The sequence below is a fragment of the Myotis yumanensis genome, unplaced genomic scaffold (assembly GCF_028538775.1).
Source record: "Myotis yumanensis isolate MYYU_CA2020_CCGP unplaced genomic scaffold, mMyoYum1.0.hap1 SCAF_9, whole genome shotgun sequence".
Taxonomy (NCBI): Eukaryota; Metazoa; Chordata; class Mammalia; order Chiroptera; family Vespertilionidae; genus Myotis; species Myotis yumanensis.
Window position 1 is genome coordinate 27,296,063 of NW_027223760.1, and position 72,089 is coordinate 27,368,151.

Here is a 72,089-nt window from a genome sequence, read left to right on the forward strand (position 1 = left end):
GCAGAAAAGGAAGCATTTTCCTAGAATTATGAGTTAGCAACCTTGCAAGGGTCCTTGTCCAAGTTCTGCCCCCAACCAGCTAAATAATTCTGAACAAATCTCTTAACCTTCAGAGTCCTCACCTGCACAACGAGATTCTAAAAGGCAGATGCGATGGCTGACATTGTTGATGTTCTAATAGAATCTAGGTGACAAGCTAGCATTCCATGGGTATCCACAGCAACAGTAAAACTAAATCCCACGAGCAGGTGCCCTGAAGTGCAGCGTTGCCTGTCCCCATGTGTCAAATGCTTACAGACACTGGCGAAGGGCCGTCTTTGTCCTCCAGAGTATGGATGGTGGGCATTCTGAGTTAGAGAGCTTTCTGGGAAAACTTCCCCTTCTCTTGGTCCCCCGTGCATCCTGGAGGAAAGGGAGAGCAAGTGGGGTAAGAATATACGATCTGGAAGTTGTATTCCTGGGAGTCAGGTCTGGAAGGTGCCTCCTCCACTTGCAAGCTGAACCCTGATCTCTGAGATCCGGGGCGGAAATGTTCTGTTCTAAACAAGGGCCCGTGAGACAGGGAACCAACTACAAACACTTAGGTCTCCATGAATCCAACACATAGCCTGTCGTGGCGTTCAACAACGTGGAAAGATTACTTTTTCGAGTTTTTGTTTAATTATTCTGAGGACCTGCTTGGCAGGCACCAAGCTACGGGGCTTGTGATTAGGATGAATCAGGAAATCCTCCAAAGAGGACGCTGACACCAGGCAGGCAGGGCAGCTTCTTACAAATGGGGAAGGGGGGGGTTCCCATGCGGCCAGGCACGCGCACTATTCCTTATCGTTCCCACCTACTCAAAAGGTATGTATGACTGTGCGCTTCAAAGCCTGGTGTGGTGGTTCTAGCGGCGCTTCGGGTATTTTTTTTTTTTTATGGGTTTCTCTTGTTCAGTAACTGTGGCCTCCAAATTTACAATTCTCCTCTTTCCACTCCATCCTCCCTTCATCTGTGGTAGAAGCTTTCCTGCCTTCTATTTATCACTGTTCTCTCCCAACCAAAACAGTGCCAGGGAACAGCCTACGCGGCATCCCTACGAAAGCACTAAGAGAAAGCGCGGCTCAGCTGCTGCCCAGACAGCCGGCACTTTAAAGGCTTTTAAGACTTAAAACCAACTAGGAAAGCGGGAGCTTTCCCCCGCAAGAACTGCCCACTTTCATCCCGGGTTGAAGTCTCCCACCTTAAAAAAGGCATCGCCCCATCGCCTCCAGGATCCCGCCGACACTTCCGTACATGGGCAGGTACTTGCTTTCTTTACGACGCGAAACTCTCTCTAGCACCTCAGCCCGTCAAGACCTCCCCAGGCCTTAGGCTTTTCTATCGCGGGTTCGGCTTCTTTATTTTTCCAAACCCAAGCCCGCCCACCGGCGTCGACGTCAGCTCTTCATTGGTCCGGACGTGTGCTCGTCTCCGCAGTAAGCCAATCAGAACCTCACTTTCTACCCCAGGGATTTGGGAACCGGAAAAGACCTCGACCTGTTCCTGGGGAGTAAGGCGGGGCCGTAAATGAGTGACATTTCAACCCCCCAATGAGCAGAGCGCTAGGACCTGCCCCTCTGGCGCCCGGGCTAGAAAAGAGCGTTGATGCCGGCCACAGGGATGAGTCCTAGGCGGCGCTGCCTGCCCGAAGGCTCTGAGGAGCGGGTGCTGCTGCTGGTGGCCTCTTTGCAGGTGAGTGGTTTTGTCTTAGCAGGTTGCTGTGGAGAGAGTTCCCGTTTTAAAATGAGGTGGCGTTTTACCTCGGAGTGCGGGAGGCCAGTTCCTTGACTCTCCCGGTTCTGCCTTTGAATCTGGCGCTCGCTCGTCTGCTCCTCAAGGGCCAACCCTCACGCGTGCCCCGGGTTCCTCTCTGCTGTCCCTTTCTCTGAATGAGCCTGTCTGGGAGGCACAGGTCCGTCAGCTGGAGGGAGGACTTGCCTTGGGAGTGGTGTCTCGACGGCAGGAATAGACAGGAATTGAAGGGAGGGAGGATCACCTCCCCTGGGCGCCTGGCAGAGCCCCTTCAATGGTGGGGCTGCAGGAAGGAGGCTCGGTGCCCTCGGGGCCATGCCACTCTATTCAGGGCGATGGCAGACCTGCCCCTGGAAGTCGAAGCAGACAGAAAAAAATCTGAATGCCGTGAAAGGAGGAGGAGGTGAATGTCTGGAATGGTTTTCATGGAGCGCTCAAATCTGGAGCCAAATCACAGGTTCTTAAAAAAAAAAAAAAAAAAAAGTTAAGTGTATTTCCTCTCCTTTCAAAGGTGTGGGGGGCTGCATTGCTAGAGAAGGGCAAGAGAAGTGCATAAGGGAAGTGAAGTGCACGGTTAAGTTTTGAAGGGTAATTGGTGGTCAGAGAACTTATTATAACTCCCGTTCGCCAACCGTCTCGCTCTCTTCCAAATTGTGGAGCATTGATAGCTCGTGAGTGGGACCAGAAAGTTAACTGACGGAATGCAGGATTCGGTGGTGGAGGGGTGGGAATCAAATAGCATCTTTCAGCAGAAGCTGCTAAGATTTTCCGTTTTGAAAGCAGAACACATGTTTCATTTTGCCTTTTATTTTAAAACGGACTCCCCTGAGTCCAGGGACCAGGTTTTATCCATCTGTGTCTTCTCGTAGCACCGTAGATGCTCTTCAGTTAGTGTGGACTTTCGAGAAGCATCATTCAAAACAAATGGTGTAGTGGAAGGAGCTCTGAGTTGCAAAGTCCAGACACCTGGGTTTTAGTCTTGAAGCTGTTGCTATTTGTGTGATCGTAAACAAATCGTTTCAACTCTCTGACTCTTCATTTTTTGCATCTTTCAAGAGCAGATGTTGCCTTGGATTATTTCTGAGGTCCATGCCTGTGTTAAAGGTCTGTTTTAAAGTGAAAATGATTAGACATTTTCCACCACAAGTATATAAACAAAATCTCATTGCAGTAAATTCCGTACCAATCTGTTAGCAAATAAAAGTTCCCAGCTGTGAGGGTAGTGTTTGTTCTTTTGTGTCTACATTTAAACCAAATGGATCCTAGGAGAAACTTTGGACATTTACAGACTGACCATTTTACAGAGGTATAACGTAGTAGAAAATGTCATTTTTTATTCCATCATCCAGCGGCAACTCACTGTTAATGTTTGGGTAGATCTTTTGGTGTCTCTTCCCCTTTTGCTTCCTTCAGTTGGTTGAAATTCAGTGGCACCTTTCGTTTTAAGTAATGACTGATACATCTAAATTCAGCCCTGCTTTCATCTTTGTGTGTCTGGTGCCCACACATGTTTGAATTGATAGGTCTCTTGAATATTCTTGAAATGAAATCTGGTGTGAGGGAATGTTTATATGGGGAAATAGGACTAAAAGAATTACTTAACAAAAAAATCTTTCACTGAAACTTGGCCACAAATATGGAAAAAACATCCTTTATAAAATGTAAATTAAATGTTAGCCACCTCATTAAAGCATTTGGACTGTAGTATTTGGTATACTTCTAGGACTGTATCTTACCATCAACTTTACCACCCCCTCCAACAAACACGCACACACACACACAATTTGATTTCATTCCTCCTTCCTCTACCTAATTTAACTTTCTTTACCCAGCCTCATTTTATTTCCAGCTTTTGCTTCTGCTCATGCTATCAGCAAGGTAGGATCATCTTCAAGGGCCTGAGGTCTGTGCCAGTCTTCATATGTTAGCTAAAGTTTGCTCCATTCAACCCAGAATACCTCTCACTTTTTGGTAGTGTGCTTCACCATCATCTAATTTAGTCTTCCTAATAGCCCCCTGAGAACAGTAATTTCTTTTATTTTTTTATTTTTAATCATGTAATTTTTATTAGTAACAGTAATTTCATTATCCTCTTTTTGGATAAAGAACCTGAACAGCCTGAAGTTCAGGAAATTTAAATAACTTGGTCAAGGTCACACTGTCAGTAAGTAGCAAAGCTGGGACTGATATCCAGGTTTCTTGACTTAAACTTTTGGGGTTTGATGGAGTAGTTTATGTTGACAATAGCTACTACTCTGGGGAAATAAGTAACCAGAGATAGGAAGGAGGTGTCATGAGTGAGTGCTGTGTATATTGGTGATGCCTTGCAGGCTGAAACTAGCAACATGAAAACCAACATGCATCTCATCACAAAAATATATCTCTTAGCTGTGAATAGGGGTTCACCTGCTATGGTTTGTTTCTCTTGTAACAAGTGATCAGTCACAGCTGTTTGTTAGCAGATGTAAAGTTGGAGAATGACAGGGTAATATTAGTGCCTAGAAAATACCTGTAAGTGATAGCATTTGCTCCTGGTAAAGAGGTGCTCTTCTAATGCAACTACAAATGGAAAAGTTACTATAAAGCTATAGGAAAAGTGATAGATGGTGGAACACTAGGTACTTTTAGGTACAGTCATGTTTGGACTTTTAATATTGAGCTTGATTTGGGGGAAGGCATATTATGTTAAGACTCCAAAGAACTGAGCTCCAGATTTCATTTCCCTTAAGAACTGTTCCTTTTTCCTTTATCAGGAACATGGTTAACCTCTCTTTTTTTCTATATCCTCAAATATATAGCCAGCCTATCTTCTGTAGAGTTAGGTTCCTGATGCAATGGAGGTTGAGTTTCACATTGAAGATTTGGACCAGGGAAAACATCTGAGTGGTCTGTGGTGGCATTTGAATAGTTAATATTTAAGGATAAGCTTTGGATCATAGCAACTCTGGCTCTGTATCCCTTATTTTCCATACTTCAATATTATATCATTGATCATATTTCTTACTCGGTTTTTGGAAACAAAAAAAAAACAGAAAGCAAACTAAGTTTTTAGGCTGGTCTTTATCTTGTAATTTTATCTACCTGTTTATGAATTGTCATACTGGGATTTTAGACATTATTACTTTTTGAATACCTGAGGAAGAGAAGAAGCAATGGCCTAGGAACATTACTTTGAAAGACAGGACAAGCCTCAGTTACGATGGAGATGGAGGAGGTATGTGAAATTACCTGGTTTAATTATCAGGAGTAGGAGGTAGCAGCAGGGTTTTTATGCTGCATTTGTTGAAACTACCTAGAGATTTTGGAGATAGTGTAGAAGTAACCTCAGTAAATGTAATGCCTTGTGTGTGCACCAGTCCTATATAAATATATTAGAGGCCCGGTGCACGATAATTCGTGCACTGCAGGGGGGTGTCCCTCAGCCTGGCCTGCCCCCTCTTACAGTCTGGGAGCCCTCAGGGGATATCCTACTGATGGCTTAGGTCCGCTCCTGGACCTAAGCCATCAGTCCTCTGGCCTCTGCGGGAGGCCACTGGGCTGATCAGGGGAAGGAGGCACCGCCCCTATCACCCCGCTGCTGCTGCCACTGCCGGCTGCGACGGCTGCCTGAGCCCCTGGCCTTGCAGCCGCTGGGTCTGCGTGAGCCCATGGCTGCCTGAGGCCGCAGCTGCAGTGAACCCACAGCTGCTGTGAGCCCCAGGCCTCACAGCTGCTGGGGCTCAAGGCTGCCTGAGCCCATGGCTGCCTGAGCCCCGGGCCTTGCAGCCGCTATGGCTTTGTCCGGATGGACATTCGGATGGATGTCCAGAAGATGTCTGCCTTAATTAGCATATTTCCCTTTTATTAGTATATCTATACTCTCTTCATCCTTGCCTTGTCAAAGATACTAATCTTGAAACGTAATTTAAAATTTATAGTGGCATTAATGGAAAGAATATTTTTTACTCTATAGCAAATAAATATATATATATGTATGTGTGTGTGTGTATGTGTGTGTGTATGTATGTATATATATATATATATATATATGGCGAAGGGTATTTGAAAATATAAGTCACTTGCAGAGTGTGTTTCCTTTGAATCACTTATTTGTTTCTTTATTGTCAAGGCAATTGCATAGCACCTATTCTTAAGCAAGTATACATTCATTTGAAGTTTGAGTCATTGTGGCAATTTATGAAGATGTCTAATAGAAGTAAAGTATGTCAAAATGACAGATTATTTTTTGAAGTCGGCTAACGAGGTGGATAATTTTTCCTTCTAGTGTTTTCTTTAACCCATTATTAAATAATTAAATTAAGGAAAAGCAAACTACTGAGACTGATTTAAATGTTCTCAGTATTGTATTCTGTGAAGAATAAATAGAATTATGAATGGGATTCCATTACTCAAGGTACTTGATGTTCTGGCCAAGAAGAAAGTCAGGTAATATAATAATGTTGGGATTATTCTGTGACCAGATGCTTAAAGTTTCATAACAGTGATGCAATTAGGAGATGAGAGAATGGTATCCTGCCAGGCCAGGTATTGGCAAATTAAGGCCTTCTGGCCCACTACCTGCTTTAGTACAGCCCACAAGCAATGAGTGGTTTTTACATTTTTTAACGGTAGAAATAAATCAAAGCATAACAATATTTCATGTTCATGAAAATTATATGAAATTCTAATTTCAGTGTTTATACATAAAGTTTTATTGGAACACAGCCTCATTTATTCATCTGTGTATTGTCTACGGCCGCTTTCAGCTACAATGGCAGATTGTAATACCATATAGCACAACAAACCTAAAAAAATTACTATTTGTCCTTTTACAGAAAGAGTTGCCAACACCTGAGCTAAGCTATAGTGTCTTTCACATTCCTCTTCTTCACATTTCAACAGCCATTTTATTGGTACAGGTCTTCATTGTATGTTACCAGAATTATTGCAAAATCCTCAAAAGTATTCATATCTTTGGTTTTTCTTATCTCAATTTGTAAATGCCGCCTGATTCTCCTAAAATACACATTATTAAACCTTTAATGATGTCCCAGTATTTATACAAGAACCTATATTCTTTGGCACAAGTACCTGCAGGTACTCTTCAGCCTTATCTTTCTAGGCTAGTCTCCTCCTACTTCCTCGTTGTACCCTATACTTAGGGTGATCATATAATTTTCCAAATGGGACATTCAAGTGTGAAAATGTTTCTATGATAATTATGTTGGGAAATAGGCCTAAAGCAAGATTGCTGTAGGTAAACCAGGACATATAGTCACCCTACCTATTTCCAGTAATTTTGAATGAGTCACTATTTTCCATATGTATTTGTTCCCTTGCCTCTACTAGTACTCACTATCCCCTTAGACTAGAATGCCTTTTCCTTTTTCTATAAATCTAAATCTTGAACATCATTCCCAAACCAGTTTAAAGAGTGCCATGTCCATGAAGCCTTGCTCAGAAATAATCTTTTTTCACCTCCCTTACTAATGGAGTGTTTCTCATGATGCAAATTACTTTCTGCTTTAGCAGTACGTACACACGCACACATGTCACCCTTCCCTAACCAGTTCCTTGAAGACATATCCTTGTTGGTTTCTATATTCCTCACAGGCTCAAATGGGATTTGCAACACATGTTTGAAAAATGAATTAATTAACCAGATTTGGGAGACTGAGTATTTGTGGCTGTCAATTTATAAATCACCCATTTTAATGGTATTAAGTAGTGAGGAAAGTTGGGTTTCCAAGGACTGAGGACAGAGTCTTGGGTGCCAGTGTGGCAGAGTGCTTCAAGGCATAAATGTAGGCTTGATCTGTGTCACCTTGGGCAAGTGAACCTCTCCTCAAAGTTTCTGCATCTGTAAAACGGGACTAATCACAGTACCTCTCCTTAGAACAGTGGTTGAAGATTCAAATAGTCCAAGCACATGGTGAGCACTCCTTGAATGTTAGCTGCTATGACATCATATGATATCTTCATCATCATAATACTATTCTAGTAGGTAGGAAAATACAGAGCCCTAAGACCAGGGCATAACAATAGAAGAGCCTGGGAAGTACAGCACTGAAATCCTAAAGAATTTTCCTTGGTGGAAGTAGTCAGCTGCAGAGTGTGAGTTCCAAGAGAAGATGGTCTCCACTTACTAAGAAATAGCTAATCTGCAGTTTTTCGAGAGACCATGTCAGTAGTGTGGACAAGGCACAAGTTAGGTGTCAAGGGACTAAAAAAATAATGGCTAAAAGGAAGGAAAAATAGCAAAGAAGAAGGGGCAGGAAGATGAGACACAGTCATATAAAAATACATTTTTTTGAGCCATACCATACTTTAAAAAGAAAGGAGGCCTGGGGTATGAATTCACTGACCTGTATGGTCCTTTTTTGGTATAAAGTAAATCATCAACTAAAATTAATGGTTAATTCAAGTGTCGAGGGATAAGTGAGGAACCCTAAAAACCAACTCCAAGGTGGTGAGCTTTACCAAAAATAAAACTTGATTTTGAAAAAGAAGTTTTTAAATTGAGGGTGGATAGTATATATTGAGGAGTATATATTCTTAGTATGATATCTATAAGTTGGGGTGACTATTGCCCAATTTGACTTTGTGCAATGAGTTTTTTCTCAAGAGCAGTCATAAGCTGAGCCCTCCTTTATTCCTTTCATAAAATGCTGCCTGGGCTTGGAAACACAAGTCGTGACTGGATATGTTCCTGGGAAATGAAGCCAAATGAGCCCAGATCCTCAAACCAAGACTCTAAAGTCTTCAGTGGTGAGATAGGGAAAGCTCAGGGATCAGGGGTAGAAGACCTAAAATTTGCCAGTTAGTACTGTATGTTTCTGAACAAGTTAATCGGAGTCTCTCTCTGTGTGGAGATTATGGCCATTCATGAACATACTAAATTGCAAAGGCTACAAAAATATAATGGATGGTTATTCTTGGCACTGGCTTTGCCACTAAATACACTGGGATTCTTGAGTTAAAGCTTTCTAACATCTCAGGCCTGCCAACTGACTGTTTTTACTATGGCAGTTACCACCAAAACTGTCAAGACTCAGCCTCATTAGCACAGCATAATCATTTTTGTCTAACTTTGAGTCATTTAACACACCTCAGGACATATACCTAGGTTGCAGGTTTGATTCCTGGTCAGGGCATATATGGGAGACAACTGATCAATGTTTTTCTCACATTGATGTTTCTCTCTCTCTCTCTCTCTCAAATCAATAAAAAACATATTCTCGGGTGAGGATTTAAAAAAGAATTTTATCAAGCTTATATGATGGAATGATAATATTTTGAACCTATAGGGTTAAATAAAATGTACTATTAAAATGAATTTTACCTATTTTTAACTTTTAATATGGTTTTAGAACATATATGGCTTGCACTATATTTTGACTGGACACAGCTGATCTAAAGGATGACTAGACGTTACTGAAAGCAGCGTGGGACTGAAGTGAACGTGGAGGGGAGACAGTGATGGGCTGGGAGAGGGTTCTGTGTAGTATGTGTAGAGGTCCTGAGGCAAGAAAGAACATGGCATGCTCAAGGAAATAAAAGAAAACCAAAGCCTTGCGGGTCACAGTAAGGACTTTGAACTTTATCCTCATATCAATAGGAAGTAATTGAGGGTTTTAAATGGGGGTACTTAGTTTTCAGGAAGTTTGCAGTTAATAAATGAGAGCAAAAGAGCTACAGCTGAATATAGCAAGATTCTCATCATCTGCGCCCCCCCCCCCCAAAAAAAAAGGAAGAAAAATGGGGTGGAGGTATTTGGTTGGGAAATACCATTGAGAGGGAGCAGGACCCTGCCCACATCACCTGCCCCTGTTTCTGCTCCAGGATATGAGGCACAAACACCCCCAACTAAAGAGAGAAGCAGACAACTGGGAGATAGTTTGCATTCAGTTCACTTTCAGCTTGGTTACAGCTCAGAGCCGGAGGAAGCATTCCAGGAAGAGTACAAAGTTGAGTGGGAGTTTGATTACAGAGTTGGGACTCTGCAGGCTGGTGGCAAAGGGTTTAGTGAAGGAAGGACAGGAACCAGGAAGACCAGTACATAGGGGATTCGAGGGTCTGTTCCTTGAAAGAGTGTGTGGGACAAGAACAGGGAAAAGCTTGGATTGGAGCCTGGAGGTTTGGGGTCTGACCATCTCCTGGGGTATGATGGCCTCCCCACTCATCTGTGCCAGGAGGACATTTCCCTTTAAGTCACAGGTCATACACTAGCAGACCCAATCTAGCATGCAGACATGTTTTGTTTAACTCACATTTAAAAACTGTATTCAAATGAGTCGCCAGTATTTGTATCAGGTATCACATGAAAATGCGCATTTCCAGGGTTTTTGACAATTGGAAGATCTAGGAACCCCAGTTCTTGAGTCTCACAGGGAAGTGGGCTGGAGCTAAGTAGTAGCTACTCCTTTTTTTTTTTTCCTATAATGTAAACGTTTAGGAACTGAAATGATTATTTTTCTTTTTTTTTTTTTTTTTTAAGACATTTATGCTAAAAATAAAATGGAATCCATAGGTTCTCTGTGGTCTGAGTCTAAGTCTTGCATTCTCTCCAGTCTTTGGTTTCAGCAGTCCCATCTTTCAGTTCTTCAGAAAAGTTCTAAGAATAGTACCCTTAGTTCAGTGAGACCAGGATATACGAAAGCTTCGTCCATTTACAGAGTGGCGTCCATCAGAGAAGCATGTGTCTTCCCTGCAGCTCACCACTATTGCCACCACCCCTGTAGCCCAGCATCACTGCTTTTTCACACATCTGTCTATCTGGCCACTGGGACATGTGAGTTTGCAGGCCATGCCTTAAACTTTAATCAAACTGACGAGTGTTGATGAACGCTTGGTATACCAGCTCCATGAAGATTAAAATCTTAAAGATTGCTAACTTTAAACCTCAACAGCACCTTTGTAAATATTTAGCAGTTAATTAAATGGGAAAAGTCGGTTGATAGCATCAAGGAGGAGAAAGGGAAGTGACTTTTAATTTACCTGAGATAGATGCACTAGCTTGGGACCTTACTCTGTATTCACTTTCTGTAGATGAGTGAGGGAAGGGTATGTATTTGTATAGTCTTTGTGGCTGTAGGACTGTTTCTCTGCTCCAGTGTATATATTTTAAGGGGGGGGGGGGGGGGGGGGCGGGGCAGAGAAAGTGGTTTATTCCTTAAACAAAGTAAGCAAATGCAGCAGATTAAAATACTGCAAAGCTTGGTGGTAGGTGCCTGAGTGTTCCTGCTATATATTTTTTTTATTCCTTTGGTAGAGTTCATAACCAAAAGATGAGGAAGTGCTTCTGCCTACAAAATTTGTCCATCGTATTCCTCTTCATTTGAAGGGAAAATAGCTCATTAGCGTAAGAAGGTTTTTCTTGCTTGACAAGACAAAGTAAGGGCTGAGGCAGAGGGACAGTTCATAGCTTCTTTTCTCCACACCGCCCCCCCCCCCCACCATAAAACAAGACAATATATGTTATGAGAGATGGATTCAGTTTCTGATGGGCCTAAAGCTTCTACTACTTGGTGGATTAGGGCTCTTTAAAAAAACAATGCAAAAATACCTTTCTTTTGTAAATTATATACACACCCATGTGAATTCATTATTTGGTCTCCCGGTGCCTTAGAAGGTGTTTGTTCCAGCTTGAACTTCATTAGCGTCATGATCATTCTGCTTCTGGACACCAGTAATCATCTAGCTAAATACTGCCCAGATGCCTTCATCCCATTCTCTGTTCTTCTGACACCCTGATGCCCCTCTGGGCTGAGGGTAGAGGCATCACTCTCCCTCTGGAAATTCTCAGTGAGGACCTTCAGCTGAGCTCGGAGCTCAGGATCTTCCAGTGACCTCATGCTTTTCTCCCTGCTCCACATGTGCTAAAGCTTCAAACCTGGTGCTTGACAAGAAAGGGAAATCATAAACCCAACTGCTGGAGCCTTTCAACTTGCAAATCACCTCATCCTGCTGCCTTCCTCAGGTCCTCCGTTTGCCTTCCACTGAAGCCTAATTTGAAAGCCTTTTCCCACCTTCAGAATCTTTAGGAATTAATAAAGAAAGGAAGAAACTAGCTCCCGATTCCAATTAACTTTGTCCCTGAGGGTTATAGAACTGTGGCTGAATCACAGTTTTCGTGGGACGGAAAATCTGCAGCTCATGGAATTTGCCAAGAGTGGCAGAAGACCAGGCCCCGGTGTTCATGTAATCTTTGCTCCCCAGTGTGGAAAATGCTGGGGTGGAGTTGGAGAGTGCTGGGCATGTAAACCAAACAGCATTTGTCAGTGAAGGTACGTCCACTGCAAGGTGAGTGAAGGCAGGCCGACGCAGCCAGGCAGCAGAGTCCTGGGAGACAGAGTGGCCCAGCAGATCTCTGGGGCAGCGGCTTAACTTAGCAAGTTCAGAACATTTTTTGGTTGCCTGCTCCACTTCACTAGATTCTTCTCTCGCTGAGATGTGGCTGGTGTGTGTAGGACAGTTGAACGATTGGGAGGAGGAGGAGGCAGGGCCTCCTTATCACTTAGCTGCTTCTCCTGCAGTCCTGCTCCTGTAATCTGTTTCTACACGCAGCAATTGCTCAGCTGTGTGCCTCTGATAACTTGTTTTGCATCCGGATTTATTCCTGCCAAAAGCACTATCTTGAGGCAGGTGAGAGATTATTTAGGTGAATAACATGTTTGGTGTTAACGTCACTTTAAATCACTTTTAATGTTGTTTGAATGTTGAAACTTAGATTTTCTTGTATGTGGTGTAGCCTGTGGCATTGAAGAAATAGTTGCCAACAATCATTGATTTAAATACCAGATAAATGTGGTGGTTTATTGAATTAACATGTTTAATGACATCTCCAGTGGGGTGAGGCTGGTAAATATTCTTTTTCCACCAGAGGAAAAACAATGAGAAGGATGCTATCAATCTTGAGTCTGTTACTAGTCATCTTTGTAGACATCTCCACCTCATTCTGGTAAAGCCTCTCTTCTGTAAATAAACTGCCTTTGATCTGGCGGAAATGCAGCATGCCATTAGAATGAAGTGTTCTCATTATTTTACATCATGCAATTAACATACTATCTAGCCATCAGAAAATTTAAGTCAACTAGGTTTCCTGTAATTAATTATCTGTAGAATATGCCTTTATGTGCCATAGTGAATGAGTTGCCGGATGTCTGATATCAAAACTGTTTAAAGGAATTGCCCTAGTTTATTTTAGAAGTTGGCTGTGCTAAGGTTGTGCTTCCTTTCCCAGGTAGTCAGCTGAATGAAGAATATGACTTATGCGTTTTGTTTCTTCTCTTTCCAGATGTATTTCTGTCATTGAACATTGGCCCATTTGAAGGCACGAGGGAAGCTCAGCCATCAGTATGTCCAAGTACAAACTGATCATGTTAAGACATGGAGAGGGGGCTTGGAACAAAGAGAATCGTTTTTGTAGCTGGGTGGATCAGAAACTTAACGACGAAGGCTTGGAGGAAGCTCGAAACTGTGGGAAGCAACTCAAAGCGCTAAACTTTGAGTTTGATCTAGTATTCACATCCGTTCTTAATCGGTCCATCCACACAGCCTGGCTGATCCTGGAAGAGCTAGGGCAGGAGTGGGTTCCTGTGGAAAGCTCCTGGCGTCTGAATGAGCGTCACTACGGAGCCTTGATCGGTCTCAATAGGGAGAAAATGGCTTTGAATCATGGCGAAGAGCAAGTGAGGATCTGGAGAAGAAGCTACAATGTGACCCCGCCACCCATTGAAGAGTCTCATCCTTACTACCAGGAAATCTACAGTGACCGGAGGTATAAAGTGTGCGATGTACCTGTGGATCAGCTGCCACGGTCTGAAAGTTTAAAGGATGTTCTGGAGAGACTCCTTCCCTTTTGGAATGAAAGGATTGCTCCTGAAGTGTTACGTGGCAAAACCATTCTGATATCTGCTCATGGAAATACCAGTAGGGCACTCCTGAAACATCTGGAAGGTACCATCTTTATGCTACTACTTATTAGAGGTTGCTAATGTTATTGTTACACCTTAATCTGGGAAGGACATGCTGTTTTAGTTAATAATGCACAGTTTACATAATAGACTTTCCTTCCCTATTCTCTTTGATCACTTTAGTTTTTTAAGAATCATTTTGGTCTAGAAGTAAAAAAAATTCTCTGCCTTTTCTATTCATATTATCTGGAGCAGTAGCTATCAAACTTGAGCAAGCATCAGAATCACCGGGAGAGAGAACTTGGTCTACCACAGGTTGCTGGCCTTGCCCTCGGCGTTTCTGAACCTGAAGGCCTGGTGTCCCAGCCTAAGAATTTGCATTTCTGGGAAATTTTCAGATGTTGATACTGCTGCTTGGGGTTCTCCATTTTGAGGATCCTGAACTAAAGCACTATGTAGCTTTGTTATAGAAAGATAAAAGGAGGCTAGGGAGGGAAGAGGTTTCTGTTGAAATGTTAAAGTAAACTTATCTGAGTCTTTCAAGATCAGTAAAATTATCTAGACTTCAGTTTTGCTCATGTTCTCCCAACTTAAAACAATTATTGCTGTGTTTTCAGACCTAGGTGTTTTGAACAATTCTTTTGTTCTAGTCCTCTCTTTCCAGAGCAGGCTTAGTCCTTGATCGGGAGAAAGTTGTGGGGGAGAGGAGGATAAAAAGATAGCTTATTGGAGATAATCAATAGCCTCAATAATGCTCAATGTTACATTCTAAATGTATTGTACAATGTACTGTATTGCTACCTGTCTCTTAAGTTAACATGAACTAAATTAACTCTTTTGAGGACTCAAGCTCACCAGTTTGGGGCATCAGTGATTGCACTGTGAAGTTTTCAGGGCATTTCTCACCCCCCTTTCTCCCTTCATTAAGTAACATTATCCGGTTGTGCTTTTTGAGTGATCTGCTTTGTGTGGTGTTTTCTTGTCTATCAGCATGTCAGCAGTTGACTTACTGATGTTTGAGTACATTTCTCTAATATCCCTTTTCCATTCTGCTTTACTTTTCTATATGGGGCTGTGAGAAATGAAAGGGTTAACCTCATATGTGAATTAAGTGAAAATAGGTTGTTGGTAACAGAATAAAGTGATCTTTATAAGATTTTACTGTAAACTTTTTAGCATGTGTTTTTTTAGCCCTAATTTTTATAACATGGCCAACAGCCAAATCATTACTCGTATACCTGCATCCATTAGTTGTGCAGAAATCTAAGATCTACAGACTTTATTGGCTGTTAAAAACTTTATTGTCTAGACATGGCGCTCGATCTGTTTGTATATGTGTGTACATATCTTATTTACTCAACTATTTATATAAAGGGTTCTATTCTTCCTTGTTCAGAACAGATGTTTGGTTAAGTGATATATAACTTCATCATTATTGGACTATAGTACTTTATTGTTTGAGGAAGAATTGAGGCTCCTTTTAGGATGACAACAACAGACTGAAATTCAGAATTTCAAAGTTTCTTCCAGAAGATGTACTCTTTTTCACATGCCGTGTTTCTTTTTTCAGAGATGAAACTTAGCTCTCTGTGTGGCCAGGCACCATTCCCTAAAGAAAATGTTATCATTTGGGTCCTCTTTGCTTCCTTGTCTTAGCTAGGAAATCCTCCCTTTAAAAACAAAACCCTGCCATTTAGTATCATCTACTCTCCTCTCTTCAGGTTTAGATGTCTTTAAGATTATTCTGTAGCCCAACCATAGCTCATTCTAGTGCTCCTCCTATTACTGCATTGATGATTTAACTATTTGTTACTGTTCTTTTTTGAAGGAAGTTGGATGGTTTAACAAATGGTGCCAAAGAAAACTGTCACCATGGTGGGGAATGAGGGAGAATTACCTGTGGAAGGCAAGCTTACACACAGAAAAGTTTACTTTATATATTTAAGAGAGGTTTTGAAACCATTAATAGTTTATTGAGAAACAATTAAATGGTATAGCTGTTTTGGAAAACAATCTGGCAGTTCTCTGACAGGTTAAATATAGAGTTACCATATGATCCAGCAATTCCACTCTTAGGTATATATCTGTTTTAGTTTCCTAGTGCTAATGTAACAAAATACCAAAAACTAGATTACTTAAAGCAACAGATAGTAATTTTCTCATAGCTTGAGGGACTAGAAGTCCTAAATAAAGATGTTGGCAGGGTCATGCTCTCTCCTAGTGGCTTTAGGAAAGAATCCTTTCATGCCTCTTGTACCTTCTGGTGATTGCTGGAAATCTACAAATCTGTTCCTTGGTTTGTAGATCTGTCACTGCAAACCCCTGTCTTCACTTGGCTTTCTCTCTGTATTGGAGGTTAGGACTTCAACATATCTCTTTTTTGAGGGGGTTGGGGTGGGGGTGGGGGATAGATACTAAGATAATTGAAAACATATATCCATACCAAAAAATTTAAACAAACCTTAATAGCAGTATTATTCATGGTAGTCAAAATGTGGATGCAACCCAAATGCCCATTAACTGGTGGTTGGATAAATTAAATGTGGTATGTCTGTACAATGGAATATTATCTACATATATAAAAGCCCAAGTGACTGTCCGACCAGTAGCTATGATGTGCAATGACCACCAGGGGGAAGACGCTCAACACAGGAGCTGCCAAGTGACAGCAACTTTGCAGAGTGCCCTCCTGCACTCCCGGACCCCTCAGGGGATATCGGACTGCCGGTTTTGGCCTAATCCCCATAGGCCAGGCTAAGGGACCCCACCTGCCAGAGGGACCCCGCTCACTCCACAGATGGCCTTTGAGTTCTGGCACCGCCCCAGGTGCGGCCGGCCAGGGAGGGACCATGGGAGGTTGGCTCCAGTGCATGTCTGGCCCATCTTGCCCAGTCCCACCCTGCCAGCCACCTTCTAATTAATTTCCTTTCAATGTGCACGAATCTGTGCACCGGGCCTCTAATTCAGCAATAAAAAAAGAATAAAATACTGATACATGCTGCAACATGGATGAACCTCAAAATTGCTACAATAGAAGAAACAAATCACAGAGGATCATCCTATATAATAAAAGGCTAATATGCAAATAGACTGAACGGCGAGACAACTGGACAATCGGTTGCTATGACATGAGCTGACCACCAGGGGGCATGTGCGGAACATGGCGGGCGTTGGCCACTGTGGGATGGTAGAGCAGGTGAGCGAGGGCACCAGACCAAGGCAGGGCACCAGTTGCTGTCATTGGGGTGAGCCTCTGTTGGTTACTGAAAATTCTTTGCTCCTGTGTGCCACGGTCCCACCCAGCGCTTGCACCCGCTGCTGGTACCGGAGCCACCACTCGCACCCACTGCCAGCGCCAGCCTTGCTCACACCCGTAGCTAGTGCTGGAGCAGCCACTCACACTCGCTGCCAGTGCTTGGCGCTGGTCCTGATCACTTGGCACCATCAGTGGGTGCAGGCAGCGGCTGCTGGCCCTGTTCACCCCTGAGGGCTTCTCCACCTCCCCCTGCTCCTGAGGGGTGATCGAGGCAGCAGCTGCCGCTCGCACCCACTGCTGGCACCAGCCCCAATCACTCTGTGCCATCAGTGGGTGCAAGCGGGGCCGGTGCTGTCAGTGTGTGGCGGTGGGAGCGTGGCTGTTGGCAGACGGGACCTGGGACCAAGGTGGGAGGGGCTGGGTGAGGGCGCAGAGGATGGGCTGATACCCGCCCCTGTGCCTGCTGCAGCCTCGTGGACCACAGTTCCTTTCAAGGTGCACAGATTCGTGCACTGCGCCCCTAGTATATTTTAGGATTCTATTTCTATGAAATGTCCAGAATAGGCCAATCTACGGAGACAAAAAGTAGATTGTATCTGGGACTGGGGTGGAGGTGAAGGAGGGCATGGAGTGAAGCGTGACTGCTAAATAGGTGCAGGGTTTCTGGTTGGGGTAGTGGAAATGTTCTGAAATGTATTATGGTGATGGTTACACAAGTCTGAATATATTAAAAGCCATTGAATTGTACACTTTAAATGGGTGAATTGAATGATATGTGAATTATCATTGAACCTGCAAAAATAACTACATCAATAGGACTGAAAGATGAAAGGATTTGACATTGGCCTAGAAAAAAATAGTTTAGGGCAGAGAAGCATTGAACAGACTGTCAAATTACAGTGGGAAGGCTGGGAAGTGTTGGAGGGGGAGGGGGTAAGAGATCAACCGAAGGACTTGTATGTATGCATATGTGCATAACCAATGGACACAAGACACTGGAGGGGGGGGGGGGGTGGTGAGGGCATGTGCCGGGGAGTAGGGGAGGCTGGGAGAAGGTCAATGGGGGGGAAAAAAAGGAGACATATGTACTACTGTCTGTAATACTTTAAACCAGCGGTTATCAACCTGTGGGTCGCGACCCCTTTGGCGGTCAAACGACCCTTTCACAGGGGTCGCCTAAGACCATCCTGCATATCAGATATTTACATTACGATTCATAACAGTAGCAACATTACAGTTATGAAGTAGCAACGAAAATAATTTTATGGTTGGGTCACAACATAAGGAACTGTATTTAAAGGGCCAGAAGGTTGAGAACCACTGCAAAATAAAATCTTAAAAAAAAAGTGATAGCAAAGTAGAAATGTGTGGATGTAAAGTATCCTATATAATAAGAGATGGATATGCTAATTCGCCTAGATATGCTAATTAGCCACGACCAGTATGCAAATTCACCATCACTCTAACACACAAGATGGCCAGCAGGGGAAGGCAGTTGTGGGCGATCAGGCCAGCAGGGGAGGACAGTTGGAGGCAACCAGGCCTGTAGGGGAGGGGAGTTGGGGGGGATCAGGCCTGAGGGGAGGGCAGTTGGGGGGATCAGGCCTGCAGGGAGGGCAGTTGGGGGGGACCAGGCCTGCAGGGAAGGGCAGTTGAGGGGGACCAGGCCCGCAGGGGAGGGCAGTTGGGGGCGATCAGGCCTGCAGGGAGGGCAGTTGGGGGGGACCAGGCCTGCAGGGGAGGGCAGTTGGGGGGGACCAGGCCTGCAGGGGAGGGCAGTTGGGGAGGACCAGGCCTGCAGGGGAGGGCAGTTGGGGGCGATCAGGCCTGCAGGGAGGGCAGTTGGGGGGGACCAGGGCTGCATGGGAGGGCAGTTGGAGGGGACCAGGCCTGCATGGGAGGGCAGTTGGGGGGGACCAGGCCTGCAGGAGAGGGCAATTGGGAGGGACCATGCCTGCATGGGAGGGCAGTTAGGGGCAAACGAACCGGCAGGAGAGGGCAGTTGGGGGGGACCAGGCCTGCAGGGGAGTGCAGTTAGGGGTGACCAGGCCAGCAGGGGAGGGCAGCTAGGGGCAATCGGGCTGGAAGGGGAGTGGTTAGGGGGTGACCAGGCTGGCAGGCAGAAGTGGTTAGGGGCAATCAGGCAGGCAGGCAGGCGAGTGTTTGGGAGCCAGCAGTCCAGAATTGAAAGGGTGCAGGCTTGGCTGAGGGACGCATGCACACACACACACACACACACACACACACACGTGCACGAATTTTGTGCACCGGGCTTCTAGTAGAATCAATAAAAGATTAGAACACAGCTTTGACCATTGGGACAGAAATGAATTTACAGGAATCCCTAAGAAATTAGCAGGCTTTAGTACTCAGGCTTCATTTAACCTTTCTTCTGAAGATCTTTTTTTTTTTTTTTTTTAGTTGGAGGTATGGAACTGTATCACATTTCAGAGATTGATTTATTTGAATCAATCTTAAATTATAATTCCTACCCCTATTACTATAAATAGACTTTATAGAAAATGTTTTATTTGGGAAATAATTGAGTTAAAACATTGGCATTCGTGCTGGAAGAGGTCAATTGTATGAAGAGACTTGAGTAGGAAGTATGTGAAAGTAGAAAAAGGTATAGGGCTGGCAGCTATCTGCAGGGAAGAAGGTGTATATGAGGGAGACAGGGAATGGAAATGGTAGGGTTGGTGCCCAGGGAGAATGGCAGACATTCAGGGAAAAAAAATTCTCAGAAAAGCCAGAATATGCTATTAGGCACAAGCCTGTGGCTCGGAAAACAAATGGAGACTATGTGAAGATTGAGATTTGTCCATTGGGAGACAGACATAAAGTGGTTTGTAATGTTGGCTCACCCATTCTGGGTATAACAACTTTGCTCCTTTTTGGCCTATAGTGCCCCCTGGTGGTACTGTTGGTAATATTCGTGGAGTTCTTTGATCTTGCTATGATTCCCTATATAGGTGATTTACTCCCATGCCAAACATGGAAGAAATTATTTCATGTGCATGAAAAAGACTGAAGTATATTTTTAGGATAACTTCATAAATTAATTCTCTTATTTTCTACATGCAATTTTCCACTAATAGAATTTCTCTTGTAGAGGATATTGAAGAATAAGATCCAAGCATTCTGCCCTGGCCAGATGGGTCAACTGGGGATATGATAGAACTATTTTGGACACCAAACTAAACTAGTCCCCCCCAACTGCCCTCCCTGCAGATGTACTGACAAACTAATCTAGTTTATTATTTTGTGAAACAAAAGACAAGGTCCCAATTAGAGTAATGGTCACTTCACTAGATAAAGGCGGATCTTATAAAATTGAGGTAAATGAAAGTTGCTATGTACATCTGCCTATCCCTTTGAAAACTAACCTGGAGAGCATCATTATGCTTTCTCAACAAACACTTCAGGAGCTCTTGGTGCAGACTTTATTTAGCATCTAGCATGGTCAGTATATAGAATTCCCTCTTAACGTCCTTCTTCCTTCTTCATAAGAAGTTTTGTATAAGCTCCTGGACCATGAATTTTTGTACTTGAGGTCTTGAGCTCCATTAGGAAAGGTTTTCCTGCCCCCAAACTATTTCTTCTCATTTGCCACCAAATTCTAAGTTCTATTCTTAATTGGGCCTTCCATCTATTTTTTTTTCCTTTTCACAACCAGCTAGTCTAGGAGTAGGTCACCAAGGACCTCCTGGAGTCAAAGCAGAAGAACAGCACAGTGGGAAGCGAGTGTTACTAATTCAGAGCTAGGTAACACTCCTGTACAGGAACTGCAAACACAGGAACCACATGCCAGTGCCTAGGCCTGAGCGGGATGGCCTCTACCCTGTGAAATTGCTTACTTATGTAATATCTCTGCTCTTAAATTATATGTAATTTTGGGATTTGCTTTACTTTTAACTTGAGAGTAGTTCTTAGTACTTAGAAGAAAGAAGAGTTAGAGCAGACATGAAATATTATATAGTAAGAAAATTCCTTCTTAAGGGACTGCTTTACTGATTTTTAGCAGCATAATTACCTATCCCGACAAGTTCAGATTGAAGCAGGACCCCCTTTCACTGGTTCAGACACTCTCCTCCCAAAGCACCACCCTGAAAACTCCTCTACCAGGCTTAGTATCTAAAAGCATGCTCTTCTGTAGCATTCCAGACAGGCGTGTGTTTCATTCTCTGTGGTTGGCATAGTCACTTCCTGTTTGTTTCCTGCTGGCCCACAGTGAAGGCAAGGCCAGGTCCTGAACTGAGGCAGTGGATGCAGTCTGCATCTTGCCAGCGGAAGTGGATTGTTTAGTCTGGGTTCAAGCACAGGGCTAGGCAGTCTCAAGTTTGGAATAAGAGTGGCATGCAAGAGCCTCATGAAAGACATACTTGATCCCTGAAGAATTGCATGCAGCTGTACACATAACAAGGCACAGAAGTGGTCAGATGAAATTAGAGAATCAGGGAGGAAAGGTCAGCTGGAACTCACTGTGGGACAGGGACAGGGGAGTAAGTCACCTTTGGCATTTTAGTGTGATATTTTCAGAAGCAGCAAATTCAGGCATCTCTTTTATGAAACAAATACTAGCTTCGTGGTATAGTTAAACTTTCTCTTATAAGTATAATTTATTTATCGAAATCTTAAAAGTTATAGGCTATTTAACTATAAAATTAAATGTAGAATGGATTCTTCTCTCTGCCTTATTCTAAATTAGAAGCTGTTATCCTATCATCATGTTACAATCTATACTAGTAATAATAAAAGCATAATATGCTAATTAGACTGGACATCCTTCCGACGAAGCTGGGGCTTCTAGGGAAGCCCAGGTCCTGGGTGCCTGCCAGTGGCCAGAGGGAAGAAAGCCTGGGTCCCGGGTGCCAGAGGGAAGCCGGTGCCAGCAGCCAGGGGAAGAAAGGCCTACTCTTGCACAAATTTCATGCATCGGGCCTCTAGTATTCAAATAACCCATTCCTAGTTGTTCCCCAGCCATTCTTAAGTTGTACATATATAGCATTTAAATCTTAAAGAATTTCATTAAACATAGATAGATCATCTATAAAATTCAGAATTTTTTCTTCTTTTTTTAGAATTTCTTATGTTAGCTCTTATTTTGGCAATAGAAGAATACAGAACACTTATCATGAATACCCCATAGTGGGGTTTGAATTATGACTTGCTTGATTGGGAAAGGGAAATGAGGCATGGGTGGGACCTCATACTTGAATGATTTGGCAAAACTGTTTTCCTCTTTTTCTAATCCCCCAAAATATGCATGTTAGAAGTAGGGTTTCCTCTTGTCCTATGAAAAATTTGAATCCCTCAACATCTTTTCTCCTATTTCCTGATACTCAAAGATTTTGAACAAATACTTTGGAGAAAACCAAAGAAAATACATAGAAGACAAATTTAATATGAATTGTTTACTTTATTAGCACTAAATGCAAGCAGTCTTTTGTTCAACTTTTTCAATTCTCTTTTTTTCCTGGTAAGGTAATGAAGAGAAGACAATCTCTAATCAAGGCTTCAACAATAAAAGAGTAGATTTAATTTGAAAGCCCAAGGAGTTCAGATTCATTCATTTCAACTATGTGCTGAGGGTCTGTTAAATCAAGTATTGTTCTTGGTGTAAGGGTACGGCACCTATAATTAGACACACAAAGTCCTTACTTTGAGGAACTATGTCTCCACTTGGATCTCTTTCTAAAACTTAGCCAATATTGTACTCCTGAAAGGCCTCAGAATGCTTTCATGTGTAGGCTTTATGTAATAGAGTTTTTAGTTAATGTTTTATTCCTTATAGCCTATATTTATATATTAAAGGCAGACATATAATACATACAGTTATATGTATAATTTCTGGATCCTAGCAGCCAACACATAATAGTGGTCCTTACTGTTGAACATTTGCTAAATTGTTTCAGTGGGTAAGTTACTATTCCAAGATCATGGGTGATATAGGGTTGGATAAAACATGATTCCTCTCTAAGGAGCTTATAATCCTGGTGGGAGAAGTGAGCATATGCACGGCCACTCCAACAAAGTGTGAGTGGTGTAGTATAGATACAGTGATCTTAACTGTCTGTGGTTCCTGTTTCTGCTGCGGTGATTTGGGGAGGTGGCTTATAGGTATAGACGTGACTTTCTGAAGTCAGTCCTATATGCAGAAAATGAAGTTTGACTTTATCCTCATATTGGTCTTGAGTTGTTCCCCCTTTGATTTACCTACCACCAGACTTTTATTCTTACTTGAAATATCCCAATCATTTAACTTGATTGCTGTTAACTCCTAAAAGCTCCTACATGAAGATTTGAGAATTAAAGGAAAGGAGACATATTGTAATACTCTTAACAATAAAGAATTTTTTTTTTAATTTCTTTATTGGTTAAGGTATTACAAATGGCTCAGTGAATAGAGCGTCGGCCTGTGGACTGAAGGGTCCCAGGTTCGATTCCGGTCAAGGGCATGTACCTTGGCTGTGGGCACATCCCCAGTGGGAGGGGGCGGTGCAGGAGGTGGCTGGTCGATGTTTCTCGCTCATTGATGTTTCTAACTCTCCCTTCCTCTCTGTAAAAAATCAATAAAATATATATTTTTTAAAAATGTCTCAATAAAGAATTTTTTAAAAAAAGAATAAAAGGCAGTTGCCCTGGCCTGTGTTGCTCAGTTGGTTGAACCATTGTCCCATATACCAGCAGGTGGCAAGTTTGATTTAAAATCAATTTAAAAAGAGTTAAAGACAATGTTTGGGGGTTTCGAAGGGGGTGGCTACAGAGGGGTGATAGAAAATCATTGATGCAGGATGAGAACTCTGATGTTTCCTTTCAGAACATGCTTGGATGCTGTATAAAAAAATCTATACCGGTTATCAGAAGATGTGATATGATGTTCCAGTTAATGAGTTTGTAGCACGATATTACATAATATAGTATTGATTCAGTTTGGTTTAATCCAGTGCAGATGCATTATTCTAGCCTTAGGAGTTCTGCTTGCTTAACTTCCTTAGGACAAAGAATGTGACTTATGCCAAAATTGAGCAATGAGTAATGGCTTCACTGTGGTTTTTCCTAATATGCTATTCAAAATTTGTCTCATTGACTGCTTATTAACTAGTCTAAGTATTTTAAGTATTTGCAAGTAATTAGTCTGCTGTGTGAATGGCTTGAGTAGTGATTAAAGTGGAATGTCAACTTTTTTTTATTGGAAACATTCCTATTTTTGTTGAGCTCTCCTTCCTTTGTAGATGAAAAATTATAGTTCTCATGGCCTTTGTTTAGTTGTTTCTTTGATTTGATCCCACACACCTAAGCTGTAGGCATGAGCTTGAGAGTGGTGCTATTAAAGAGAGGACCTGCTAGATCTGGTTAGATCTGAGGCCACTGTTAAACAAGGACCCTTTTCTAAGGTCACAGACTGTAACCCCCAAACCTCATCATGATGGCAGTGTGTGAGCTATTTCAAGAGGACTGGACAAATGTGTTCACATCCTTTCCTAGTATTGAAAATATGAGAATACTGGAGTAAGGGAGCATCCCTGGAAGCAGTCCTTCCACAATGCCAGGTTTATTAGGAGAACAAACCCCATTACACCCTCGCACCTCAGTCTTGACATAGTACTTGATATAACTGTCATGGCTGTCTGTGACTCCATAGTGGATTGACAGAGGTGTCCAAAAAGTCCGCTTTGCTCTGCTCTCTGCATCGTTAGCACCCAGCCTTTCACAAGGGCAGCACATGCTCACAAACATTCTCCTCTCTCCTCATGCTGTGGTGGAAATATCCATTGATGAGTCAGATGACCAGAATCGAAGTCCTAGGATTTGGGAATTAAAAAAAAACCACACCACCAGGTTCAGTTGTACTACCATAACAGTTTTTCGACTTGAGCAGTTTTATATAACTTCTCTGGATTTGTTTAGTATTTTTAACGGCCTTATTGAGATATAATTCATGTATTATACAATTCACTCGTGTAAAGTATGTAGTTCATTGGCTTTCCGTATATTCACAGAGTTGTCCATCTATCACCACAGTTGATTTTAGAACATTTTCATTGCCCTCCAAAGAAACCCTACACCTAGTTGTCACTTACCAGTCCCCTCATTCCCTCTAGTCCTAGGCATCCACTAATCTATTTATAAATTTGCCTAATCTGGACATTTCACATAAATAGAATCGTACAATATGTAGTCTTTTGTGACTTCTTTCACTTAGCATAACATTTCAAGGTTCCTCAGTATTTAGCACTTATTAGCGCGTTGTTCCTTTTTATTGCCAAATAATATTCCACTGTATGGATATATTACACTTGTTTTATCCATGCATCAGTTGATGGACACTTAAGCTGTTTCCACTTTTTGGCTACCATGAATAATGCTGCTGTGAAGCTTCCTGTACAAATTTTTGTGTGGACCTGTTTTCATTTCTCTTGGGTATATACCTAAGAGTGAAATTGCTAGGTCACATGGTAACGCTATGCTTAACTGTTTGAGGAATTGCCAGACTGTTTCCAAAGTGTCCATTTTATACGCTTAATTTTACAGTGTACTAGGATTCCAGTTTTCTATATCCTCACCAGCACTTATTTGTAATCTGACATTTTTTAAATTATAGCGGATATGAAGTGGTATCTCATTGTGGTGTTAATTTGCATTTTCCTGATGGCTAATCATGTTGAACATGTTTTCATGTGCCTACTAGCCATTTGTATATCTTTTTTAGAGATATGTCTGTTTAGATCTTTTGCCCATTTTTTAATTTGACCGTTTGTCTCTTTATTATTGAAGTGTAATAGTTCTGTATATAAGTCATCCTATATAATAATCCTATATAATAATAGTTCTAGATATAAGTCTCATCAGATAAATGAGTTGCAAAGATTTTCTTCCATTCTGAATTATCTTTTCACTTTTTTGATGGTGTGCTTGAAGCACAAACACAATTTTTATATGCCCAGCTTATCTAGTTTTTTTTTTTTTATTATGTTTTTAGTGTCATATGTAAGAAACCATTGCCTAATTCAAGGTCATGAAGTTTTGTCAATTTCTGCAAAAAAAAAGTCAGCTGAAATTTTGATAGGGATTTTGTTGAATCTGTATGTTAATTTGGGGAAAACAATGTTTTATAGTGTTCAGAGTAAAAGTTTTGTACTTCTTTGGTTAAATTTATTCCTATGTATGTTATTTGTTTTGTTTCTATTGTAAATGGAATTGTTTTAATTTCATTTTTTATTTGCTCATCACTACTGTATAGAAATATAATTTTTATATATTCATCTTATTTCTTGCAACATGCTGAACTCATTTATTGATTCAGTTATTTTTTAGTGGGATTGTGTCATCTGAAAATAGAGATAGTTTATCTCTTTCTTTTCAATCTGGATGCCTTTTATTTCCTTTTCTTGTGTAGTTGCCCTGGCTAAAACCTCCAGTACAAAGTTGAATAAAAGTGGGAGCTTAGTCATCCTATATAATAATCCTATATAATAAAAGGGTAATATGCAAATTGACGGAGCAGCAGAATGACTGGTCGCTATGATGCGCACTGATCACAGGAGATGCCCCCTGGTAGTCAGTGTGTGCATTCCCACAGGAGGAGCACCACTCAGCCACAAGCCGGGCTGATGGCTGGCAAGCGCAGTGGCCCAACTCTGCGGCAGCGCTAAGGCTGTCCAGCTGCCGACCTAAGCCACCAGTCGGACATCCTCCGGGGGCTCCCAGACTGCGAAAGGGCACAGGCCGGGCTGAGGGACACCCCCCCACCAGTGCACAAATGTCGTGCACCAGGCCTCTAGTTTTAAAATAAAGTCCTAGATCCAAAAATGACTTGTAAAGGTTAATGGTCGATAATGTTGTCAAGGCCCACAATCTATAAGCAGTGAACCTGAGGTGCTGATAGATGTGTATGCTCATAATTTCTATTTCTCCCGGAAAACATTAGTCAAACAGGATCATTTTTACTAAACTGTTGTCTTCTAACAAATTTTTTTGCAGTGAAAATTTAATTAATTGAAGAAATCTTTAAAATCCATCCTTCTCTCCAATTCAATGAGAAATATGCTTACATACTCTGGGTACAGATAAAACATGGTCCTTGCGTGATAGATGAATGTAAACACTAGTCAGTGTCCCAATGTTTCTCATGCCTCCCTCTAAAGTGCCTTTGCTTTTCTTAACCATTCAGAATAAAATAGAGGAACTTTGGTGCTAGAAGAAGCTATCCTCCCTCCTTTTATAAATGAAGAAATAGTTCACTAGAGGTCAAATCCTGGGCATGGTCACAAGTACTATGCATATATACTGGTATAGTAGGCCCTCAGTTACTGGCTGTTGAGTGAGTTAGGCCTAGGGACCTTCAGAGAATTGGGGTGAGAACTTCTGGGTTCTAAAGCCTCAGTGGTCACCTGGCTCTAAACCTCGTGCTGGTGGATTCTGCTCTGCTGTCCCCAGGGGATGCCTGTAGCAGCTGTTGTGCATCCAGCTGACAGGTCTGACCTGACGGAACTAGAGGGCTCTCAGAATCCTCCCACTACGCAGCTGGCTGTCTGGTCTGAACTGATTTGTTCCTTGCAGCTTTAGTTTGGGATAGTAATCTTTTGTAGGGTTATATACAGTGTGGGGACAGGGACTTGGCAGGGCAAAGGAGTGTTTTAGTAGTCTACCCTTTAAATCTTCCATCTAGAAGAGAATGCCTAATAGGGATGAAGAAACACTGTGCTACACTTTTTCATGTTCCTAATTCCATTTCTACTACCCCACATCCTTGGTAATGGCAAAGGAAGAGTGTGTATTCCTTTTTTAATTTGACAGAGGGAATGTGGAGGCCCAGAAATTCACTTACCTAAAGTTAAAGAACTTAGTATATTGAAGGGGACTGGCAGAAGAGGAGATGGGCAGTATACTAGTGTACTGTCCATGGTTTCATAGCTGTTTGAGTATGTACAGTTTGTGTATTAGAGTTCTTAGGTAGCTCTTCTGGGCCTAGAATGAAATGCTAATAAAGAACAACCCTAGTGGTTGAGATCCAGTGCGATGGTTCTGTGACTTTTGGCTGGTGCTATTGCTACGACTATTGGTTAATTAAAATGACAAAGTACATTGAGAACTAACTGATAATAACTTTTTTCTGTCATCATCACCTCCCAAGTAAAGACAACCCTTCACGCTCTTCCTCAGAACTTGCTCCACCTCAGTACTTTCTATTAATATAGAACAGAAACATTTGGTTAAAATGTAGAAGTCTATGTAACAAAAGTATGTTTTTAAAATAGATAATTTGAATAGTTTCAGTTATCTTTTAATTTGCTTAACTCTGTCTCTTTTCTCCTTCCTTCTCTTTGCCCATTTTGAACTCAGAAAAACTTGAAGGCATTACTTGGTACAGTAGTTACAGACGCCTGGGTTTGAATCAGGCTCTGCTACTTATGTCTGAGTGATCGTCAGTTGTTTGCTTAACCTCTCTGTGCCACAACTTGTTACATGGAAAAATAATAACTTGTAACCTCATAGGATTTCAGCAATGGTTAAATGAGTTAATGCATGTAAAGTGTTTAGAAGAGTACTTGGCATGTAGAATGTACCTCGTACATGTTAGCTGTTTTTGTTAAAAGTAGTCATAATAATAAAAATACTGTCACTACCACTGCTACTACTGTAGTCTTAATCCAACTCCAACTCTTCTGGTCAAAGTTGAAGTACATGTAATTTAGCTTATGTAAAAACTAATTGAAGGTAATTTGTCCATCACACATACCTTCCTCTCCTATCAGTTGGGATGATAAGGGACAGTTGGAGAATGAGGCCGATTTACAAGGCATGACTTAGAATCCTGTCCTGATTCCTCCTCATTGGGCTTCCCAAATAGCTAGAAAGTGTTCCTCTTAACTGGATTTAGCCCGAGCATTCCAGGTTCACTCAGTGTTGGAAAACCAACCACTTTCTAATCTATTGAACTAGATTTAAACAGAACCACCTCCAGGGTTGCCTTTAATGCCTTGTTCCTTCCTCTCTTAATCTGCAGGTATCTCAGATGAAGACATTATCAACATTACTCTTCCCACTGGCGTCCCCATTCTCCTGGAACTGGATGAGAACCTGCATGCTGTTGGGCCTCACCAGTTCCTGGGTGACCAAGAGGCTATCCAAGCAGCCATTAAGAAAGTAGATGATCAAGGAAAAGTGAAAAAAGCTGCAAAATAAAGTTTTTCCCAAGTGTTGGCTAGGAATAGCTACAAAAAGGAGTGGCATGCAGTGTGTTATAGGTGCTGATCTCTCCCTCTCCTCTCTCTCCCTTTTCCTGATTTTTCCAGAGCTAGGCTGTGGGGTAAAGTTTGTATTGGTAACTAGGTAACTTATGTTGGCCCAGATAAAGACTTTAGGGTGCCTGAGTGCTTATGTCATAAATCTTATGGGTTAGCTCTCCTGCTGGCCCTGTTTTGAGTTAAATTACTCAGCAGTGGGGCTTAATGTCATAAGTTTCTTAGATGGTAGAGTGATTATGGAGGTAGAGTTTAAGGTATTCATCATTCAACAAATCATTATGAAGTCACCACTGACAGGTACTAATTACTGCAGTAAGTAGTTCACTTTTATATTTACTAAGACTTTCTGGGATGATAGGAGAGTATATTAGATAACTATACTTAAATATTTATTATTAGTCTTTTCCTCTAGGAAAAGGGATGTTTTAATAGATAAGATAAGAGGCCCATTAAATGGGAAAGCCACAGATGGGTTCCTCCACAACAGCTAGCAATAAACAGCAAGGCCCTTTACCCTGTCTCTAGTCCAGAGACTCCTTTGACATATGGTGGAATTCCTCTTTGGCAGTTAGAATTAGCAGCACATAGACAACTATAGCTGTTTGTGTTCTCTTATTTTTGTTTCTTGAACTTTAATCCTTGGGTACTTAAAATTGGTTTTAAAATAAAGTTCTGTGACCAAAAATGATATCCCCAAGTATCTCTATGTGATTCATAAATATTAGATAAAGGCCTCTGAGCTGAAGTCTTCTGCTCGTATCTTCCTGTAACACTCAAAGAGTTGCACCTTTTTTTCAACACATAGACACTCTCATTCTCTATAAATTGAAGGTTGGTGTCAGGATGTATAACACAGTGATGTAATTTTATTCACACGAGCAAGGGAAATGATATCTTGGAGTTTGTCACATACATTTATTGTTCATCTGCTGAGGGCTAAGAGTAGCCAGGGTAGGCCATGGACAGAATTGATTGCTTATCAATCTTAATGATACTGTTTTCCATAGTATATTTTTAAATACTATAGTTATATAAGTCATTTCTTTAAGGAACATATATTTCAATGATAAATTCATGTAAAAATTTGTAGCTGTAATAGATGTTATAGATATTTACCATTTTTTATGACTTTCCATTGGTGGATTAGCTCATTGTATCCATGTTATAATAAAACTGGCATTAGAAGAAAACTAATTCTAAAACCCTTGCCACTGCTTGATCTCTCTTTAATCCTTAAGTCAAGACTCACAGAGCATTGGCTGATGAGGTGGCTGAAAAAAAGAGATGAACCTGGTTTGTTCACTGCTGGCCACATCTGTGATGCATAAGAATGTAGAATGTGGATGCTTTACATTTCTGACCAACCACTGGCTTCTCTACTGTAATCCTTCTTTTTAGTCCAATTGCTTAACCAAATGACACTCGTTAGAATTTAGAGATCAGAGTCAACCACCAACACCCAGATATCCCTACAATTACAAAATCTGTGTTGAGGCTACATCTCAGACCATTTTGAACAGCTTCATCTCTGGAATTGGTCTCTGAATTTTCCAGCCTAAGGGGTGACCATGTCTTAATGCAGCTCAAGATCCTAGAATTGGATTCTTGCCTTGTCCTGAATCTAGATGTCGACTTCCAGGGGCCCCACCCGCAACATGATATGTTTCTGCATACAGAGCTATACTCACACCCAGTCACTTTGGAATCTTGCAGACTTCCTCAGGTAGGGATCATTTTTGGATGCTTTCTGATACAATTTGGTTTTATTGTTTTTAAGATCTTGGCTGAAATAAATGAAGAAAAATTCATGAAAACATGTAAAATTATTTTTAACAACTCCAGCACTTCAACCTTAGATAACCAGAGAGCCTGTTTTCTTTACATGCTTACAAGGTATAGTTTTTGATGTAGGAATCTACACTAATAAAAGAGAAACATGGTAATTGGCGTACGACTGCTACCCTTTTCATTGGCTAATCAGTGAGTATATGCAAATTAACTGTCAGCCAAGATGGCGGCCGGCAGCCAGGCAGCTGGAAGCGAACATGAGGCTTGCTTGCTGCAGACTCCAACGTTCTCCGCCTCACTAGCCGGCCTCTGAGCTACAACTCTAAGAAACTATATACTATGTTGCAAATAAGATAAACAAAACACCAGAAACCAGCTTTCATTCAGCCGGGCTTTAGCAACATTGTATCGATGTTTTCAGCAGCCAGGCCTCAGAGCTAAAGCTGGCCCAGAATAAAAAAAAAAAAAAAGAAAACGAGCGGTTGGAAGCTTCAGTCACTCGCTTCAGGAAAACAGCCCTCAGCCCCTCACCCAGACTGGCCAGGCACCCCAGTGGGGACCCCCACCCTGATCCAGGACACCCTTCAGGGCAAACCAGCCGGCCCCCACCCATGCACCAGGCCTCTATTCTATATAGTAAAAGGGTAATATGCCTCCCGGCACCGGGATCAGCAGAGCAGTGAGGCTCCCAGCACTGGGATCAGCGTGACAGGGGGCAGCGCCCAAACCCCCTGATCGCCCTGCGGCTCTGTGACAGGGGGCAGGGCCACAACCTCCCTATCCACCCTGCTCTGTTCGTGACAGGGGAAGGCAACCCAACCCCCTGATCAGCCCTGCTCTGTGCCTGATAGGGGGGAGCTCCCCACGCCCCTGATCGCCCTGCGACTCTGTGTTTGACAGGGTGCAGCGCACCAACCCCCTGATCAGCCCTGCTCTGTGTGTGACAGGGTGTGGCACCCCAACCCCCCCCCCACACACACACAACGGGCCCTGCTCTGTGTGTGACAGGGTAGAACCATAACCTCTCCATCGGCCCTGCCCCGAGTGTGACAGTGGTGGCGCCCCAACACCCTGATCGGCCCTGCTCTGTGGGTGATAGAGGGTGGCGACCCAATCCCCCTCCACGGGCCTTACTCTGTGTGTGACAGGGTAGAGCCATAACCTCCCCATTGGCCCTGCCCTGAGTGTGACAGGGTGCAGCGCTGCAACCCCCTGATCCGCCCTGTTCTGTGTGTGACAGATGGTGGTGCCCCAACTCCCCTATCGGCCCTACTCTGTGAGTGACGGGGGGAGCTCCTCAACCCCCTGATGGGCCCTGCTCTGTGTGTGACAGGGGGCAGCGCCCCAACCCCCTGATTGGCCCTGCTCTGTGCGTGACAGCGGGTGGCGCTGCAACCTCCCCATCGACCCTGCCTTGAGTGTGACAGGGGGCGGTGCCCCAACCCCCCAATCAGCCCTACCCTGAGGGTGACTGAGGGTGGCATCGCAACCTCCCTATCCGCCCTGCTCTGTGCATGACGGGGCGGCGCCCCAACTCCCCAATTGGCCCTGCTCTGAGCCTGACCAGGGGCTGCACTTAGGGATTGGGCCTGCCCTCTGCCCCCCGGGAGCAGGCCTAAGCCAGCAGGTCGTTATCTCCTGAGGGCTCCCAGACTGCGAGAGGGCACAGGCCGGGCTGGGGGACCCCCCTCCCCTGCCCCCCGAGTGCACAAATTTTTGTGCACTGGGCCTCTAGTCTTTTTATAATTAAACTAGAGGCCCAGTGCAAGAAATTCATGCACTTGGCTGGGGGTGGGGGGTGGGGGGGTCCCTTAGCCCTGCCTGCACCCTCTCACAGTCTGGCAGCACTCAGGGGAGTGGGCCTAAGCCAGCAGTTGTACATCCGTAGTGCTGCTGTGGAGGCAAGAGAGGCTCCCACCACCGCTGCTGTGCTTACCAGCAGTGAGCCCAGCTTCTGGCTAAATGGTGCTCCCCCTGTGGGAGCACACTGACCACCAGGGGGCAGCTCCTGCATTGAGCATCTGCCCCCTGGTGGTCAGTGTGCATCATATCGACTGGTTGTTTCATCATTCGGTCGATTTGTATATTAGCCTTTTATTATATAGGATTTTTTATTATCTTTATTGTTCAAAGTGTTACAGATGTCCTTTCCCCCGCCTCCATTGACCCCCCCTCTGATGTAGGAATTTTAAAGGTTGCCTAACCTTCATCCTAATTTGGCATCCTTCTGTTCTATGTCAAGCTAGGACCAACAATATGGGGCTTTTTAATTTTATTTTAAATAAATGGCAGACAGCTTGCCTAGAAATTTGGTCCTTGGAGAGAGCAGCCCATTGTATCCATACTGTTTTCCACAGGTTGGGCTTGCCCTGTTACCAGGTATACGTGTCTCCTCTGCCCAGGCTGGAATGATTGTCCCAGTGTGGTAAGATGAGGGCAGTAAGTAGCAAGAAGCTACTCCTAGAGTTCTAACTTGTAAGTATCTCAGCTGAGTACTGTATCCCACCCAGTACACTGATAATTTTTCTACAAGAGAAGTGCTGCTTCAGACAGTGGAGGTTCTTGCATCATGTAACTTGAGCATGGAATTAGCAAAGCATCCTGGTCATTATGTCACATATTTTTCCTTAATAAGATGTGCAAGGAAGATTTCTTCATGTGAACTGGTTATTGCCAAACTCAACCAGATTCTTTTTATTTTATTTTACTTATTCTTTATTGATTAAAGTATTACATATGTCTCCTTTTCCCCCCATTGACCTCTCCCCAGCCACTCCCACCCCCAGCACATGCTCTCACCCCACTAGTGTCTGTGTCCATTGGTTATGCTTATATGCATGCATACAAGACCTTTGGTTGATCTCTTATCCCACCCTCTCTCCTGCCTTCCCTCTGAGGTTTGACGGTCTGTTTGATGCTTCTCTGTCTATGGATCTATTTTTGTTCATCCGTTTATGCTGTTCATTATATTCCACAAATGAGTGAGATCATGTGATATTTATCTTTCTCTGATTGGCTTGTTTTGGTTAACATAATGCTCTCCAGGACCATCCATGCTGTTGTGAATGGTAAGAATTCCTTCTTTTTTATAGCAGTGTAGTATTCCTTTGGGTAGATGTACCACAGTTTCTTAATCCACTCATCTGCTGATGGGCACTTAGGCTGTTTCCAAATCTTGGCTATTGTAAATTGTGCTGCTATGAACATAAGGGTGCATATATCCTTTCTGATTGGTGTTTCTGGTTTCTTGGGATATATTCCTAGAAGTGGAATTACTGGGTCAAATGGGAGTTCCATTTTTAGTTTTCTGAGGAAACTCCATACTGTCTTCCACAGTGGCTATACCAGTCTGCATTTCCACCAGCAGTGCACGAGGGTTCCTTTTTTTCCACATCCTTCCCAGCACTTGTCATTTGTTGAGGATAGCCATTCTGATAGGTGTGAGATGGCACCTCATTGTTGTTTTGATTTGCATCTCAGATGATTAGTGACTTTGAGCATGTTTTAATGTATCTTTTGGCCTTCTGTGTGTCATCTTTTAAAGTGTTTATTTAGGTCCTTTGCCCATTTTTTTATTGGATTGTTTACCTTCCTTTTGTTAAGTTGTATGAGTTCCCTGTAAATTTTGTAGATTAAACCCTATTGGAGATAATATTGGCAAATATGTTCTCCAATGCAGTGGGCTTTCTTGTTGTTTGTTGATGGTTTCTTTTGCTGTGCAAAAGCTTTTTATTTTGATGTAGTCCCATTTGTTTATTTTCTCCTTAGTTCCCATTGTCTTAGGAGCTGTATCAGTAAAGATATTGCTACAACATATGTCTGATATTTTGCTGCCTGTGGATTCCTCTAAGATTTTTATGGTTTCCCATCTTATGTTTAAGTACGTATCCATTTTGAGTTTATTTTTGTGTATAGTGTAAGTTGGTGGTCTAATTTCATTTTTTTTTTTTTGCATGTATCTGTCTAATTTTCCCAACACCATTTATTGAAGAGACTGTCTTAACTCCATTGTATGCGCTTGCCTCCTTTGTCAAATATTAATTGAGCATAATGGCGTGGGTCGATTTCTGGGTTCTTCATTCTGTTCCATTGGTCTATATTATATGTCTGTTCTTGTGCTAGTACCTGGCAGTTTTCAGGACAGTGGCTTTGTAATATAGCTTGATATCTGTCAACTAGATTAGATTCTTTTGCAGATTATTTCTCAACCTGGATTATGACAAATTTATGAAAATGCAGTTTCTACTCATGCACATCGATGTTTGTCTTCTAGACATTTGTAATTCATTCTTATGCTTTAAAAGTGATGTCTGTTTTCAAAGTTCAACTTCCCTCTTACCTAGAAAAGCTTTCTTATGTTCTTCCCTCAGAAATACACCAAAATTGCTGCAGATCTTGATCATGTTTCCTGTTTTTGTGGTTTGCATAATTGGATTTTGCAAGTTTTTGGCTCCCTTTTATAACACCATTTGTTGTATTAAATCAGGCCTTGCCTCAGCAAATCTGGCTGTGGCAGATGCCTCATTATGCTATGACCTGAGGGTTTTCACATTGGACTATGAGGGGAATTTAAACCACTGATCCCAAGGGGAATGGGAAACATATAAAATATAAGAATGTTTTAATTATTCAGTCTCTCTGTAATGACAGAGTTATTTGACAAAATGATAGGCAGGATTAAAGTCACTCTTTTTCCATTCCACAGTTGGTAAAATCTTTTATTTACTGCAGGGTAATCTAGCTATTACAGTTTAGCCTTCAAGACACTAGAACCTTACGTTGCCAAAAATAATGTGAGTTCCTTTGACAATATTTGAAAGATAGACTTTCCTCACTCTTCCTCCCACCCTACTGGATTATTTTTGAAACAACTGCCAGACATCACACGGGATAGATTTGGAAAAGGAAAATGGCTTACATAATCTTTGACAAGTGGAAATGGAAGCCTTCAGTCATCTGTTCTGAACTCTGTCCTTTTTGGTTCTCGAGAGAAACCAAAGGCAGCCCTTGCTTAGTTGTCCAGTTTGAGTCTTGACTTGTGTATCGTTAATTATCTCTGCTTGCTGTTAGTCTATTATGTGTGACTTCGGCAGAACACTGTGGGATGGTTTGGTGACTGATGCTAAATTCCACTTTAAAGATGAAATGTTTCTGAGACTGATTTAAATAAGTAACCCTGGAATAATTTTGTAGGTTTAAAAATGAGCATGTTTGTTGATGTTATTGTAAATCAGATTACTCACTATGGAAGAAGGGAGATACAAAATGAAAGAAGTTAAAGAACCCTGTTTTATTGGTTTTGAACTGGAGATATTTGTGTGAATGTGTGTGTAGGTGTATGTATTTTCCTCTTCCATCACAATAACCCGCCCCCCCCCCCCCCCCTTCCCCTCTCCCAGATCTGGCTTCATCCTCTAATCCTAGAAGCACTAACCTAGTAATAATGAGCATACCTAGTTCCCTTGGTCTTGCTTTCTAAATACTTTTCCACAGAACCAAAAATGTTGGTGGATTCCATGTTTGAGGTAAATAAAGTGTAAGGTGAGTTTGGAACATCTTGAGTCAGAAAAGAAGAGAATGCCCAAAGACTGATGGGACACAAAAATTGGCTTCAAGTGCCAAATTTGGGAGAATTTGAGACTAAAGAAAAAAATTGTGATAATGGATTATAGAACATTTGTCTTAGTCTGCTCAGGCAGCTATAAAAAATACCACAGACTAGGTGGTATTCAACATTTATTTCTCACAGTTCTGGAGACTGGCAAGTTCAAGATCAAGGTGCTGGCAGACTTGGTGCCTATGAGGACCCTCTTCCTGGTTTTCAGGTCGACTTATTGCTGTATTCCCACATGGTGGAGAAAGAGGGGACTCTGGTCTTTCTCTTATAAGAGCACTATTCTCATCATGGGGGATCCAACCTCATTGACCTCATCTAAACCGAATTACCTCCCAAAGGCCGCACCTCCGAATTCCATCACAATGGGGATTTGTGCTTCAACATTTGAAACTTAATTAGGTAGTTATTGTACTATTCATCCAGATTTTCTGTAAGTTTGAAGTTTTAAAAATAAAATCAAGAAAAATAATGACAGGAAGAAAAAAAATGGACTAAAACAAACTTTAAGTACAATCACTAAAACTTGTCTTCTATGCAACTTCTGGATAAAGGTGACTGGTTTCTGTACTTTCTATTCTTTTTGAAATCTTAGGCCTTGTCAGGTTAGGAAAAATATTTATTTTTGTTAATTCTCACCCAAGGATATTCTTCCATTGATATTTTAGAGAGAATGGAAGGGAGGGAGGGAGGGAGGGAGAGAAGGAAAGAGAGAAACATTAATGTGTAAGAGAGACATCAATTGGTTGTCTCCCACAAGTACCCAAGGGCGAAGGCTGGGGATCGAACATGCAACCCAGGTACATGCCCTTGACCAGGAATTGAACCCACAACCCTTTGGTGTGTGGCTGACACCCTAATCACTTAGCCACACCGACCAGGGCTGAAAAAACTTTTAAATCTGTATTGTCAAGAGATAAGTTGTATGCTCTTTTTATTTCTACTATGTTTGGGGCTACAGACAACAGTAAGCTTGTCTGTGGATACAACAAATCAGGAGCAAGATTGTGATTGCCATTGCCTTATGGTTGAGCAAATTGTGTTGTAGGGTCGTATCCCTCCTTTTTTTTTTTTTTTTTTTTTTTTTACATGTCTGAAAGCGCCAGGGTTTGGAAGGGACATGGGTGGACCCTCCAAACAGGGGAAATGCTTTCACAATTCCTCTCCCTGCACTATCAATGACCAGGGCACAGGCAGCCCACGATCGTATCCCTTCTTAATGCCATGATTTGGCTCCTAAACTCTACTTAATTTCTGGGCCTCTGTTTCCTTGAATTTCAGGTCTCTGAAGCAACCATCTCGGAAACATCCCTGTGTCACTCCGCTCTGTGTCATAGCACAACTTGAATCCATGGTTTCTACTCCTCTTCCATGTATCCTTGTACTAAGAATGCTGAGGGTTAATTGCCTGAAGGGAGAGCTTCTCATTGCCCAAAACAAGTCAATTGAATTCTGTTGGCATTAAAGATTTGCCTTTTATGTTGTGCTTGGCCACTAAGTCTCTTCTCACTTTAAAAACAAGGTTCATGAAAAAGATGCTGTTTTCATGAAGTAAGCTCTATCCTTTCAAGACAACTTCATTGCTCACCCTGTTCTTTACTTCTCTGCAAAGCCACATGTTTGTTTGTTTTTAATTTAGCATAGAATGGGACAGAAGCATGTCTCCAAAGAGCCAGCACTTAGTTTCCCGTCTGCAGAAAATAGATGCCACCTGACAGCAACTGCAGCGACTATTGGCCAAGATGTGAGATGGTTACTTCCTCACGATGAAGCAACTCCAGTTGAAGGAGTTATTATGGTGCAGAGAATTTACAAGAATTTCTCATGAACTTGCTCTAGCCACACAGCTATTCAAAAGGGAATATCCGCCAACCACACTGCCTGGAATCTACTGGAGAGGAAACTTTATTTAATGTAATGTTGACTTAGGTGGAATCAGACAGAGCTGGAATTTGTATTAGTCAAATTTATTGTAATAAATCTACCCTCACTTCATTTCTTTGGAGTAGTTGAACCTGGACCTTAGAGCAAAGAGGGCAAAGGCCATCACATAGCTATGCGCCCATGATTGAGGCCACTTAATCCATTCTGACACGTGTTCTGTAGAATATTCATTAGGAGTTGTCCAGGCAGCCATAGGCCAACAGTTAGCCAGACAGTATTTTTATTGGTGAAGCACCCCAGGGTTCTGAATTGAAGTGTAGGAAATGTTATTTGTAGTTGGAATTCCAAGTATTCTCCCAGGAGTGTTGGTATTTTATAATCTTTATTTCTGCACCCAAACACTGGAGGTCACTATTTATTCATAAATGCCCCTGGACTTGACTGCAAACTTATGTCTATGTACAAAAGGTCATATCTAAAAGGGCCTGGAATTGATCGTGGGATTTTTTCCTTTAATTATGTAACTACAGAGATCCGCTTATATAAACATAAAATGTAAATATAAATGATCATGATCCCCGTGGGATTGTAACCTAGGAATAAAGCAGATAGTATTAAATCTAAAATATAAACTAATCCCAAGTCCTTGTTGGTTTCTAGAGACTTGTCTGGCCGTGTTGGTCCTACTTACACACTCAGACGCCCAGCCACCATCCTGGCTGTTAGCCTTGACTTTTGATGAGTCCTGTTGATTCTCTCTCCTCAGACCTTTTAAATTCATCTCTTTATCTTCACCACTCAGACCCTCATCTTTTCCCTGTTTAAAGATTTCAACCATCTTCCAGTTGATCTTCCTGTCTCCACGTTTGTTCTCTAAGATTTGTCAGGGGGACCACACAGAACTTCATGCAGACTTTCAGAGACACGAGCACCCTGTCAAGGCTCTGCCTTAGCACTCTCCTCCCCTCCAGCACCCGCCCTGCCTTGCCCTCTTTTCATTGTCTCCCAAATATCTGCTCACCTCTTGGGACTCAGGCTCCCCCAGAGCCCTGTGACTTACCGATGCTGGATCTCGCTTGTTCCCTTGTCTCCTCTTCAGTGGCAGGAGAATTCAATTCATGAAGCTGGCAATGTCATGCAAAGTTACTCTACAGAATTTCACAAATTTACCTCTCAGTAGTGCTAAACTGTCCATTTTTACAGACTTACTTTTTAAAATATTTCTTGTCCAGATATTTGATCTTAATCTGTACTGTGCTCTGTGGCTATCCTCCCACTATGAAGCAGAGAAGGAAACCCTGTTGCTGGTGGACAGGAAGGCCAATGAGGCTGAGCCGCCTGTCAGCTAGAACATTTCTCCATTAGCAACGGCTATACTGGTGTGGAAATAGGTACTTAGTGAGTTGTATTCTTGCTTTTTATTCAAATCATAGAGCTAAATGGAGCAGTACAAATATTTTGAAATTTGAAAATGAGAAGATTCCTTAATCCTACCATCCTGTGGACTATTTCATTTATTTCTATGTGCATTTTTCACATAGATAGAATAGATATATTCTAAATTTGCATTCCATTTTGTATTCTTCATAAGTATTTCTCCATGTTTCATAGGCTTCAAACAATCTTGGATAAGTACTGTTCCATTATTTGTATAGAACATAATGTTTCAAAGAAAAAAATAGATACTTTCAATGTTCTGCTATGATAATTCTGTTCTTATAACTTCCCTCAAGGCCTATCTTGAACATCTGTGAGGCTCAGTATAAGATTTCAATGGAGACACACATACTATTTATCCAAATATTGTAATATATTAATCAGGCTAACAAACTCATATATCTTATACTTGTTGACCAATATACTTTCCTAACAAAAAATATTTTAGTCTGTAAAGCCATTTTATATGATGAAAAGCCACCAAAGATTAGGAAGATTATGAAAATCTTTGAAAATTTTTCATATATACTAAACCTTGAATAATATAGTTTGTGTCTGTGTGTACATGAATGCACATGCATGTATAAACTGTGTGTGCTGAAGCAGAAAAGGGTGGTTAAGAATCATAACAGCCCTAACCGGTTTGGCTCAATGGATAGAGCGTCAGCCTGTGGACTCAAGGGTCCCAGGTTCGATTCCAGTCAAGGGCATGTACCTTGGTTGCAGGCACATCCCCAGTGGGGAGTGTGCAGGAGGCAGCTGATCGATGTTTCTAACTCTCTATCCCTCCCCCTTCCTCTCTGTAAAAAATCAATAAAATATATTTTTTAAAAAAAGAATCATAACAGCTACAGTCAGGTAGCTTGAGCACAGTAATGAGCAGTGAAGTATTATGAAGTAGGGTTGGAGGAGTACACAGAGCCACATTGGGTCATGGCGAGAGGAATGGAAGATATGGAAGGCCGCGTAAGCAGTAGAGTGGTCCAGGGGCCCAAGCCCTCATTGCCACTGAAGATCTTCAGCCATTTGAGCATACAATCTCCCTGAGGCAATATTTACACTCCACTATTGTGAAACATAACCCCTATGAGAATTGCAAATCCTATCATAGTTAAAGAGAGATTAGCTCCCAAATATATGAATTACGAGAACTAAAGAGAGAAATGGACGGCAACACAGTAAGAGTAGGAGACTTTAGCCCTGGCCCATGTGGCTCGGTTAATCATCGTCCTTTTCACCAAAAGGTCACTGGCTCAATTCCCGGTTGGGGCACATGCCCGAGTTGCAGGCTTGATGCCCTCTCTCACATCGATGTTTCTCTCTCTAAAATCAATTAAAAAAATACTTTTAAAAAAGAGTAGGAAACTTTAATAACTCCTCTTCAATTATGGATAAACAACCAGAAGATCAATAAGAAAACAGGACTTGAACAACACAATTGGACCAACTGGACCTAACAGAGTGAATACACATTCTTCTCAACTGCACATGGGACATTCCAAGACATGTTAAACTACAAACCAAACCTTAATGATCTTAAGGTTAAAATCATACAAAATATCTTCTTTGACCATGTGGAATAAAACTAGAAATAAAACAAAACAGGAAAATTCACTAAAATGTGGAAGTAAATAATTCACTCTTAATGATCCAAAGATGAAATCACAAGGGAATGCATACAATATTTGGAGATAAAATGAAAACACAAATACCAAAACATATAGGATATAGTGAAAGCAGTACTAAGAAGAACATTTATAGTATCAAATGCTTGTGTTTAAAATAGATCAACCTAACAATATCTCAAGAAACTAGGAAAGAACAAACTAAACAAAAAGGTTTGCAGAGAAGGAAATAAAGATTAAGGCAGAGATAAATGAAATAGAAAATGTAAAATACACAAAAAACAAAATCAAGAGTTGTTTTTCTTAAAAGATAAAAAAAATTGGCAATCCCTTTAGCTAGACTAAGAAAAAGAGAAGCGATGAGACTCATATCTAGAAATAAAAGAGGGAACATTACTACTGATACCACAGAAATAAAAAGAATTGTAAGACTCTATTAATAATTATATGCCAACAAATTGGATAACCTAGAAGAAATGGATACGTTCCTAAAAACATACAACTTACCAACACCGAATCATAAGAATTAAACAAATCCAAACAGGCCTATAACTAGTAAGGAGAATAACACAGTAATCAAAAGCCTCCCAATAAAAGTATAGGACCAGATGGCTTCGCTGGAGAATTCTACCAAGCATTTAAGGCAGAATTAATACCAGTCCTTCTTAAATTCTTCCAAAAATTGAAGATGAGGGAATACTTCCAAACTCCTTCTATGAAGCCAGCATTATTCTGATACCAAAAAAGAAATAAAAGTCATCCAAATTAGAAAGGAAGAAGTAAAATTATTTTTGATCACAGATTGCATGATCTTATACGTAGAAAATCCTAAAGATTCTATAAAAACTCTCAAAATTAAGAGATGATTTCAACAAAGTTTCAGGATACAAAATTAACACACAAAAATCAAAAGTGTTTCTATACACTGACAATAACAATGAAAAGGAAATCGGTCTCATTTACTATAACATAAAAAAGAATAAGATACTGCATTCTTTGCAAATAGAAAAAAAAAATCCTAAAAGTGAATCTCAAGTGACCCTGAATAGCCAAAGCAATCTTGAAAAAGTATAGCAAAGTTGAGGGTCTTGATTTCAAAATATACTACAAAGCAACAGTGGTCATGGCCATGTGTGACTGGCATAAAAACAGATATTTAGGCAAATGGAACAGAATAGAGAGCCCAGAAATAAACCCTTGCATATATGGCCAAATGATTGACAAGGGTGCCAAGACTACACAATGGGAAAAGGGAAGTCTCTTCAACAAATGGTGCTGGGAAAACTGGATATCCACATATAAAAGAAGTTGGACCCTTACTTTACAGCATATATTTAAATTGGATTAGAAATCTAACAATAAGATGTAAAAGTACATAAAACTCCTTGAAGAAAACATAGGGGAAAAGTTTCAGGGCATTGGATTTGGCAATGATTTCTTAGATATGATGGAAGGCACAAGTGACAAAAGCGAAAATAAACAAATGGAACTATATCAAACTCTGTGCAATAGAGGAAACAACAAAATGAAAAGGCAGCCAACTTATGGAGTGGGAGAAAGTATTTGCAAATAATAAAAATGATAAGAAGTTATATCCGAAATATATAAGGAACTTTTACAACTCAACAGCAGCAACAACAAACAATCCAATTAAAAATGGGCAAAGGTCTTTAGTAGACAATTCTCCAAAGAAGATACACAAATGGCTAACAAGCATATAGAAAGATACCCAACATCACTAATTATAATACACATGTAAGTCAAAAGTACAATGAGATACCTTGTCAACACCCCCCCATTATAGTCTTTACTATCAAAAGAATGTAAAATAACAAGTGTTGACAAGGATACAGAGAAATTAGAACCCTTGTGACTATTGGTGGGGATGTAAAATGGTGCTGCCGTTATGGTAAAGAGTATAGAGGTTCCTCAAAAAATTAAAAATAAAATTACTATATGATCCAGCCATCCAACTAGGTATATATTCAAAAGAATTCAAACCAGGGTCTTTTTTTTATTTTTTATTTTTTTAAAATATATTTTATTGATTTTTCACAGAGAGGAAAGGAGAGGGATAGAGAGTTAGAAACATCAATGAGAGAGAAACATCTATCAGCTGCCTCCTGCACACCTCCTACTGGGGATGTGCCTGCAACCAAGGTACATGCCCTTGGCTGGAATCGAACCTGGAACCTTTCAGTCTGCAGGCCGACGCTCTATCCACTGAGCCAAATCGGTTAGGGCCAAGCCAGAGTCTTAAAGAGATGATTACTCACCCATCTATTGTAGCATTATTCACAATAGTCACAGATGGAAGCACCTGAAATGTTCACTGATGGGTGGAAAAAGAAAATGTGGCATATCCATACAATGGAAGATTATTCAGCCTTAAAAAAGAAGGAAATCCTGGCACCTACTACAACATGGATTAACCTCAAGGACATTTCACTAAGTGAAATAAGCCCGTCACAAAAGGACAAATATTGCATGATTCCACTTATATGAAGTCTCTAAATTAGTCATAATCATAAAAGCAGAAATTAGGAAGATGGTTGTCAAGGGCTGGGGGAAGGGAGAATTAGTGTTTAATGGGTATAGAGTTTCAGTTTTGCAAGCTGAAAAGGTTCTAGAGATCTATTGCATGACAATGTGAATATACTTAACACTATTTAACTGTACACTTAAAAATGGTTAAGATGATAAAGTTTTTTCCACCACAATTAAAAAAAAAGAGATTTAGAGGAAGACTTCTATACACTGAGTGGCCAGATTATTATGACCGACCAGATTATTATGACCACCTCATCAATACTTCATTGGGCCACCTTTTGCCTTCAATACTGTGGCGATTCTTCTTGGCATGGACTCCACGAGATGTTGAAAGTTGATGCGAGAAATCTGACACCATGCCTGATGCATAGCACTGTCCAGTTTTGTGAGATTTGATGGTTGTGGAACCAGCTGCCTGATGGCTCTTTTAACTTCGTCCCACAAATGCTCAATTGGATTGAGATCTGGTGATTGTGGGGGCCACCTAAGCAAGGTAAAGTCTCCCTCATGTTCGTGAAACCACTCCTGCACAATACGAGCACTGTGGCATGGCGCATTGTCTTGTTGGAAGAAGCCATCTCCATTGGGATACGCCATTAACATGATAGGATGAACTTGATCAGCAGCGATACTTAGGTATGTTGTTCTATTCAGACGTTTATAATGATCTGGCCCTCTAGCAACTTCAGCGTGAAATTATAGCTAATTTGCCTACAAACTTCAGGTGGTCATAATAATCTGGCCACTTGGTGTATTTCTAAATGCTCCACTTCTGGAAATAATGTGACTAGCATCACAAAAAAGGAAAATGACGATGGCTATTTTTATGACTGCTGAAGTCAGGCAAAAGTACTATACTTAAAATCTTGATTTAAAAATGTATCATCAGGTTTAATAAATTACTCCCAAGGGTCATTCTCCAATGGCAGATGAAGCCAGGTCTTACATTTTTGTTAAATCCTCACAGTATGACTATGAGATGAACACTTATTATTCTCATCTTACACAGGAGGCTCTGAAAAGCTGAGTAACAGCCCCAGGGTCATAGAGGAAGTATAGAGCTGCAGCATGATTCAAATCCAGGCCTATCTAACTTCACAGCCCATACTCTTGGCCACTATTCCCTACTGTTTTTAGTTTGAAAATATTTTTTTAAATGACATATGCATTGAAAATTGGCCAAAGAATAAGGTTGTACAGTGAAGCTACTACAGTGAGCAACTTTCATTTCATTCTCTTACAAATGAATATGGTGCCACATAAGTTCAACAGGACGCTGAGTGGAGCTAGAGAGCTTAGATTTTTCACACAAAATTTAAGTGCTTGTTTTCCTAAGTGGAAAGAAATGGAGTTTGCTTTCCTTCTTTTCTCAAACCTTCTGCTTTGATAGTTGGATAGTCCAGAGTCTGTGTATTAAAACCTAACTGGGTTATATAAATACGTACATAGGGGTAGGTGAACTAAACATTTATTTGCAAAAAAACAAAAAAACAAAAAACAAGCCCCAAAAATATAAAATAAAAAAACCACAACAACAAAAACCAAAAAAGTGTGCCTTCTTCAGCATGGGTATTTAAAGCTACAGAGCTCCAGCCTTAGAAAACTCTCAGTGTCAGGATTCTGAGGTTGGAAGAGTAGAAGTCATTATAGCTAGTCTAAACAACAACAACAAAAATAACTTATTAAAGGCTATTGGGTGCCTCACAGACTCTTTGGGAAGGCCAGACAGTTAAGTTTCAAAGACCCACTCAGCTGAGAATAACACCCAGAATAGAGTGTGGGATGGCTCCAGCAAAGACTCTACTGCCCTGCCATTGGGCACAGACACTGCAGCTCCCATCTTGATGTTGGCCACTGAATGCTAGAACACCTGGCGCTACTACCCCGATTGTCTATGATCTGATAGATTGCAAAAATAGCCACACATTTTCCTCCTCCCCTGGATCCATCCTTCTGTGCTTCCTTACGAGGAAACTCTGAATGCCCTACCACCTGATTCTGGGCTCAGCCAGTGGCATGTCAGGAATTGTGGCACAAGCAGGGACTTGAAAAGCATGTGTACATTGGAGCTTGTCTTCTCTTGGAACCCTGAGACTGCCACATGAAGAAGTCCAAGCTGGCCTCCTGGATGATTAGATAAATATGACCCAGTCATCCCTGATATCCAGACCTAAGGCTTGACAACCATCAGATAAGTGATTGAGGCCATCCTGGATCACCCATTCACTTACCCAACTTGCCATATCATGGATGCGTGAGTGAACCAAGCAATGATCAACTAAGCTAGCCCAGACTACATAGTTTGGCCAACACACAAAGTCATAAGCAAAATAATTGGTTCTTATTATAAGACGCTATATTTTAGGGTATCAGCAGCAACAGCTACCTGCTATTAGTTCACTGAATTCTTTCACAGAACTTATCTCACTTTACTCACAACAACCCTGTAAGACAGGAGGAGCAGGTATATTATTCTCATGTTCTGAAAGGGAGGAAATGGAGCCACACAGAAAAATAATGAATTGCCAGATGTCAAACTGCTAATAAATTAAAAAGTTGGGTCTAGAATAGAGGTTACCTTGACCCTCTAGTCAAAATGTACACATCAACTATATTGTTTTGTTTAGAGCAAGCTGAGCCGTGATTCCTACCTTGTGGAGTCTTGAGAAAGTTAAATAGGATAATATATCTAAATGTCTAGCATAGTGCTTGGCAACAGAAGAAAATTTAAATTAGCATTCAATTCCTAGAAGAAACAGTTTCCTAACCCCACTTCTTTCTTCTCCCTTGGTGATGGGGGTGCCTAACTTTGGGTGTTTCGGATTATCTTAAACCACCTGAAAGACCTTTACTAAGTACCTATCACCAAGAATGGTTTGTGAACCTCACTCCAGGGAAGGGCTTAGCCAACTTTCCCTATGAAGAGGTCTAGCTAGTAAATATTGTCATCCTTGTGGGCCATACAAACTGTTAAAATTACTAAACTCTGCTGTAGTGCGAGAGTGGCCATAGGCTATATAAAAAGAATTGGGTGTGGCTGTGTTCCAACCAAACTTTATTTACAAATATAGGCAATGGCTTGATTTTTTCCATAGGCAAGAATATGCCAATCCTCACTCTAGAGCGATGTCATTGGTGGCCTTATTAGAATGTGAATGTCCATAGACGTTAATATCATTTTTAAAAGATGAGAGATTTGCATATCTAAAACACTCTAGTTTGAGGGACCAACCACATTTAGGCCCCATTATTTAATCATTGCATGAGTAGGAAGTAACTTATAGACCAGCCTTTTGAGTGCATGGACTGCCTTGTTGAAGAGGATTATCTCCTCCTACTAGCACTATGCCTAGCACATAACAGGAACCTCAAAGCCTTCTAGATGCTCATTAAGACACATTCTCTCCTTTCATAATAAACCATTGTAGATAGGTACATAGAATGCCAGTCAGAAACTACGTTTTCCAGCCTCCCTGGCAGCTAGAGTGGGCATGTGTCTAAGTTCTCACTAATTGTGAACAAAAGTGAAGAGTTCAACTTCCCACCTCACATCCTTAAAAGGATTTGCTGTCCTGGATTTACTTTCTCATCTTTCTTCCTTATAGTTGGCACAAAAACATACCAGAGACCTAGCTTTGATCATGTAAATGAGGACAGTGCTTGAGACCAAGGCTTCTCAAGCCTAAGTATGAAGTTGGACCCTTACCTACCCACATATGAAAAAATTAACTCAATACGGATCAAAGATCTAATGTGAGACCTTCTTAGGCAAAAGCTTCATGACATTGGATTTGACAATGATTTCTTAATATGATACCAAAGGCATAGGCAACAACAGAAAAATATAGACAAATTAGACCATAAAAATTAATTTTTTGTATATCAAAAGACAATATCAACAGAGTAAAAAGACAGCACACATAGTGGGAAATATTTGTAAATCATATATCTGATAAGGGATTAATATCTAAATATATAGAGAACTCCTAAATCTCAACAACAAAACAGCTTATATCAAAAATGGACATCACTTCTCGGCCTTTTGGCTAAGATCAAGTGTAGTATCTGTTCTTATCAGTTTAAAAATGGACAAAGGACTTGAATAAACATTGCTCCAAAGAAGATATACAAATGACCAATAAGCACATGAAAGTATACTCAATATCATTGATCATTAGGAAAATGCAAATCAAAGCTACAATAACTCACCACCTCACACCCTTTATGGTGGTTACTATTAGAAACAACAACTACAAAAAACAGCAACAGAAAACAAGTGTTGGTGAGGATGTGGAGAAATTGGAGCTCTTATGAACTTTTGGTAGGAATGTAAAATGACACAGCAGCTGCGGAAAGAGTATGATGATTTAAAAAAATTTAAAAGTAGGATTACCATATGATTCAGCAATTCTATTTCTGGGTATGTAGCTGAAATAATTGAAAGTAGGGTCTTGAAACACTATTAGTACAGCCATGTTCATAACAGCATTATTCAAAACTAGGGGCTCAGTGCACGAATTCGTGCACCTTGAAAGGAACTGTGGGCCAGGAGGCTGCAGTGGGCACAGGGGCGGGTCTCGGCCCATCCTCCGCTCTCCTGCCCAGCCCCTCCTGCTGCAGCCCCCAGTCCTCTGTCTGCCAGCAGTCCCGCTCCCGCCACCACCACTCCCACGTGCTGACAGTGCCAGCCCCGCTCACACCCGGTGATGGCCTGGAGTGATTGGGGCTGGCACCGTCAGAGGATGTGAGTGGTGGCTACTGCCCTGTTCACCCCTCAGGAGCAGGGGGAGGTGGAGAAGCCCTGAGGGCGATCAGGGCCAGCAGCTGCCACTTGCACCTGCTAACTGGCAGTGGGTGCAAGCAGTGGCTCCAGTTGCTGCAGCGGGTGTGAACACCAGGTGGGACTGCAGCATGCGGGAGCAAAGAATTTTCAGTAAACTCCAGAGGCTCGCCCCGATGACAGCGACTGGTGCCCTGCCTTGGTCTGGCATCCCTGCTCACCTGCTCCACCCTGGTGGTCAGCACATGTCATAGTGACTGGTTGTTCTGCTGTTCGGTCTATTTGCATATTAGCCTTTTATTATCTAGGATAGCTAAAACATAGAAGCACTTTAAGTGTTCACTGACAGATGAATGGATAAGCAAAATGTGTTGTATACATGCAATATTACTCATCTTTAAAAAGGAAGGAAATTCTGACAGATGCTACAACATGGATAAACTTTGAAGATATGCTAAGTGAAATAAGCTAGTCACAAAAAGACAGATACTGTGTGAGGCCACTTATATGAGATATTTAGAGTAGTCAAAATCATAGACAGATAGTAGAATGGTGGTGATTTCTTGAGGCTGGGAGAAGAGGGGAATCGGAGTTAATGTTTAATGGGTACAGAATTTCAGTTTGGCAAAATGAAAAGAGTTCTGGGGATGGATGGTGGTGATGGAGCACAACATTGTAAATGTATGTAATACCTCTGAACTGTACACTTTAAAATGGTCATGACGGTAAATTTATGTTATGTGTATTTTACCATAAGAAAAATTGAAAGAAAAAAAAGAATCACCTGAAGAGTTCGGTAAAACACTGGTTCTTGGGCCCACCACCAGAGTTACTGACCTAAGAATTTAAATTTCTAACAAGCTCCCAGGTGTCCCTGGTGCTGTCCATCCCTGGACCATACTTTGAATAGTGCTGCCCAATGGGAAAGCAGATTAACAATAGGAAAGGAATTTGGGTCACCAAACGATCTTATGTAACAGGGAAGAGAGATTAAGCCTGTGTCGGTGTAGTGTATGCCTTTTGTCAGAGCAGCTTAGCTCTCATCCTAATTCAGCTGGTACTCAGGAATTGTTTGTTGGATGACTAAATACATTAACCATTGTGTGTTTATGGGCCAAAAGTACAGATTGGCCTGGGCTGCTTGGTTCTCCTGGGTCTACTTCCCTCTCTTCCTACATGCTAGTCCAAGATGGATGATCCTAGCTACCAAAAGGACTGAAATCAATAGCTGGGGTGTGGGCAAGGGCAGTGCAGTTCACTTTTTGCCAACCATCCCCATATAGAACTCAAGGACGGATTATCTCGCAGGGAATGATGGGTGCACAGGCTTGCTGAGAGAGCTTGATTCCGAGTGCATGAGATGGAGAGACAAATGGGCATTACTAGACCAGGGAGGCGCTGCTGCAGTGGGAAAGAATGTTGGTCATGACCACTTCCTCCTCTTTATTCTGCATTGGAGTTAAATGCTGGCCTTGCCCAGATATCATGCTGAGACCTGGACCTCAGTAACTCTAAAACACACACCCTTTTCAGAAATTTGTAATTTCATCGTTTCTTGACCAAATGACTCCAACCACAGAAAGGCACGAATTTTCCATTGGGATTTATTCTGCCACTCCCTTTTGGTGGGTAAACTCTTTCTCGCTTGCGTTTGAAACCCCATTCATTATATGAAGTATAGGTTTTTCATAACTGATTTTAAAGTAAGCTTGTTATTAAATATGCATATCTTGTCTTTCTCACTCCACTTTATAGATTTGAGACCTGAGATACAGAGCAGTGTATGGCTTAGAAAAGCTAATTCATTTTTTATTCGGCCTGTAGACCATCATCTGGGCTTTGAAGTCTAAAGATCTAGAATTACCCACCCTCTCCCCCACTCACAGCATGGCCAGACCCTGATGCAGAAAAGCAATCCAAGACTTCCAGTTTCTGGTTGCAATTGAAGGCTAGTAAATTGGGAGAACAGGATGGAACTGTTTCTTGTCCAGGCAAACAATTTGTAATCATTACGAAGTCTGAAGCTAATGAAAAGCAATTAATCCAATGGCAAGTGTTGCCATAAATTTTGTTCCCAAAGTGAACACATGATACAGGCATGATTCTTGATTTCCGATAAAAAAGAAAATGTGGAGCTATTATTAAATACAAAGGAAAACAACGTGAAAAAAATGCCAGAAGATAGAAGGAATGAAAGTAGGAGCCCCAGGCAGAGGGAGGGAAGAGCTCAGGGAAGGGGGGTGGGGTGGGGTGGGGAAGAAGAGGGGAAGGGGGCGCTCTGCTGTGGAGCTGTGCCAAGTTGAATCAGTTTCCAGGATGGCCACACTAAGGGGCAAGGGACAGAGCTGGCTCCTCCCTCAGGAATCCTGAGCCAGGACCTCAGCAGGCTCCCCACCTCACTACTCCCTTCCACAGGGAGTCACATGGCGCCCTCTCCTTATGAAGCAAGAAATAAAGAATGACTCCTCATTTCCTGGAACACTTGAGACCACAGGGGAGTTGGCAAAGGCAGGGGAAAGTTAAAATTTTCTGTGGACTAGGAGAACGGCGGGGGGGGGGGGGGGGGGGGGGGGGGGGGGGGGGGGGGGGGGGGGGGGGGGGGGGGGGGGGGGGGGGGGGGGGGCGGGGGGGGGGGGGGGGGGCGGGGGGGGGGGGGGGGGGGCCAGAGGGCCCCACAGCTACCTATGTATCTCTCCCTACCAGGCAGAAATTCTGGCAAATGTAGGCAAGGGCTTTTGAGATAGCTTGCAGTTGAAAAGTCAACCAGGGATGCTTCAAGTTTTGCTTACAGACCCAAATTATTACGTGGAGATTTCTGCCTGTGAGAGATCAAAATATAATTTGCTCTTTGGCCATCTTCAGGATACCTTGAATGAATACCTAATATGATCACACCATCTTCCCAACCACTAAGAAAAAGTGTCTCCCCCCCTTCTTCCATCACAGATGCCTGAAATTCCTTTAATAAGGGATATAAATTTTTGTAAAATCATTAGAGATAAAATTTTAAAAGCAAATACCACTAAGGAACAGAGTATACTGAAAGACACTCATTGGCAATGAAAAAGTGGTCAGTAAATTGAACCACAGATAAAAGTTATTGGTGGCAGATTCCCCCTTGTTTTGACAGAGGAAAGGGGTGCTAAAGCTGAGGAGGGATCTCTCTTGAAAAAGAAACAAGAGCAGTGATTGTGTGATTGTACTAAGGGTTGTTCTGAGGGTTGGGGGAGAGAGAACAGGACACTTTCAAGCTGGGTATGGAGGTATCTTTGTCTCATTGGAGTATTGGTGATAGATAATATTGTCTGCATTTTATGGAGATTTGGGTGCTTTCTTTCTTAATTCTTTTATAAAACATCATCTGAGCATTCTGTAGAGTTATTATTGAGACATATATGTATAATAGACAGGTAGTAGCACAGCACGGGGAGATGCGAAGGACCTGGCACTGGGAGACCAAGATTTAGGCTCTGGCACCAACGAGCTGAATGGCCTGTGGCCAGTCACTTCATCTCTGAGGCTTAATTGCCTCGGACAGTGCTCTAGCTCATGGTTTTCTTCTTTCTAAATGGAAACATTTTCTTTGAAAGCAGTTTCCCCATTGGAACTGGAGGAGGGGGTCCCAGGACCCTTCCCATTCAGCTCCCCGCTTCCTCCCCCAGCCCTTGTGGTGCTCATCGGAACCTTTTTATGGTTGGAACTGCGTTGGCTCAGATGATGGCTCAAGTCTCCTTGAGTTCATCAAAAGGTAGCTTTGCTGGAGCAGCGTCACGGTCTTTGAGAATCTGGCCATCTTGTGTTAGAATAAGGCGCACATCAGCTTTATTCTGCTCAGGTTGTGCATGAGAGTGAGGAGGCTGCTGCTAGTGGGCCTGCAGGTTCCTCCAAAAGGTGGGTAATCTCTTAGCTGCATAGGCTTCCAGAAGATATGGAGCTTCTAGGGACTTTTATTAATAATTCTTTCATTAAGGACAGCTTCTACTCCTCACATCTTCTATTCACAATCACATAATCTCCTGACTTCCAATTCAGCTCCTTCTTGCTAGTCAACTTGTCCTTTTCCGTCTCTGCCATCCCATTGGTGCTTGATAATAAATTTTGCCTTTGGTGTTTCTACCACATGTCATGGGTGACTTACATGGTCAGAATAGCATACCTTCCGTAACACCTGAGGGGAGGTGTTATCCATTCATACCCCACTCCCATTAGGTATAGACAAAACAAACAGGACATCTGTGCTCTTGTCCTGAACCTGCTACTAACTCACCATGTTGCCTTAGAGAGATATAGATACAGATACATAGACAGGTATAGATGTAGATGTAGGTATAGACAGATCTATAGATATAGATATAGATATAGATATAGATATAGACATAGATGTAGACATATACATAGATGTAGACGAAGACATAGACATGGACATGGACATAGATATAGATACACACATCAAGGAATCTTTTCAGGGTCTCAATGTCCCATTTGTTGACAATAAGCATTTATTGCTTACCTTTTGGGAAAGCAAGTTATTAAGCACTGGAGAGAATAAGAAGTGGCATTAAAAGAAGAGAAGTAATGGTACCGATTCTCTTAGTCTCCATAAAAATCAGAGGCACGTCCAGAGCCACATCACTTCCAGAAGAGAAGCCCAGCACATCCTTAAACATTGAAGCAGGATGAGAGACATTTGTATTTGAAGCAAAACTATTCTGGCAAGGAGATGTGAAAGGAATCAGAGCAGGGAGAAGACACAGGGAGATCAACTCCCCGAGTGTGTGGGAAGGCAGACCCTCGGTGTGATGAGGACCTGTGCCAGGAGTGACATCTCTCCCCTATGAGATCAGCACCGGGCAATGGGAAGAACTTGGTCTGGGGATAGGAGACTGAGAAACCTAGGGGCTGCCACCAGTTTTGCCCTCAACTTATCAACAAGAGGCTCTAAGATGAGGGTGGGGCCTGACCGTCTATGTGGCCCTCCCTGATCCATGTCATCTGTGACTCTCCTTCATCCTTTGTGACCCAGAGGGGCCACAGTCACTAGGCATGTTTCCCCGTGTTCTTTGCAAGCAGTTTAACTTGTCCCCAGATCCTCCTAGACATTTTCCATCTTGATGGTTGAAGGTCATTAGAGCAGTCCCCGATGGTGAAAGCCCTACCTAGGAAAATTGTGTAATAGTCACTAGCGCTTGTGTGGAACTTCTGTGCAAGCCATGCTTACCTGCCTTATGTATATTACGTATGAAGTAGACACTATTGTCATTCTTATTTTATAGAAAAGGAAACCGAGGCACCGATAGGTTAAGCAAGATGCTCAAGGTCATGCAGCAACAAGTGGTAGAGCTGAGCCTCAAACTTGGCAGCTTAGTTCTGGACCCCATGTGTTATACCACCAAATTTCATTACCTCTCTATTATAAAGCAAGTAATGATAGCAATGGCACAGTCACATAGCAAAGGCCATGAAGCACTTGGCCTTTCGGAACAAGGAGAGTTTTGAGCTCGTACAAGGAGGTGTCAGGTTATCTCAGAGTGTGCTCAGGGGCCTTGGAGGATGTCACAGCTACTGTATACATGCGCTGCTGCCACAGGATCGATTTCTCTCTAAAAATGAACAGCAACAAAGAAACACGATCATTTGCAACTTTAAAAAGAAGCTAGCAGCTATGGGAATCTGGAAATAATATCCCCTTAACTCAAAGGGCTGATGCATTGGTTTAAAAGGGGCTGACTTTAAAGCTGGTATGTGAGTTTACTGGGGCCATTGGCAGGGATGCTAACAATTTATGGAATGCATTTTTGGAAAGGATTAGGGGGAAAAACATGTTATGTCTTACAAACCCAGAGTTAGGAACACAGCTCTAAGGGGTGAACGTTAAATATCAAGCTTTCAGTATGCATAGTTTTTAAGGGAATCGGTTTGCCTTCTTTCTTCTCCTTTTCTTTTTCAGATCTTACCCAAAGGATCAAATTCAGGCCATACCGGATGTGCCCAAATCATTTCCATCTGACGCCCAGGTCAGCCCAGGAGGCCTGGCCTTGAGGAGCGGCTCCCAGTGAGTACTAGTTGTGAAGGGATCAAGATGGAACCAGGTTGGTTGTCTCTGTTCGGCCCGGTCCAGGGCCTTGCTCGCATCATCTCACTGGGTTTCTTCTGCCAGCTGAGTTTTAGAAATGGGCTGCTGCTGACATTCTGGCCATCGATTAAAATAAGGAAAAAGAAGCTCTTCATTTGTATCCCACTTTCCTCCCATCTCTTCCTCCTCACTGCATAAATGACGTGGTTCCCACAGAGTAAAGTTTGCAACACATGGATAAATTGAGGCAGAGAGAGGTTGACTGAGGTGTGCTGGCTCTGCTACATTGTTGAGCAACGAGGAAAGGGGAATACATAGATCTCTCTGTCGAGAACAAAAGCCCTGGTAGCTATGTTAAAGCAAAAGGAAAACAACAGGCTTTTTAAAGGATCCCTCTGTTGCTATTTCTAGGAATGCTGCTTGGAGCCCACCTGCCTGGCCCCAGATTTTCACAGCTCCCCAAAACACAGAGAGCCTTTTAGTTCTGCGTTTCCCTCCACGTTGACTATGCAGGATCAGACGAAACACACCTGGCAGAAAGGAGCCCAGCTGCTCCTGAAGGCAGCAGTGGTTGCATCAGGGGTGGAAGTGTAACAGGGAGGCAGCTTCTAAACCAGTGGTTCTCAACCTTGGCTGCACATTAGAATCACCTGGGAATCTTTTTAAAATCCTGATTTCTGGGCCTCATCCTCCAGAAATTCTGTTTCTTTGTTATGGGGTGGGGCCCTGGGCCGGGCGTGCACAGAACCCCTGCCTTTGCTGGGAGAGACTCTACCCGGAGAGGCTTGTTTCATTGCAGACAGTGGTCTGCCCTGGGAAGGGCCCTTCGACATCCTGCATTCAGCTCTCTAGGCTGTTTTCCTTTTTAAACACTTTATTTTTTTCTTAAGCAGTATTAAGTTCACAGCAAAATTGAAAGAAATGTACAGAAATTTTCCATTTATATACCCCCTGCTCCAGCAATGCATAGCCTTCCCCATTATCAACATCACTCAACAGAATGGTACATCGGTTACCAAGGATGAACCTACACTGACGTGTCATAATCAACCAAAGTCCATAGTTTACCTTAGGGTTCATTCTTGGTGCTGCGCATTCTATGGATTTGGACAAATGTATAATGACATATATGTATCAGTATAATGTCACACAGGGTATTTTCATTGCCCTAAAAATTCTCTGTGCTCTGCCTGTTCATCTCTCCCGCTGCTCCCCAACCCTTGGCAACCACTGACCTTTTTATAGTGTCCATAGTTTTGCTTTTTTCAGAATGTCATAGAATTGGAACATACAGTATGTAGCCTTCTCAGATTGTGTTTTTTGTTTCCACTTAATACTATTCATGTAAGTTTCCTCCATGTTGTTTCATGACTTGATAGCTCATTTCTTTTTAGTGTTGCCTAATATTAACATCGTCTGGGTATACAACAGTTTATTTACCTATTTATCTACTGAAGAACATCTTGGTTGCTTCCTAGTTTTGGCAATAACGCTACTATAAACAGGTGTGTGCAGGGTTCTGTGTGGACATAAGTCTTCAAATCTTTTGGGTAAATATCAAGGAGCACAATTGGCAGATCATATGGTAAGAGGATGTTTAGTTTTAACCACCAAACTGTCTTCCAAAGTAGCTCTGCCATTTTGCATTCCCTCCAGCAGTGCAGGAGAGTTCCTGTGGCTTCGCATTTGCTATCTAACTGATAATGTCTTGTTTTAAATTGCATATCCCTGAGGACATGTGATGTGGAGCATATTTTCATATGCTACTTGTCATCTGCATATCTTTTTTGGTGAGGTGTCTGTTAGGATCTTTGGACCGCTTTTAAATCAGGTTGGGGGGTTTTCTTTTTTTCTTTTTTTAAATAAATCTTTATTGTTCAGATTATTACAGTTGTTACTCTTTCCCCCCCCCCCCCCATAGCTCCCCTTCACCAGGTTCCCACCCACCCCATGCCCTTATGCTCCCCATTGTCCTCACCATAGGTGTAAGATTTTTGTCCAATCTCTTCCTGTACCCCCACACCCCCCTTCCCCCTCCAAGAACTGTCAGTCCACTCCCTTTCTATGCCCCTGATTCTATTATATTCACCAGTTTATTCTGTTTTTCAGATTTTTTTATTCACTTGATTTTTAGATTCACTTGTTGATAGATATGTATTTGTTGTCACTTTGTTGTTTATAATTTTTATCTTTACCTTTTTCTTCCTCTTCTTAGAGAATACCCTTCAGCATTTCATATAATATTGGTTTGGTGGTGATGAACTCCTTTAGCTTTTTCTTATCTGTGAAGCTCTTTATCTGACCTTCAATTCTGAATGATAGTTTTGCTGGGTAGAGTAATCTTGATTGTAGATTCTTGCTATTCATCACTTTGTATATTTCTTGCCACTCCTGTCCGGCCTGCATAGTTTCTGTTGAGAAATCAGCTGACAGTCATATGGGTACTCCCTTGTAGGTAACTAACTGTTTTTCTCTTGCTGCTTTTAAGATTCTCTCTTTGTCTTTTGCCCTTGGCATTTTAATTATGATGTGTCTTGGTGTGGTTCTCTTTAGATTCCTCTTGTTTGGGGTTCTCTGAGCTTCCTGGACTTATAAATCTATTTCTTTCACCAGGTAGGGGAAGTTTTCTGTCAATATTTCTTCAAATATGTTTTCAATATCTTGCTCTCTCTCTTCTGGCATCCCCATAATTCAGATGTTGGTACACTTGAAGTTGTCCCAGAGGCTCCTTACACTATCTTCATATTTTTGGATTCTTTTTTCTTTTTGCTTTTCCGGTTGGGTGTTTTTTGTTTCTTTGTATTTCAAATCTTTGACTTGATTCTTGGGATCCTCTAGTCTGCTGTTGGATCTCTGTATATTATTCTTTATTTCAGTCAGTGTATGCTTAATTTCTGATGGGTCCTTTTTCATATCCTTGAGGGTCTCACTAAATTTCTCAGAGGTTTCTAGAAGATTCTTGATTAACCTTATAACTGTGGTTTTGAACTCTATATCCAGTAGTTTGCTTTTATACATTTCTTTCATTTGTGACTTGTTTCTTTGTCTCCGCATTTTGGCTGCTTCCCTGTGTTTGTTTCTATGTACAGAGTAGCTACTAAGTCTCCTTGAGTTGACAGAGTGGCCTTGTGTGGTTGGTGTCCTATAGGGCCCAGTGGCTCAGCCTCCCCAGTCACTTGAGGTGGATGCTCTTGGTGCACCCCTTTGTGGGATGTTTGCACAGTCTTATTGTAGTTAAGCCTTGATTGCTATTGGTATCACTGGGAGGAAATGACCTCCAGGCCAATTGGCTGTGGTGATCAGCTGTGTCTACACTGGAAGATCTGTTGTGCAGGAGACACCCTTATGGGGCAGGACTTGCTTCAGTAGGGCTTTGATGCTCACTGAGTCTGCCCTTGAGTGTGTCTCTATGGATGTAAAGAGTTGTAATCCGTTATCATCTCCAAGGAGGTGCAAGGTCAGCCACGGTCTGGGGCTGCCAAGCAGGAGCTACAGAGACATCTGCAGATTCCTCCTCTTTGTATGGGTTTGGAAGTGCCCAGACGAGGCCCAGCTGTGAAGCAAGGCCGCTCCTGCTGCCAGGTAGTGGGCCTTCTTTTGGAATCTCTGGGGCTCTCTGACCCAGCTGCAGTTTGTTTTAGGCGAAAGGACAGGCCATTCATATGCAAAAGCCGATGCCCACAGCTTGGGTGGGGTTGTAAATTGGGAGGGGCGGGGTCTCTGAGAATCACCAGGGTGGAGCAAACAGCAATGGTTTCCAAGAAGTCCTTGGTTCTCCGCGTCCCACGCGCCCGTGCAGGAACAATGATTGCTGCGAGCACCTCTAAGAGTAAGCCGCTCTCACGTTCCTGTCCTAATGCCAGACAGTCCAGTTTCTCCCCGTATGTGTCTGGGTCCCCCAGAGTCTCGCCCGTAACTGGAATTCAGAGCAAGCGGGAGCTTGTATCTCCCTCCCGGTTTAATTAGCAGCACATCCAGGTGCCAGCACTTTCTGCGCCTCCGAACATATTACGGGTCTCAATGCGCTTTCTTCACCTCTCTAGTTGTAGAATTTCCACTCAGCCAGCTTTCTCGTGGTTCTGGGTGGTAGTTGTTCTGCCGTTTAGTTGTAATTTTGATGTGGTTGTGAGAGGCAGCAAGTCTAGGTGATTACCTATGCCGCCATCTTGGTTTCTCCTTTGGGGGGTTTTCTTATTGATTTTTAAGAGTACTTTGTATATTTTAGATAACAAAGATTTTATCAGATGTTTCTTTTACAAATATTTTCTTTTAATCTGCGACTTGTCTTCTAATCCTCTTTTCATTATCTTTCACAGAGCAGGAGATTTAAATTTTAATAAAGTTTGGCTTATCAATGACCTCTTTCAGGGATTGTGTCTTTGATGTGTCTAAAAAGGCATACATACCCAAGGTCATTAGGTTTTCTCCTATCTTCTAGGAGTTTTATAGTTTTGTGTTTTATATCTAGGTCTATGATCCATTTTGAGTTAATTTTTGTGAAGACTCTAAGACCTGTGTATAGATTCATATTTTGACATGTGGATGTTCAGTTGTCCCACCAGCATTTTTTTAAATGTAAGTTCTTTATTGTTTAAAGTATTACATGAGTCTCCTTCCCACCCCCAACCCCTCACCCCCATTGACCTCCAACAGCATTTATTGAAGAGACTGTCTTTGCTTCTTTGTTCTGCCTTTGGTCCTTTGTCAAAGATCAGGTGACCATATCTTTGGGGGTCTATTTCTGGGCTTTATGTTCTGTTCCATGGATCTATTCATCTATTCTTTTGTTCATACAACCCTGTATTAATTACTGTAGCTTTATAGGTTAAGCATCAGTCCTCCAACTTTGTTCTTCCCTTTCAGTATCGTAGGCTATTCTGGGTTGTTTGCCTCTCCATATAAACTTTAAATCAGTTTGTTGATACCCATAAAATAACTGATGGGATTTTGATTGGGACTGCATTGGGTCTATAGATTGAGTTTGGAAGAACAAACATCTTGATAATATTAAGTATTTCTATCTATGAACATGGAATACCTCTCCATTTATTCAGGATGTTTGAAAAGGAGTGATGACAGGGGACATTTCTGCTTTGTACCTGATCTAGGGAAAGCCTTGAGCTTCTCACTATTAAGTATAATGTAAGCAGTATGATTTTTGTAGATAGTCTTTAGCAAGTTGAAAAAGTTCCCATCTATCCCCAGTTTACTGAAGTGTTTATTTTGAATGGGTGTTGGATTTTGCCAAATTCTTTTTTTGCATCTATTGATATGATCATGTGATTTTTCTTTTTTACTCTGTTGCTATGAGGGATTTTTTAATATAAAAAATTTAATATCATGAAAATGTACTTTAAAAAATGAAATGTTTCTATCATCCACATTATATACTTTTGCTATTTAAATTGAGAGACTTTGTAAAAAGAGATTTGTTTTTCATGTCACATGGAGCAATCTGCTCAATACCGGTCACATTTCACTTTCTAGAAATCAAATAAATCACCTCATGTGCAAAACATACAGTGCCTGACACCAAGAAAAGTGCCAAGTAGCATATCCCTGCAGTAGTGTTTAAACTTTCTACTTTGAAATCATTTTAGAAGCTTCAAGGGAGTTGCAAAATTAGTGCAGAGGGTTGTTGTGTATCTCTCACCCTACTTTTTCCAATGATAACATCATACATAACCACAATATATGATCAAAACTGGGACATGCCCCTCTAGTTTTACATATTAAAAAATGGAAGCTTGGGAAGGCTGGGTGACTTGCTCAAAGGCACAGAGTGAGTGAGGCAAGTTGGTGTCCCCCACAGGCACACCCTTCACCCCACTGAGGCAGGCAATGGCAGTTGGCAATATCAAGGCTTTGTCTGAGTCCAGCTTCTGCTGCTGATGAGCTGGGTGATTTTGGACAAGTTCCTTAACCTCTCTAAGCATCAGTTTTCTCATCTGTAAAATGGAGGTAATAGTAGTACCTACCTTGAGGGATTGTCCAAGGGACTGGGAGAAAGTCTACACAAAATGCTTGACAAAATGCTTGGCATAAAACAAGAACATACTTTCCTTGGGGGCTTCTTTGTTCCTGGTACTGTTCTAGGTACTTTCTATGTGAAATTATTGATCCTTATAACAACTCTAGAACACATCATCATCATTATCTCACAAGTGAGGGAACTGAGGCACAAACAGTTCACAGACCTCGTGAGGGACAGAGCTGGGGTTCAGGGCTTAGGGTTGTTGCTTCCAACCTCCCGCAGTCAAGACTAAGGAGCAGAACTGCTGCCATTGCTGTCCCAGCACGTGGCCTCCCACCTGGACGCTCTGGCTTGTGCAGGTGGCTTCTCTGAGCCATCTCCCTAGTGCTGCCTGGGTGTGAGCTCGAGTCCAGGTGAAGAAACAGTCCCAAGGCACTTAGCATTTGGCCACCATAAGCCCAGTGGTTAATGAGCTACTGGGCTGCCTTCACCAAGCTCTTGGGCCTTGGCGGAGCTCAGCAATCGTCCAAACTGAGGATCTCTGCCTTTTCATGACCAGGAACTCCTTTCATTACCTCCTTCCTTTTCTCTACCTCTTGGGCCCCCTTTGTCTCAAAAGATTTTGCAATTAAATCTTATAGTTGTTAATTAGTTGAGCTATGTTTCCATTTTTTAAAAATTAATCAAAGATATGTGCAATTACCAAATAGAGTCATTGAGCAGCAAAGGATAACCAATGTCATCGCATGGGGTTAATAGAATTCTAGCTCAAAGCAAACAAAATTTGACAGTTTGATGAGCCTGTGCAGGCTTAGCAGGCAGGGGTAGGACTTCAATGCAACTTTTAAAAATACTGAAAATAGTTTGAGGACTCCTAAGGGTTTAGGAATCCCAGGGACTTAACCCAGTCCCATAAGATTCTAAAGATTCCAGAAAATCCCCTATAAAATATAAATACACTTTATTATATGTGCTTTATGTTGGCCTAAATCCCCTTTTCAATATCTTAATCCCACTCTACTTTAAAGTTTGATATTTACATGAGAATCTCTAAAATTTAAGGATATCCAATTACGTTAAAATATTTCTACGCACATATGGTACCCAGGTGCATAATAAATGTAGAAATCATTATTTTTAAAATAGTGGCATGTAGTTCCCTTCCTAGTCATTCAATCTCTGTCTACCAACCACATATTTTCAGCCATTTTCCTGTTCCTCTCCAGCCTTTGGCCTCATGTTCCTTTTCTTGTTCATAAGTCTGTAGTACAGTAAACTCTTAACAAATACATACTGCAATAGTCAGGATTCTCCAGAGAAAGAGAACCAGTATAGAGACAAACATAGAGGGATTTATTTTAAGGAACATGACTGTGGAGGCAGGCATGTCTAAAATTTGCAGGTAGTTCTGGGAAACTGGAAATTCCAAGAGCTGATGTTGTAAGTCTTCAAGTGAGGAACCCAAGGCACAACCAGTTCACAGACCTTCCTCTTCCAAGGGTGGAAATCAGCAAAAAAAAATGAACCAACTTCATTTAAATGTTCTGTTGGCTGTTTTGGTGGAATGCATAAACAATTCACCACCAGACAACAATGCATGGTCTGAAAGGAATAAGGAATTAAAGAGATTGTGTGCTCAACCTGTCAGGGAAGGAGAGCACTGTGACAGCCTGGCACAAAAGTGTGGTTCAATTGTTTGGGGCTTTATGTAAGTGATGGGATCTGGGGTGTGAAGAGAGATAAATTACAAAGAATTGCTGCTTCCTGGAGACCAAGAAAGCCCTGAGTCAGACACAACTAAACTGAACACTGATCTACTTGCTTCTATCAGTAAACACTGGTTACTTTAGTGAGAAAGAAAAGAGGAACATAATTAAAACATATCTAAAAGAGGAACATAATTAGTTTGTTGAAATAATGATTCTTGTTAAATACTAAATGTTTGTATCTCCCACCCTCACCCCCACACACAGACTCATATGTTACATCCTATTGCCAGTGTGATGGTATTTGGATGTGAGGCCTTTGGGAAGTGATTAGGTCATGAGAGTGGAGCCCTCATGAATGGGATTAGTGCCTCAAAGAACGTGTTACACCATCCACCAAATGAGGACACAGAAAAACAACAGCCATCTGTAAACCAAAAGGTGAGCTCCCACCAGACACCAAATCTGCTGACGTATTGATTTTGGACTTCCAAGTACTGCAAGAAATATACTTCTGTGCTTAAAAGCCACCGGGGCTATCATATTTTTTTTAATAGCAGCCCGAATGGACTAAGGCAACAAAGAACTGCTGCCCATGAGATACATGAAACAGAAAACTTGCATATTTACAACGGTGTTTGTTGAAGCAGAATTTTACCTGGACATCATCTAAATGACAGCACAGAAGAAGTAGGAACTGTTCTTTCCTTTGGAACAAATGGTTTATTGAGTTGTATATAGTCTTGGCCTTTGACACCCATCTTCATAATTCCGCCTTCCTACATCTCATTGCACAATCGATGTTAGCATTTCAAATTGCCTTGGGGTAGTACAATAGCTTGACAAAAGTGGAGGCACAACCTCTCTTTTTTTGTTTTCCTTTTTAATAATTACACAAAATTCACCAAGTATAGAGTTAGTGGTTGGGTTTGGGCAACTAAATTAAGCCAAGCTCACTGGCCCATCCATGGATCAAAGTATTTAGCCCAGTTTTGAACCATTGAACTAGACACCAGAGGTCCAAAGTTCCTGAGCCTCTAGGTGGCACAGCCCCCAGAACATTTTGGCAGTCACAAGCCCGACTGTTATGTCATCCACTGGGAAGTTGAAACGTGTGACCAGAAATATCTCCTACGTGGTGGTTTATGTCCATTTCCTCTGACATAGCCATCACCAGACATCACTGTAGGGACCATTTGGCAGCTTTCTGAAACCAAGATGGAAACCTAGAAAGTTAGGAGATACCCACGTTGGAGAAGAGCTGGAATTGATTAACTGTTGGTGATGAAGTCACTTATTTTTTGTCAAGAGTAGAGACAGGGAGATATTTTTAAGAGACTGAACACTTTTTGTTTTATCAAGGAAACCCTGAGGCAGCCCAGACAACCCAAGCAAGAATCAAGATGACCAATACTTTCCCACCAGCCAGATATCTGACCAGGCTGGGAAGAGCAGTCTCACAAGAATCAGGGAGATAGGCTGCCTTTTTGTCTAGTCACTGTGAGATGACAGGGTCACAGGGTCACTCAGATCTGTTTGTTAATCCTTGTGCCCCCTAAACTGCAGGGTGGCTTGTTAGATAGGAGGATAGTGAGAGGAGCTCTACAGAGGGGCAGCCTTATCGAGACTCTGGGGTCCCCATCTGGCTCTAGCCCTGTGCACAGACACTCTGCAGTATTTACTAATACCTGTCATTAGAAAAATACTGCTCTAGACCCTGAGGGGAGTTACAAGGGCTGTAAAGGTCCTCACCATTCATGAGAGTGGAGGTATGACTCTATACAAAACCAGTCAATAGAAATGCAGGTGACCATCAACTTACCATCAACCTCAGCCACACAGAGATCTACACAAATACCCCACCAGCTCATTAGTGGGACACACGGCCCATCTTAGGACTAGAAGCAGACTCAGCAATCACTTGGAACAAACCTCTGCCCAATTTGCAGATGAAGAAATGGGCCCAGAGAAGGGAAGTTCTGTGCCCAATACAGTTAGGAGGAGGCAGAATCAGAAGTAGTACCCCAGGCTGTGGAGCCTTCCAGGGTCCCCAGTCCTGCCCTTGCTTGCCTGTCTCCTCTTGTGAGTCATGGGAAAGAATGAAGTGATAAAAGCCAAATAACCCAACAATCTGGGTTTTAATCCCAAAGTGCTTCTCAATAGTCAAGACAGCACGTGGCTTTGCCTCTTTTTCACCTGTTACCTGACAGAAGAATAAAATGACAAGTTACAAAAATAGCATGAGGATAGTCTTGCCCCTGAACTCTACTTGTATCTTCCTAGCATAGTTATGCCAGCCTTTCTTCCACTCTTAGCACTGCTTTCTCACCAAATCTATGCAAGCATGCTAGTTAAAGTTTAAGTGCTGGAGCCAGGGCCCTTGCCCTTGCTGGCTGCGTGTGTGTGTGACCTTGAGCAAGTCCCTTAAAGGGCAAGTTTCTCCCATACTTGCCTATTTGGAGAGTAAGGAGGTTGGACCAGATTCTCTCAAGACTCTGTTTAGCTCCATTGTGACGGTGCTTCTATTTATTAAAGAATTTTTAAAAAAAAAAAAATGGAAAATGTGCCAATTAGAGGAGGAGGTGGGTTGGAGATCAGGCAGTGGTGGGAGAAAGATGGATCAAAGAGCCTTTTCACTCAGCTCAAAACCGGCTTCTCTTCTTTCTCCTTACCTTGCTTTTGCGATGCTTGTGACGACAGAGGAAGAACACAGGACCTTTGAGTTGCCACCGAGGAAGACTGTGTGGTCAGGAACATGACCAGGAAGCCCAGGTTACATCACACAGCAAGTGACTGGCTAAGGGTCTGATGAAGGTTGGCTGTTTAGGCCCAGGCCAGAAATGGAGGGTATCAGTGAGATATAAAACTTGGGATGTATCAGCTGGGGTGGACTAAGTGATCACCAGGGTTACCCCTCTAACTAGCTTGGATGCCATCTGCGGGGGAATTGAAGCTAATGAACGAGAAGGCCTGGAAATGGGGCCCAGCGGTCTGCAATTTCACCAGCACCTCCGATGATTTTTAGACTTAGGTTTCAAAACCACTGATGTGGTCCATCCCCTCGCTTACAAATGAGACTCAGCTAGTTCTTTTTTCTCTGCTTCCTTCTAGTGTAGTGGTTCTCAACCTTCTGGCCCTTTAAATACAGTTCCTCATGTTGTGACCCAACCATAAAATTATTTTCGTTGCTACTTCATAACTGTAATGTTGCTACTGTTATGAATCGTAATGTAAATATCTGATATGCAGGATAGTCTTAGGCGACCCTTGTGAAAGGGTCGTTCAACTGCCAAAGGGGTCGCGACCCACAGGTTGAGAACCGCTGTTCTAGTGGTTATTCAATGTAGAGAAGTTGAGTTTGATGCCAGCATTGCTCCCTCTTCTAAGCCACAGTGTGCAGGGGGCTAGCAAATAAGTAGAAGAAATGTGGGTGAGAAACAGCTAGAACATTCTTCAGGCCTTGGGCAAAGGTGTATTTTCTTTTCTTTTGCCTATTGCCCCTCCCCCCTCCGAAATGTATTAATGCTGGTGTGCACACATGGCCTCAGGTGTTACTAGGGTAAGAGAAAAGCTTCCTGAGAAAGGAGACCCTCACCCTTCACAGAACTCATGGAGCAGGTCAGAAGGGGCTGTGGAGGGGCTGGTTCCAAAAGCAACTGTCCCCTCCCCACCCCTACCTCTAGCAGAGCCCTGACCTCCCACTAAAGCCGTTTCTCTGAGATCGAGGACGGAGAACAAGCTGCATGCAGATAAAAACATCCGTCTCTTTTGCAGCTGACTCACTTGAGGTCACCCCAGGGAGCAGCAGGCCTCTGTAAAAGGCAGGAGCAGCGTGATTTGGGGCATGTATAAATTAGGAAATGTGTAGTTCTAAGGGGGAAAATAATGGGTAGTTTTATTTGCAGAGCCAGCAGACAAATTTGGCACTCTGTGTGCTAAGACTTTTAAATATTTACAACCAAGAACCTGCAGGAGTAATGAATGTTTCTACAGAAACCTCTCAGATGGAGGACTGCAAGCTTGCAAGAGCCCTTTGCTGCATCAGCTTTCTATGGGCCTTCCAACACCTTTTCCTTTTGTAATTAATGGCTAAATTCACCTTAGCAAATACTATATGGTAACATTTTGAATGCTTCCAGGGATCCAGGGCCTAGGATACAGCCATAGTGCAGAGGTAACAGCTATCCAGCAAAGAGTTCCCTTTGCAGAAAAGTAGGTGGAGATGCTCAACCCATTGCAATTTAGCATTGAGGGCTCCTGAAACCTTCTTGCCCTGGAAAGTCATTCTGGAACGTATTTCAGGAAGCCTGAGAAGTTCATGTCCTCTTAGAACTCGAGCCACTCATAGGAAGTCATGACCAAACCCCAGCTCCCAGGAAGAGGCTTTTTGGGGATAGTGAGACTGGGGAGTTTGTGAACTTGACCTTCCCAGAGTACTCTGGAGAGGGGAGGAGTGGACCCAGAACGACACACTCCATGATGGCACCTTTCTTCTGCTCTCCATAGTCACCAATGAGAATGCCTGGCCCCCACTGGAATATTCCACCAGGGAAACAGTCCGAGGAGAGTGTAAGCAACTTGTCCCAAGTCCCACCAACGTCAGCGGCAGGGCTAGGATTCTAATTCACATTCACCTGACCTCAAAGCCACACTGCAGGATATAAGTGCCTATGGGGCCATTTTCAAGTGCTCATGAAAGTAAGATTATGTTTTTAATTATTGAGGAGTGCTTCACTGGACCTCAGGTGCCTTATCTATAATTTGGAGCCAATAACACCCACCCACAGAGTTGCAGTGAATATTAAATCAGATAACACGTGTGTGTCAAGCATCCAACATTTTTTCTGGAACACAGAAGACTCATAAAACCAGAGAGCTATTATTTTTATTGTATTGGGGGAGTAGAAAGAAATGAATGGGTTAGTTGAAGTGTGTGCTTTTTTTTTCTATGATCCAATGCAGAGACAAATCAATGATCTTTGGGAATTGAAAATAAGTGTTACAAATTGTCAATTTGGACTTGACAAATCTTTAAACCAACTGACCAACCAAAGAGTGATTTCTAGGGTCAGTTGTAAGATATTGGATGGAAATGTACTTAAGACTGTTTTGAATAGAAAAGCAACTTACAGAGTTATAAATATAAATAGTAAAGGGATGGCAAACACACACACGCACACACACACACACGCACACACACACACACAATAGCATAATAGTCAACCTGCCAGACCATAAGAAGAAGATGACCATCCTTCTTTCCACATGTAATGAGCACCCACTACATGCTGAAAACTGTGCAACACATTTCTTTAATGACAGGTGAAGACCATCCCAAAGGAACCACTTTAGCAGAGGATAGTAACATGACTAACAAGTTTCCATCAGTAACAGCTGCTTGTACTGAAGCAATAATAGTTATTAGGAAAGCTTTTGCAAATATGATGTTCCTGAAATCAAGACATTTAATGATTTGAATGGAAAATGTTCGAAGATGTGTTTAACCCTACCAATCAAAAAATGGGGGGGAAAGAGTAGGATTTATTTGTTTGTTTGTATGTACATATTTTTGGTCTTCCTGCACATATGTAGCTGTAGGGGTTTGTAGAAGGAATATCAGAAAAATGTCTTGCAATTTCAAAAAGTATATGTATTAGGTAAGTACCCGTATTAATAACATATGTAAAAATTCACTCAAAATAGACCAAATACCTAAATGTAAGACCTAAACTATAAAACTCTTAGAAGAAAACATAGGGCAAAAAGCTTCATGACTGGATTTGGCAGTGAATTCTTGGATATGACACCAATGACACAGGCAGGAAAATAAAAAAAATATACAGATTGGGTTCCATGAAAATTTTAAAAATTTGTACCACAAAAGTCCCTATCAACAGAGTGAAAAGGTGATCCACAGAATGGGAAAATATTTGCAAATCATATATCTGATAAAGGATTAATATCCAGAATATATAGAGAACTCCTAAAACACAATAAAACCAACCAAAAACAACTTAAAAAATGGGCAAAGGACTTGACTAATATTTCTCCAAAGGAGATATACAAATGGCCCACGAGCACATGAAAAGATGCTCAACATCACTAATCATCAGGGAGATACAAATCAAAACTACAATCACTTAGCCGTTATGGCTCAGTGATTGAGCATCAACCTAGGAACCAGGAGGTGACAGTTTGTTTCCAGGTCAGGGCACATGCCCAGGTTGCGGGCTCCATCCCCAGTGGCGGGGGGGGGGGGGGGGGGGGGGGGGGCGGGGAGCATGCAGGAGACAGCTGATCCATGATTCTATCTCATCATTGATGTTTCTATCTATCTCCCTCTCCCTTCCTCTCTGAAATAAATAAATCAAAAATAGAGTTTAAACATCTACAATGATATACTACCTTACACTCTTTCATATGGCTATTGTTTTTAAAACACACAGAAAATGGCAAGTGTTGACAAGGATGTGGAGAAATTGAAACTCTTAGGCACTGTTGGTGGGAATGTAAAATGGTACAACAGCTGTGGGAAAAGATACAGTGGTTTTAAAAAACTTAAAAATAGAACTATCATTTGATCTAGCAATTCCACCCCAAATCATTGAAAGCAAAGAGATATTTGAATACCCATGTTCAGAGCAGCTTTACTCATAATAGCTAAAATATGAAAGCAACCCTAGTGTCAACTGATGAATGAATAGATAAGCAAAACAGTATATGCATATAATACAGTATTATTCAGCCTTGAAAAGGAAAGAAATTCTGGCATATGGTACAACATTGATGAAACCTGAGACATTATTCCAAGTGAAATATGCTAGTCACAAAAAGATAAATATGGTATGATTCTACTTATATGAGGTATGAGGTACTTAGAATAGTCAAAATCAGACACACAGTACAATGGCGGTTGCCAGGAGCTCAGGGGAAAGAGGGAAAGAGAAAATTAATGTTTAATGGGTACAGAGTGTCAGCTTTGCAAGATGAAAAGAGTCCTAGAGATGGATGGTGGCGATGGTAGCACAACATTATGAACATATTCAATACCACTGAAGTGTACACTCAAAAATGGTTAAGATGGTAACTTTTATGTTATAGTATTTTACAACAATAAAAGGAATTAAAAAAACAGGAGCAAAAGCTAAAAACTAAAGGTACTTGTGGCCAAATGCTCTGTGAGTCAAAGACAGAAGTAGTTTTATGAAGTGAGACATTAGATCCGGGAAAAGCTTCTTGGTATTTGAATACTATGAGCCAGTGGTCCAAAGCTTTAAGAATCCATGAGCCAGGATAATTTTTTTTTTCAATTACGGAGTGTGGAGCCAATGAAAGGTTGACAATGTTTGATTGTGCCAAATAAGAGCATTAAAACAACAACAACCCTACCATCTATTATCATCACTTTTCCACAAAAGAAAGGACTTTTTACATCTAAAAAAAGGTAAGAAAATTAACTAAGAATGAGAGAGACTTCTTTCCAGGAAAGGTTATTAGATAACCTCAACCTGTGGCCTATGTTTCTGGCCAATATCTGTTCTTTCCTTCCATGAGATGCTGCAGGACTGTATTTCTCAGCCCCCACACGTTAGGCAGGACGATGGGACTAGTTCTCACCAATGGAGGTGCACCGGGATGCATGCCACCTGTGGGCCAGGGGCTAAGAGCAAGTGTGCCCTTTCCACCCTTCTTTCCCATGTCCTGGAAGATGGCAGAGTCCCTGAATGGAAGGAGTTCAAGTCCCAGAATGACCAATGGGACAGTTGTCACCTTCATGAACTGTGACAGGACTGAGAAATAAACCTCTATTTTATTAAGCTACTATACTGGGGGCTGTTTGCTAGAGATACATTATTATTTAGCTTAACTAATACAAACCAATTCATAGTAAATATACCTGTACATTTATTTATAATATGATTTCATTATATTATATGCATTAATTTTTCTCATTGTTCCATGAACTAGTGAAAACTTTATCACAGGGCTGCTTTGGGAACCACTGCTATACTGCCTGGATTTAGAAGCTTAGAAGCTACAAGAGTAGTAGTTAATGAATTCAACTAGTAAGAATCAAGACGCTTTTTAAATAACCTTTAGATTTTTAAGTACTCCAGTGTAAAATTTACTAGTTACTTTAAATTTAAATCTATTCCTAAGAAATAGTAAGGAATCCTTCCAAAATGTATACACACTTTAGCTCAATTTTGAAAATGAAATGTATTTTAATAAACACCGCCTTTATAATTATTCAAAGTGTGTGTATACATTTTTAGGGAACACCTTCTTTGATGATTGGTGCATAGGAATCATTTCTCCTTGGTCTATATCCATCTACTTTGATACTACTTAGCCTGTAAGAATCCTGCTGTTTCATTCACGGTCTACTGAATTTTCTGACTTTGAACAAAATCGTCCTAGGGGCCCTCTGAAAAGTCACTCCAAATATAAGTGATTATAAGCCAGAATCCTATATAATAAAAGCCTAATATGCTAAGTGTCCAGTCATCCATTCAACCAATCAAAGCGTAAAATGCTAATGATATGCTAAGGCCACTCAATCGCTCGCTATGACATGCACTGACCACCAGGGGGCATACAGTCGACGAGTCAAACAGTTGCTATGACATGCACTGACCACAAGGGGGCAGACCGTCAACCAGTTGACCAGTCGCTATTATGTGCACTGACCACCAGGGGGCAGATGCTCCAACCTGTAGGTTAGCTTGCTGCTGTGGTCCAGCCGATTAGGACTGAGTGGGACAGGCCAGACAAGCCATGGAGCCCTCCCCAGCTGGCCAACCTCCAGCATCCCTCCCCAGCCCCGATCGTGCACTGGTGGTGTCCCTCAGCCTGGCTTGCACCCTCTCACAATCCAGGCTGAGGGAGCTCCCGCCCAGAGTGCATGAATTTCATGCATCAGGCCTCTAGTGTAATAATATGAAGATATGCCCAGGAAGGAACCACAGCACATATCAATGCTTTGTTAAATAGTTCCTAAGCAATATATTTATGGCAAAAACCAATTAACAAAAGAAAACTCTCTTCAAGCTAAAGGTAATATATTTTAAAGGGAGATAAAGGTCAAATAGAATATAGGACTTATGGTATCTGAATGTCAATCCTCAATTTGACTCTGAAGATGGTAATGAGAAGCAACAGTAAGGTTTGATAGTCATGTGTCCTGACTAGCAGGTACATGCATCAACACACAACAGCATCATTTTAGTGTTTCAGATTACTTGTTCAGTGATATCACTATAGATGCTTTGTAAAATCAATCTGAAATCAGTCTTTTGTCTGTATGTAATCATACATTGTCTAACTCTAAAAACTCCCTGGTACCTCAAGGAGATGGATATAATGGAGACCTTCAAAGCAAGTTTAATACACACACACACACACACACACACACACACACACCAGTCAGTCTTGTTACATAAAGTGACAGCTCAGTTTTTGCCCAAAGATTAGCATTACCCAA

The 72,089-nt window shown here is 41.9% G+C and overlaps 1 protein-coding gene, 1 non-coding gene and 1 pseudogene across 2 annotated transcripts; 2 read left to right on the top strand and 1 right to left on the bottom strand.

Moving 5' to 3' along the window:
• The first annotated feature begins 1,608 nt into the window (after positions 1-1,608).
• BPGM (bisphosphoglycerate mutase) lies at positions 1,609-29,862 on the top strand. Its single transcript, XM_070423925.1, has 3 exons — positions 1,609-1,713; positions 13,049-13,710; positions 28,934-29,862. The coding sequence occupies exons 2-3, from the start codon at positions 13,110-13,112 to the stop codon at positions 29,110-29,112; spliced, it is 780 nt and encodes a 259-aa protein (XP_070280026.1). The 5' UTR covers positions 1,609-1,713; positions 13,049-13,109; the 3' UTR covers positions 29,113-29,862.
• Positions 29,863-37,666: 7,804 nt separating this feature from the next.
• Positions 37,667-37,804, bottom strand: LOC139017089 (small nucleolar RNA SNORA71). The gene has a single exon (XR_011472770.1). It is a non-coding gene; the product is annotated as a small nucleolar RNA SNORA71 (small nucleolar RNA).
• A 10,294-nt stretch (positions 37,805-48,098) lies between these two features.
• Positions 48,099-48,213, top strand: LOC139017149 (U2 spliceosomal RNA; annotated as a pseudogene).
• The last annotated feature ends 23,876 nt before the right edge of the window (positions 48,214-72,089 follow it).

Coding starts and splice junctions, on each gene's coding strand:
- BPGM (XM_070423925.1), top strand. CDS start 13,110: ATGTCCAAGTACAAACTGATCATGTTAAGACATGGAGAGGGGGCTTGG. Junction 13,711..28,933: donor ACTCCTGAAACATCTGGAAG/GTACCATCTTTA, acceptor CTTAATCTGCAG/GTATCTCAGATGAAGACATT.